A 72089-nucleotide genomic window follows, 5' to 3' on the forward strand; every position below is an offset into this window, starting at 1 on the left:
GCGGCACAAGATGCAGGATATGTTCCGGCCCTTATATTATAAGCAGCAGTCCTGTCTTTGACGATATATTATAATATATAATATAATCAGCATTTTAGTGTAGCATTGTAGCACAAAAATATACTGTGCGATTATTCATTGCACCACACTCTCACAGCGCGGAGTGTACTACGTGCAGCAGATCATCAGCCTGCACAGAGAACATGAAACACGACCATTCATCGTGCTGGTCTAAAAGTTTGCATTCACTCACTCTGCACTCTGCTTCTCCTCTCATCCATCAATCAGATCAACTGATTGATTATCCACCCTGCCAAATACCTCATGGTGAGTTTCACCCGAAGAAGGACACAAACAAGATCTAAAAAAAGAAAGAAAGAAAGGAAAAGAAAAGAGAAAATGTAAGTTTGCCTACACCATCCACCCTCTACCCCATCAGCTACCTCCACAAATAGATTCAGATTCTGTGGGAAAACACTTTAACATGTCAATAAAAACAATTAATACCATTGGTCTTGCAGGTAGGCTATTTGATCAAAAATCGAATCTTTGGACAAATTAAATCTTTTTCCTGAAGATGACATCATGATGAAAAAATGAGCTTCAGTTTTCATTCTGTGGTGGCTTTGTAATCTGGGAAAAGTAAATGTCTGTACAAAATTGTAGTCAATCTAACCGCAGATTACCACTCAAGTCACGAAAATTTAACCTCTGTGCACCAAGGACACCTGCAACACATTTAATGGAAATCCATCTATTAATTGAGATATGTTGCCAAAAAAACCCAAAAAACTTATAGTGGCACTAGAAGACAAACATCAGCAAGAGCTACCCTATAAAGACCACATGTCAACATTAAATGACAATTCATCCAATTGCTGTTGAGATATTTCAGTCTCGACCAAAGTGGTGGACTGACCAACTGACAGTAGCACGGCAAAAAATCAACTAAGCATCTTCCTCTTCAACTGGTGAGCATTATGTACAGCACTTTAATTCCTTTTTTTTTTTGGTATGACAACAGCAGATGTGCTTCAAATTTCTCCCTCCAAAAGGTCAGCGTTTTTGTGTAACAGCCAATGGCCAGTGAGGTCAGAATTACTCAGCCAAGGGTCATTGCCATAGTAACAAGAGGAGGACCTCATCAATTTAATATTCTTCATGAAGCCACATCCAGGCAGCAACATAAAACACAAATAAAGGAAATAGGGAACATAACAGTGCCATGAGAGACAATGGAAATTTCATACTGTATATAGACAGCCTGCAGACTACGTAGTACAGTAGTTAAACTGAATCAAAATGTTATGACTCAGCGACATTCAGATGATTTGGCAGGTTGCCGAGGAAAGGCCCAAGTATCAGTGTGGCAGACTGCCCACATATCCGTCTTAATTTGCTTTTGCGACAGGTGCAAGTATGTGGAAATGTTATCCCAGCCACACTGACTGCCATCATCTTTAATAGGTGTCACACACAGGTGGCCCCAAAACAGAGATGTGATTAAAAGGCAATCATATTCTATCAGAAAACTGCCTCTGTTGAATATGAGTGTAATGGTTGAAGGTAATAGCAGCAACTATATTGTCCCCAGGGGTAAGGCTGGATTTTGTTATGCAATATGACAAATATGCAACTATACCTACAACAGACATATGATGTGTGTGTGTTTATGTGTATGTTTTAATGTGGTTTTCCAATCTGACAACCCAGTGCTTGATTGCATTTCTGGTTTCCCAAGCAACACTACATCTGCACAGCTTTTCAGCAGTGACCTCTAATGACCCCTAACGGTCTCTTTTTAATTTTTCATTTCAGTCAGAGCTGTAAGCCAGCAATGAAGAACTCAATGTGGCACTTCACAGTAACAAGTCAAACACAAGCGATGACTAATGGTGCTCTGGAAGTCTCCCAGTGTCAAAAGCCTAAACAACACACCACTATGACATACATATAACTAACTGCTGGGTTTTCAATAATTCATAGCCTTGTAGAGAGAGTTTACAGGGGGAATAAACAGTGTCTGGTTTGGTATAATTGACCAAAAATATTGCTGGCACTTCAGAGACATGCATAGATTAAGAACCACAGCAATATATCTGTCATTAAAACACACAACTGCAGGTTTTTGTAGCCATAAAACCATCAGTGTGCCAGTTTGCACATAATGAGGAAGGCTTTCTTTGTATGTCACAAAATTCTGCCTGTCTTTATCTCCCACACTCTCTCTCTCTCTATCCATCCCTCTTAATAGTGGTTAATAACGCTTCAGATCAATAGAGTTAGCCTCAGGCAAAGACCTTTGCACTAAAACCAATTGTTCCAGGAATTCTGTACAAGCAGAGCCTGCGATGTTTTCAGTGAAGCCCGTCAGATTTTTGCATCACACAAAATGTGCTGGACATTTTCTTAAGTTAGAAAGAAAATATGTGTAGTTTGCTTAGTGTCACAGTTTAGTCATGGATATGTAATGTTTACGAGGGCTGCAGGATATGGGGGGGGGGCATTGCAATATGAGATGTGATTTTAGTGGGAATGGTAATTTTAGCATTTTAGTTTCACTCAATAAATAAATAAGAAATTATGATCATGTGACTTTTGCTGGGGTCTATATTAAAGTCTTCAATTTATTTAATATTTTGACTAATTCTGCAGCCCTTATGTGCACAGTGACAGACATGTACCAGGCAGAGAAATATAAATAGTTTGACTTTTGAGGAAATATTTAACATCAATTAAAGGGTTTTTTTTCACAACTTACTTACTGTTTCTCAAACTGTTTACACCTCTGTGTATATATGTTTATTACTTTTCATTATGCATATACTATAATTCCTGTTTACGTTCCATGTATGTATTTGTGATAGTATCTACAGAAATTATATTACTTCATATCGTGTTTACATTTTAGCACTATTTTATGTCCTTATTTCAGAGTTTGCTTTAACTTGCGTAGTGAGCGTTGTTTGAAAGTGCTTGAGGCCTAATATTTTCACTGCCAATGACTGCTTCTCTGTAGTAGTTGTGCATATTACAAGAACAAAGAACTTGAACTTGAGATGAGAAGGTTGACGCCAGTCTCGACCTTGAGAGTGGTATCAATCTTCTCATCAAAGTCTCAGAAAGAAAGAGAATAAGCAGACATCTCAAAATGTTGAATATTTCCTGTCAAGTTTGGCCCAGAAAATAGAGTTTAGTGCTTAGATAACCAGGCAACCTTTTATGAACCCACATTCAACTGCAGCAGGATCAGAGAGCAGTTTGGACTTTACCTGCCTACCAAACATCTGCTCTGAGACCAGACAGCCACAGGATGTTACTGTGAGGGTAATACAAACTAGTGATCCGTGTGAAAATGTGGAAAGTGCTTCTACAGTATACTGCATAATGTGCTGACTCATGCCACCCCTCTCATTCTCTGGCACACACACTGAGTAACTTGTGTGAGGAAGTGAGGGAGCAATAGTGGCGAGTCATTTATTTTATGACACAAAGAACGTTCACCATCCAGTTATCCGAAATGAAAGATAATGTAAAGAGGAGTAAAGGACATGGAGACCTGTGGGAGCAGACATTGTTCTGACTGAATGCCAGGGACTGCAATCCAGTGGTTTTAAAATAAATGTACTGTAAGTGGTTATGTGGAAAACCAGGGGGTCAATTCACTTTTACTTTCAGCAATTTAGCTCTTGTTTTCTTTAACATGCCAGGTAATTTTTCTGAGATTAAGTAGCAACACCACAGTGAGAAAATATTGTGTGAAAATACACAACGTACACTTTTTTTTACTGGAGTGGCACTTATTATCAAGTATAATATATTATCTGCACAATGTAGATACAGTAAATTACAGGGACAGTTTGCCCCAAAATCAAAAATACATATTTTTCCTTACCTGCTGTACTATTTCTTAATCTAGATTGTTTTGTTGTGAGCTGCTGAGTGTTTGAGTTATCAGCCTTAGAGAAGTCTTCCTTCTCTCCAATATAAAGGAACTAGATGACACTCGGCATTTGGTGCTCAAAGTGCAAAAAAAATACATTTGAAAAACTCATGACCCGGGTACTAAAGACAATCAACAGACCTTGTTGTGAGCAGTTTCATGTAGGAACTTTTTTATTTCTACTGAACTACCCCGCCAAAAGGAATCACCGCACAGGAGTAAGCGTGGATCTACTGCTCACCTAGCATCGCTGAGCTCACTAATGTTACAGCTCAACCAAAAAGGACGCCATTAATATTACATTCCTTACCTTCACAAGCAGGAGCCACTCGTCCATGAGTTGTGCATGCTTCCTTCTGCGCAGTGATACAGTTGGTGGGTGTCTGTGGATTATCTGAAGTAACTGGGTCATGATTTCTGAAGACATCTCTGTTGGGTTTTTTTCGGATGTATTTTTCTGGGGCTTTGAGCAGCACAAACCGAGTGCCATCTAGTTCCATTATAGTTGAGAAGGCATATATCACTATAGACAATATTTACAACATTTGGCAACTCACAACAAAACAATCTAGATTGAGTAATAGCACTACAGGTAAGAGAAAAAATATGTATTTTTGATTTCGGGGTGAACTGCCCTTTTAAAGATACTTATAATCCAGAATATCATGTTCTGCGGGAGTTTCCTCTTATTTATGAGATTACTGGATTTATATTATCGATGCATTACCGTGCTGATGTTGGTCAAGGTGGAGCTATTTAATATATTTTGGGGTAGTTTCAGCTATAAAATGAAATCATATTCTAGCAGCTGATGGTAGGTTTGGTATGTTAAATCTGAATTTTTAACTACAGCTGTTAAAGTAAAATCTGCCATGAAATGTAATGAAATGGAAAATTTAAAATACACAAATAAAGCACAAGTTTAAGTGTAGTTAGTATTTAGGTAACACTTCCACTAGAAAGAAAACTGCAGGTGGTCATCGCTCTTCTACTGTATATTTTTGCAGACCGAGGCAACACTGGACCGTGCAGCAGGAATGGCACCCCAGTCATATTGCTCATTGAGCTCTTGGAGCCACAGGACGAGCTGCAGCTTTGATATAAATGGATTTCTCCACGCCCGTCTGGCCGTGATGCACCATTTAAAGGAGAGAATAAATCGGGATCTTACTGGGCATCATAAACCTATTATAATACTGTCACCTCTCGAAGCTTTCCCCAATATCCAGTTCCACTTTCCTACGGGGATCAAAAGAGTGGCAGAAGTAAAGATGGTGAGTAAGAGAGAGGAAGGTTACTGCTGGTCATTGGTGCTGTAACAGGGTTCACTTCCAGCAATGTTAAGCCTCACCATCTGTTATTTTGTGGCATCAACAGAACACATTTCCCTAGATTAAGCTTTTTTTAAATGTGCTTTTTTTGGCATAGGTGTTTTAGGCTGTTGTGGTTAATGTTTTTCAGATCATTACAAGCATAATTAACTTCTCTGGCCTGCAGTTCTCACCCAGCGGAGTGATAAATATGGAGTGTTATGGGTTAGGAATTGTGAAAGCTTTACACTTATATGATTATCTCACAGTCTTTTGGGGAATATAAATTGAACTCTAATATTTTTAAGACAATCGTTTAAGAGGGTGGTTGTAAATTTAAAAAAAAAAAAAGCCTGCATTTTAATTGTGTGTCCGCAGACACAAACACATAATCAAGCACCCTTGTGGTGAAATTCATTAGTTGGCTGTTTTCCTCCAATGAGAGGACTAAATAAGGACTGTGTCATTGGTTTCCGCGGCTGAATAGTTTGCGGACCCAGCTGGTCACTCACGAGGGAGAGAATTAAAGGCTAAAAATGGAAGCAATTTTCTTCCAAGATTAGCCTGTGAGGAAACTAAGAAAGATGAGTTTAATGAAGCTTTATGTCACTAAATTTACCCATTCAGTGGTTTGGCTGGCTAATCATTATTTTGTTTAAAAGTCTTTTAAGTTTTGATTAACATACAGGCTTGTAATTACTTCACAAAAGAGCAGAGAAAGACAGAAAAAATGCAACATGAGGAAGAAAAACACATTTCCTGCACAGTGCAGAAATGATTCACGGACACTAATACTATGCTGATAACAAAAACATTGCTATAAGTCATTTATGTGTTTTTGACAATAATATTTGGACAGACTGAAAGAATGGGGAAAATATAAACCACTGTGCTGAGGATTCTCCCATTGTTTACTAAAGAGAGCCATCTACTGGAGAACTGTCTATATTAAACTGTATTCAAATCAGTGTACATTTGCATGCTCATATAAATTGACTTTTGTATCTCTAATTATATATCCTCATAGAAAAATCACTCTAGGAGCATTGAGTTATTACTTTCTGCAACAGCAGAGACAGAATATACAGTTCTTTGAGTCAAGGCTCCATGGTCCTTGCCCCCAAATCCATAGTCTTTGTTTAGCCATTACTCAGGCTCAAAACGTTTGGATAAGTGGCTTTTTGCTCTTGCAAGTCGATTAACTGGCCCGCAATACCCTTGGCTCCTGGTTTTTCTAATAAAATGAAGAATGAAGGATTGGCAGTTTGCAACAGCCAATGTGACAGCAAATAGTAGTATGAAGGTCACTTTGATGAAAAATGTGTTGTAACATACGTGCAACCTGGAAGTCATACATGGTACACATCATTCAGTGCTGTAATGGCCACTTTCATGTCATTTGTTAGTGTATTAAGGGTCCAAGTCAGCAATCCAATGTACTGCTATATGACTTTCATCCATGTAGCTATTACAGCCATTTGGCCATTAAGCAGCCCTGACATGGATGGAGTTGGAGAGCATAAGGCCCATAAAATGTTACAAATATGACAACACGTTGAGTCCTTATGATTCAGACAGTGTCTCTCTCGCCATCATTTCTTTGTCTCAATTCAATTGTGAAGTTTGTGACAACAAAAAAAAAAAAACAATTCATCACACATACGATTGCCCCTCTTTTTTCCCTCTGGCTCATTTCCCCAAACTATTTTGGATCTAGAGCCAAAGCAGTTGGTGATGTGTTTGGAAAAATAAGCATCTTTTCAAGGTGATGATGACCCTCACAGAGAAAAGGGAAGGGAAGCCTCTGAAAATCCTATTACCCAGAGATATTTTATTGCCATCAGCAGTGCTGGCCCATCGGCAGTACACAGCAACTGTTTCCAACAATTGCTCCCACACTAATTCTATCGCTGTTGCCAGACTTGCCCAGGGTGTGGACATTAAACTCAATTTTCATCTTAAAGTGATTGCATCACAGCTGACAATGCAATTGAGGTAATGTGGGTGTTCAGGTAGAAATGCCACGATAAGAGGAAACAAAACTTGATTTGCGTGAATCATACAAAAACGCTTTCAATCTATTTATATATGTAAAGCATGCGCTAATTTTGTAAATTTATAAAACATTTACAATACTTTAGAGTAAAAAGTTTTAATGAAAGGCTTAAAATGCTTAAGGTTGTGGACACACTAGTCATGGCAAAAGCAAAACTATCTACAACAAAGGAATATGGCACCAAGAACATAAAAGACAAAACTTTAATAAGAATGATTAATAATTAATATTTCAGTATTGGATACTTTGAGTTAGAAGAAATGTGATGAAAGCAGCTATGAGGGAGGAATTCAAAGATACTATGGAGTCTCTTGGCCGAAAGTTAAGAAAGAATCCATGCAACTACCTACTCATTGAGTTGTCTTTCATCCAACATGCGCACAAAGTTTCTGGGACAAAGTGACTTATAGTATGGACTGTCAGATTTTGTCCACGAGTAAAACATCTTCTTACAGTGTGTGTGAAAATGACTTAGAGTCACTAAATGTCATAGTGGAGTAGTGGAATACTGTATACAGCCGAGCAACATGACAGCAACGACCTGAATCACCTCTAGGCCTAGATTTATATTAAAATATAGAGTAGAGAATAGATTAGATACCATAAACTCCAGATGTTTATGAGGTTTTTCCTGGGAACTGAATTATGTGCAGAGGTCTCCTCTTCTCTAAAACAAATATACCAAGTGATGAAACCCCATAAAAACACTGAATAAATCAGTTTTATGTGAAAAATCAGAGTTTCCCCTTGGCAGGGGCTGGAGCCCAGTTGCCACTAACGCTTGCTCAGCTTGTTTCTCTTTTAACTTAAGATTCAGACATCTGGTACCTTAAAATACTTCAGCCAGTTCAAATATAGTTAAAGACAACCAAGATCTTAAAAGTTTGTCATAAAATGTGGCTTAAAACAGAATTAAAAATCAATTTAATACAGCTTCTTGCAGACAACCCTGGGGTATATGATGATACTGACAGGTGACGGTGACTTGACCCATGTCCTTGATTAAAACTGAAGACTTCTTCTGGACATTGTTGGAAACACTTAGGATAATATAGGTAAACAGCTCAACAGAGTTTATATTTTATGCGGAAAGGTTATAGTTTAGGCACTTCAGAAAGAACTAACAAATTACAATATAAAGTGGTAATAATATGTTCCAATTAAAATTTCCATTCCATTCTTCTCTTTTCACGATGTAAGAAAAGCATTAATTAGAAAATAATTTATGTATAAAACTATAAAACGAAAGAGACAAATAAACGATGGTATTACTGTGGTTATATTATTTTACTAAGTATAAAAGGACTCATTTGTAAATTGAAACCAAAAGTTACCGGCAAGTAAAACTTCAAAGCAGTTGATAAATTATTTCATAAATCTGTCTAAATATATGTTAATTTATTCAGAATTTAAAGACAATATTATGAAAATGTATCACCGCTGATAAAATTGCTTTTGGAACTGCAACATTTTCTGCTGATTCAAAATAATCACTAAATTGCTGTTTTAAAAGTATTACCTATGTTTAAAGTTATTATTTACCACATAAGGTGTCAATAATTCTAATGGCACACTCAATTACCCCTATAAATAAGCTGTTCTGATATTATATCATGTCATCCTTTCACACATAGATATAATAGGTTTGATCGAAATATTCAAAAGCAGAATCTAAGTATCTAACTTTAATAATTAAAAACCTCAAAACGTGAAAACCCGCAGGTTCAGTAATCTCTACTGAAATGCTCGTTGACTTTGGAAACAGTCACACAGACAACTAAACCGATAACGACAAACTGCTTCTGTTCCTTCATCCATACCAGTTTCATCTTCACCTGACCATCTGAGTCCTGATAGTGGATCTGAAAGTGCTCACCATCATAGTCATAGAAGACGGATGTCTTCTCCAGCTCCAAGGAAACGGGAGAGCCGACACACCAGAAGGGTTTCTTAAATTCGTCCAGCAGAGTAAGACTCATGATGCAGCAATTCTATCAGAAAGGAGAAAAATAAACAAATGTCAGCTCCTCTTTTCTGTGTGGACTATCACTGTTGTGATTTCAGCAGGATTCCATTGAGTAATGATACTTCTTGACAATCTTCATCCAGGAACACATCTTTTATGCTTAAAGTCAAAACTGTCCACATTTATGATAAAATGAGGGTCAATAACTGTATTCTTCACCGGGAGATACAAGAGGAATGACTCAAAAATGATCTTTTCAGTCTGTAAATATTATACTAAAACTAGCATGTGGTTTCTGTAGCACTTTTCACCATTTGACAGCAACATGCTTAAGATGTTTTGGCCTTGCATTTCTATCTTGTTACAACACATAGTGATAAAGGTGTGCAAGTGGCTTCCAGAACACGCTGTACCTCGACTGCACCCTGCAGGGCCTCACACCTCCAGGAAAGGGTGATGTTGCCAGACAAAGGTGTGTGCTGCGACAGGTTTGTCCCGCTGATGGCGGTCAGCTGGATTAGGCCATCACAGATTTGCGCTGATCAGACAACAACACATGACAAATGAGTCTTTATAGTTTAATAAATTAGCATTTCAATGTCAGATCACTTGATTAGTTATGACTAGAAGCATCAAAATAAAAAAAGTTTAGTCATTTAAAAAATCTTGCTTATTAGGGCTGCAACTAATGATTAATCTTTTTTTTTTTTTTTACTACTTGTTTGGTCTATAAGATAGATAAAGAAAGGTGAAAAATGTCAATCAGTGTTCCCTAAATATAATGCCCTGAAATGTCTTGTTTTGTCCTCAGTCCAAAGTTTTTAAATTTACTGTCACCAAGGGAGTAAAGAAACTACAAATTAATCATGTTTAAGAAGCTAGAGTCAAAGAAATGTGACCTTTTTTTTCTTAAAAAATTACTCAACCTGACAAATGGATTATCAAGTTGGCGATTCATTTAATAGCTGACTACTAATATGCAACATGTAATGTTAGCTTTATTTCAATCTACAGGCAATATAATTATCTTTAATTACAAGCAGTGTATATAGTTAGTTAAGCTTATTTAAAAATTTTGAAAAAACTTTTGAAATTGTTCTAAAAATTCAAGTATGCAATAAATACTAATACTTAAAAAAATATAAAAATAAGAATTGGAAATTGAAATATAAAACTTTTAAGATTTAAAATGTGTGTATATAAATAAGTTAATATCAACCTGGTGCGTAGGTCACCATTTTTTATTAACCTGGCCCTATATTTAAGTCACCGCACATGTAAATCACACCTACTCTAATTAAAAAGAGAGTTTTTAAATGACCCCTACAGTGCAGTAGCAGTGTGACTTTGTGAATATGACTATAAATAAATTACTTCTCCGGCAGAAGAGCTGGGAGAAGCTTCCGGACATGATCTCGCATACAGTGTTGTGGAGAACAATGTGTAGTTGGTAACCATGGAGACCGTATTCAGGGTCGATGTCATCAAAAGGGGGTTTGTCCATTGGCTCCACGTAGGGGCTGGCGGAAGAAGAAAAGAAGTAATAAGGTAAATGAAATTAAAACTGCACTGAGAGAAGAGAGCATGAAGAAAAAAGTATTTAATTAAAAGGGCATTTCAGAGGTTTATTACTTTTGCAGACTGTAATCATGATGTGCTTTAATATTGTGTTCTCTCCTGAAACCAGGAGAGGGGGCTATCTCCACACTCTGCTGAAGTCCAACAGACAATAGGTTCAGCAGTATCAAGAGTGCTGTGTAGTTCTGATGATACTTTTCTCTCTTCTCAGATTATCAGTGAAGCACCTTCAAAACTATACTATAACTATAATTAAACTATATATAGCAACACCAATATTAAATATCACATAACTAGATTTGTTTTTTTGGAACTGGAAAAAATAGTAGACCATTTAACATTTACATCTTTTTTACCTTTTTTCTGCCCTTTGATTGCCCCTTAACCCTGTGTTAACAACCACTAAACTACCCCTTTGGTTTTTCTAAAAAGATTTATTTCTTTTGCCTTCACTGACAGGGTAGCTTTAAAGAGAAATGTGGGAGAAAGAGGGGGAATGATATACAGCAAAGGGCCACACACAACCGACACACAACGTATATCTCGATATTTTGAGATCTCCTCCTAACTACTGTAGAGACCACTAAAATATTAAACTACTAAATGTAGCACTGTTACAATAAAGTTAAATAAAGTACTGTTAGAATAAAGTTAAATGAATTATTGTTATCATTAAATAAATGAAAAAAAAAAACAGAATCACTTAATCTTTTATTTTTAAGAACCAAGCTTATCTTGAGTCGAAAGTTTTGATGTTTTTGCTGTGAACTTAAAGCTTCAGAAAAACAGTTATCTGTTAGCAGTTAGTAGAAAATTAAACTGTTACAGTGGTGCCATTAAATGTGAGGATTCATTTACTAAGAGCGGGAAACAAAATAACAGCTCTCCAGTTCATATATTGATTATATATGCAAGTTCCACTGGTGCTCTGTGGTCAAAAAGCAACTAAATGGTTGCACTCTGGAGCCCTACAGATACAAAAACGCTTGCCTTGCCTCACATGAAATTGCCCAGTAGAGAGCGGTCTAGGTGGGTGGGGGGAATGTGTTTGAAAAAATTAAATGACAATTTAAACTCATTTTACACATCCCCTGGGAAAAAGCTTTGACAAATTAATTACAATCGATATATAGCCCACCCCTGATTCAAACTATACATCACAGAAGCAAATTCTCTTGGTAATTACCCTCTTTCTGTTTTAAGCTCTGCTAATGAGTGAATTCAACTGCTTGCAATTAACACCTGTACTGTGTTGTGCCCTCACTGCAATGGATTAGAATTAATTGGTGTTACTGGTCCTGACACAAGACAAGAAGAACATTTCTTACACAAAAAATGTGGTGCAGTCACATTATCCACTCTGGTGGTGAAATACAGGTGCCAGTGATGCTGCTGACGCTTCAGATCTCACCCTGCTGTGCATCATAGATGGGTCACATCAGGGGCATCAAATGAATCGCACTGACTGAATCCGGGCCCTAACCATCTGATGGTGATACACTGCACGCCACGTAAGCATGTGAATAAAAAGGTGCCTGTTCAAGTACAGCGTACCTAACAGAAGATCCCTGTGTGCTTCTTTCCAGTAGCTTGTGGAAGTGGAGGGTGAACATGACAAAGGCGACAGAGCCCTGGTCCTGCAAAGAGAGTAAACACTTAAAATCCTTGTAAATTCACATTTTAAGTATCTTAATTAAGCTACGTGAAGCTAATGAATGATTGAAAATGGCTTCCTGTGAAGTAATTACCTTCCAGACACCGATGATGATGCCAGGCTGCAGCAGCTTCAATTCAACCAGTCTGTCCTGGCCAATGATGTGCGTGCTTTCAGTTAGAGCCTGCATGTTTAATGTGGTCATCAGTGACCTCCAGCCAGGTCTGACAGAGCAACCACAAAAAAAACAGTTGGTTTCACTGAGAGAAAAGAAGAAACAGAGACATAAAGACAGAGAGTGGAGATGGACATCGGCTGTCTTACTTCTTCAGGCCGGGGCAGTTGAGGGCTATCCTCCTGACACCGTGCAGTTGAAGGGCGGAAATCTGCTGGTAGTTGGGCAAGCAGCCTCCTCCGCTCCAGCACAGAGTCACAGAAGTCTCGCAGAACTGGGACCAGCTCGGCTCGAATGTGACCTCTCGCCCTGACTTATCAGAGACCGTCAGCTCCCAGGTGACGTGCAAATTCCTACAATAAGATAGCACAAAGCAGGATTACAGCAAAAAAGATATGACAGATATCTGGCAATAACAGCACAAACAGCAAAAGTACAATTAATAATATGCAGTGTGGTTGGTTAAACCTGAAATCGACAGGCTCTCTTCTACTTTATGAAGTAGGAGGTAATTCACTTAAAGAAACAGTGTGTAGGAATTAGTGGCGTATAGAGGTGAGGACTGCAGCTAACTGAAACTTCTTCCAAATGCCATGCATGAAATCACAGTAAAGATTCCTTCAGTGTTTATTGTTCAGGAGGCTTTTAACGAGGAGCCAAATTATCCAAAGAGGTCTCTCCCTCTCCAAAACAAGCAGACCTGGTGATTTAAACCAGCAAAAATGATAGACTGTATAAATTATGGACATAGCTAATATGACACTTGTGGACTGCCGTTTTGGAGCCTCAAGTTCAGCATCATCATCTGGGTCTTTGAGAGCAAGGGGTGGATTTAAATCATAGACCATACTGATGTCTTGTAGACAGCTTATGCATAACTTTGGGCCTTAATAAAATGTAAATAGGTGAGTTATTAAAGAATTCACCCTTCGTAAATTTGACATAATTGTTGAAAATAGCTACAAACACCAAAACCATGTTTTGTACCAGGCTGTAAACACGTTTATTGTGCTTTTAAGGTCAGCTTTTAACAAAGGAGTTTATGAGAATTGACTGCTGCTCGGTAAAAACACTGAATAAAAACAGTTTCACGTTAAAAATCCGTGTTTTCCTGACACTTGTTGCAGAGCAGCTGCTAACTACGGTGGCCAACATGAAAACACAAATAGAAATATGGCAGTGCAATATGGCAGACTCCGTGAACGTGGACCTGCTCCCTATGTAAACATAAATGGCACATTCTAAGGTAAGAAAAACATTTATTTCAGCTGATTATATACTAAAGAAAACACTATTATATCATACTCCATTTCTAATAATATATCTCCCTAAATCCTACACACTGGACTTTTAATATTCCCTGTGTATTGACAGCTTAAAACAGTAATATGAAGACAACACAATGCAAATAATTTGGCAGTGTTGACTCATGCTCTTTATATCAGCCTAACTATGAGTTTAATGGTTGTAACGGTTCTTTTGACAGCAGCAGGGAGTAGTATGACTCCAGTTAAGCTGCTCTTGCTAATGAAATGATATGCAACGAATGAAATGAAACCGCAGCTGTTGTGATAAATCTCTTGATCCAATTCTGTCTAAACTGTGATTCAGGGCTGCCCCTACTGTGATGCAGCCGGTGTCTCGCTGAGGCACCATCCAATATCAATTAAGTGGAGGAACAAAGCTAAAAACTGGAGCAGCCCAGGAGGCCCCGGATGACCCAGGGGATTTCGCTCTGCATTGTCTGTGTGTGTGATGTCTTGTGAAATGATTATTACCAAGGTAAATCGCATGCTCCTCAGTGTCTCTAACAGACAAAACCCCCACAGGGAATTGTCTGAGTTGGTGGGAGGCGGGAGTAAGGGGAAAGTGTGTGTGCATGAATGTGTGGGTGTGTGTTGTGGATGAGGATTTGGGGGGGCTAAGTAATTTATTTCAACAATTCAGACAGCCTCTGCAAGGAACACAATTATTTCTACTTCCCCTCTGTACCACAGCGACTGCCACAGAACTCAAAATTGAGTGCTGCACAGCCTCTAATCAGAGGTTATAAAAACACAGCAGAAACCGCAGCGCAGGCGATGAGGGAGCTTTCCCCTGCGTGCTGGCATCCCCCTGAGCAGACATCTCGCTCAGACAGAGACCTCCTCTCTCACCTTTAATAAGAAAGTGTCATTAAGTGCGATATGAAAAACAAACCACGCTTTGTTTTTGATAGCCAGCGGCTTGAACTGTCCTCTAGTCTATACCCTTGAACTTTCTTGACAGCGACTCGGGTGGATCTCCAAAGTTTTACTGCTTGCTAACCACAAACAGGGCAGGGGTTCCCATGATATCTCACAGAGCTGCCTTCCATTGTAAAAACAGCTAGACAAACAGATGGAAGATTACAGCATGATAAACAAAGTATGATCAACACACCTTTTAGCTGAATAAAGTAAAGCAAACTGCAACTAACTGACAATGGAGCCAATGGACAAGGACTACCAGGGAAATAATGATAACCTGAGGGATTCAAATGCTTGAAAATACATGGTAAGCACTACTCACAAACACTTGCAGGGCTACTGAAGTGTCTGGTAATTGATATCAAGTGTCCGGTACATTAAACAAATCATACACCTCAGGTACTCCATCTAAGTGGTTTTCAGAAGCAGTTTTTGCCTCTCTCCGTCTCTTACCTGAGGACCCGCTCTGTTTGGCCGGGCAGCCCAGTGTGACGGCTGATGAGTCCGAGATGTCTTTTCCACTTGTCCATGTCACATTCGGCTACAGTCTTGAAATGCAGCCTCTTCCAGTAGCCCGCAGCTCGATCCTGCACCTCCACTTTCGATGTCTTCAGCTCTTCTACACATTTAGGTTTCCGCTTTCTATTCTTGCCAAACTCTGCCATGTATATCTTCTTCCACAGAGTGCTGCATGGATTGCACAGAAAGGTGAGCGGTGCTGTAAATGAAATGACTGAAAAGAGATTAAGCATGATAACATGATAATCAAATATGTCTAATGTGCTAATTTGGTACAGGTCTGCCATTCTAATAAAACAAAAAAAAATCCACTGATTTGTTCTTGAGTATAACTGTTTTGCTATTTGTGTGAGAAAAATGTAGCACTCTGATGAAGTTTCATTTCCTGTCAAAGCGCTACTTTCTTTAACGCAAGCTAACGTGTGATTTTGTTTGTTTTACAACCCATAAAAGCAGCAATTCAGAGAAAAAGTATCAGTCCTCTTACTAATCTGTCAGTCATTCTGTCTTTTATCACTAGTTTCAGTTTGCATTACATCATTTTCCATCATGGTGAATTATTTTGCTTGTGTAAGCTTCCCAAATTACAACCTGCCAGGGCACTGAGCTGATCCTTGATCCTTAAACATTAGTTTCCGTTGTTAAGCATCATTACTCACGCCAGTTTTAGACAACTGCTAGTTTTGGTACCGCCTGATATGTGATAGCAATCTTTACAACATTATGGAGTGAAACAACACGGCGTTTGGTGTCAGTTATACCTAATCCCACTCTAGTTTTCTGTTATGAAAAGGACATTAAACTGCCAAATTACCCTGTCTCTGTACAGTGTATAATAAATACACTACAACATGCTTAATGTCTAGATACAATCTGAGCACCATCAGTTACATTTATTGAACAATTGATGTTGATTTATTTGAACAAACAAAAAAAGACTAATTCAATCCGATGAATCTTTTTAGTCAAGTAGAGAATTTTGTTTGAGGACTTTTTCATTAGGGTGAAACACAGTTAAATATGAAATTAAAAGACATTCAAATCCACCAACAACAACAATTCTGAGGAGTCACGTTTTAAAGAAAAAAGCCAAAAACACTCACTGGTTTCAGCTTCTCAGATGTGAATATGTTCTGCTTTTTCAGCCTAGTAATAAAAAAATTAATATTTGGGAGTTTTGGAGTGTTTGTCAGCTTGGGCTCTGGGAAACTGGAATATACAGTTTTCACTATTTTTGACCAGTATTCAACAATCGAGAATTAATTGAGAAAACGATCAGCAGATTATCCATATTGAAAAAAGGAATCTCAATTGCAGCATTTTATGGCACTAGTAGATTTTCACGTTAATAGCAAATAAGACTAAACAATATAATAAAAAAGAGTTGGTTTTTTTTCTGCAGTGTAGTGTTCAGAAATTCTGTGACTCATAGGCTGTCTTTACTGAGTGCTGGACTGGTTTCCTAAATATGCTATGTATTTAATGTATTGTGTTTGCCGCATTAACAAGACCTGGCCAACAGGTTACTTACTTATCACCGGCAAGCTGACAGAAGAGCTCACTGACGTGGCCGATGGTATGAAGGGCAGAGGCATCCAGGTAGGACAGAATTTTAATCAGGACGTGAGATGGGAGTCTATGGAAAAGGGTAATTAGAGATCACTACAAGGAAGTAACACCAGTGTTTCCATGACACCTGTTGTTCAGCATGCAGTTCTTTAGAGGCACCTGTGTTACGAGACAAATGTGCTCTCAACAGGCTTCTTGGCAATCTTATACTTCTGGCAACAAAATGAAATGACCTGTGTTGGAGTTCTCATTCAGTAGATTTGGCATCGACAAACACAACATTAACTTCAGGATTCACCGTTTTGTAAAGCACTCCTCTGAGATTTTAATACAAAAATATACCCAAATTAAAATAACAACAGACAAGGGTGGTTACATCCTCAAAAGACACTCAGTAGAATAAAATTGTGACCATTCTCAAGCTGCAGAAAGTGATGAATTAAAGTGTGTCTGACATCTGAAGTCAAATCTCAAGATCTTGTAACTTTCAAGGCATGAGTATTTTTGAAATACTGAAAAAAAAAAAGTTATAAAAAGCCGTTCTCCATATCTTTTATAGCAAAATATTGATCCAATTTGTGTTTTTGCACCTGTCCTGATTAATGATGCCATCGCCATTCAATTTAATCTCCTGATAAAGTAATATATTCAAGTTCATATTACCTGCATGGTCAATCACTGACATCTCACTGCATATCAAATAAGACCCACATGAAACAACTTCAGAAATGAGACATAAAATGAATAAAACATATTTGGTGTGCATTAAAGCTTTAAAATTCAAATTACTCAATTAGTTAACCTCTCACTGACATCTTAAGCTATCAGCATATACAGAGATATTGGTTTGAGATGTTTTTGACATCTCTAAAAGTTTGAAAAGGGAAAAAGTGGCCAGTTGAGTAATTGACATGTGATACTGTGTTCATCTTAAACCAGTGTCTAACAAGTCTAAACTTATGTCCAAAATTCTCTCCAAAGTCACCTATGATTTAAATCTATTTCAAGTACAGAGAACTGCTCATAAAGATTTTAATTGTATGCTTTCTATAGGCTTTATAGTATCCACATCATTAATACTGAATAGAGCTGAAAATCTGTAAATCAGTAAAAAAATGTGATCATTTACTAGTAGTTTTACATTCTCTGGCAGAGTGTCTACATGTATCAGTCACTGTAATTTCATGCTTTTTGAGACCTTTTCAATACAATTTATTACAGTGAGTTAGATTAATCTACATTTTATCAACAGGTGAGTGAAGCTATGAAGTAAAAAGGTAGAGGGTTCAGGTTCAGCAGTCAGTATAAAGATCTGTAACATCCAAAATACAGACTTTCACTGAGAAGAGCTTAACTCGTTTTGACAAAAATAAATTGACAAATGGGTAAGTTTAATCAGATATGATGTTTGTCACAATGAAGATATCACAAAGTCAAATGTAAGATTATTCAATGATTTTCAAGGACTAATGATGATAAAAATATATAATATTTTAGGACTTTTTAAGGACACCCTGTCTAGTTCTTAAATGTGAGGAGTTGCTTTATTGTAATGTCATAGCAAACTATCTCTTGGTTTTAGTGCTCGGCGTACAGGACAAGCAATCTGAACTTTGAAACTGTGACAGACATTTTCACTTTTTCCTGATAACTGAACAAAATAATAATGAATTCATTGTTGGATACAGCCCTATTTTAAACTGCATATTTACAATAATGTGTCTTGCATTTTTAGCACAAGTGAGCCAGGTGTTTGCATTGATTTACATAATGTTCCAGCAAACTGTGACCAATATTTTTTATTTAATTGAGCGATGAGTGCATATTGAGGTATTCAGACACAGGTTCTAACAAAATAAATATAATTATAGGTCTATATGGAATTAAAAAAAAAAGTGTACTCTGCATGCTGGAACAATAATCTTGCTAAATATGAATGTTTATCTAGAAAAAGAGAGACGTCTGACTGCTCTGTTTAATCAAATGTAGTTCAAAAACGTGTGTGAGGTGCTCATGGAAAACGTGAAACAACAGGATACACAAAAAGGAAATCCTGGCACTCCAAAATGTGTAAAGCGAATTACATTTATAAGCATTTATTGTTGTGGCTAAATCAATAACAACACCAACATGTTTCGATGAATTTGTATCTGCCTTAATGGAATAACACTCACATAAAAAGAAACAGTGCTAGTGAGGGCTATTGTGTGCTGACTTGCTACTCTCTGACCTGCTGTATTTACCGCCTACATTCAATGGCGACAGAATCAGATTGTTTAATTTGAACATGTGAAGCGTCCTCCACCTGTATCGATTTCTGCTGTGCTTTTATTGTATTTTGCTGCAAACGAACGCGGTCTATAAATCCTTTTACTTACAGGGCAATAAAGCCTTGACTCGCCACAGTTTGTGAACGCTGCCTGGCTGAAGTGCTGGATGTCACGCAGGTGGAAATATGAGCATGTTCTGATAGATTACCTTTCCAGGAAGTTCAGAGATGAATTGTCAGCTCTTGTGGACCTGGACGTCCTCACTGTCCGCACTCTGGAAGTGACTGCTGTTGGTGCCGCCATTTGTTTCCCTGGTTTTGACCCCGCTGAGTCAGATACAACGTAACGTGTTTGTTAGGAAGTTGGGGCGTCGAACTGCGTTTGTTTCGTAGCGTTTTTGCTCACGGGCCGTCGAGTAACATTAGCATACAACTGTCACATATAAACTTAATAAGTTAGCTAGACCAATAGCACTTTTTCTACTTTTTTTGTGGTCTTACCATTTCAAAGAAGAACTCTTTAGCGTTACATTTCTTAATTGTCCGCGCCTGGTCCAGTCGCCATGGTAACGTCCAGTCAACTTCCTTCCACGTGCAGAAAATACTTTTCCGGTATGAAGTGGAGATATTTGCCTTCAAAATAAAAGCAGATAGAATTTTCTTCTGAAATAGACTGCATATTGTTAGTTGCAATATTGTCAGAAGCCTACATACAGTCCGTGATTTGAAAAAAACAAACAAACATAAAAACTCAACAGATTTAATCCAAATATTATTTGGCACAGGTTGCTCGATTGTAGTTCAATAAATAGGTCCCACTTCCTAGCTTTGGGGTTTGAAAGGTCCTGAATAACAAAAAACAAAAGGACTCACAAGAGACTAATAAAAAACAAATTGCTCAAAATCAAAGCAGCAGATATTTTGAATCTCAGTTTCTAGTTTGTGTGAACCTCTTAAACACTGAATCATACATTTACCATGATGCAACTTAATTTGTCTTTGGAAAAAACACAGCTTTAAACTCTTCACCACCATATTGTAATGCAGGCTTTCTGTTTTAGTATGTGGGCTCAAAGCCCAAGCTGAGATAACTCTGATCAGATAGGCCTAATGAATGTCATTTTCTTGACAAAACTCTTCCAGAGCCCCAGAAGAAATAGGCAGGGTATTAAAGAAATACTTCATCAATTACTTGCCCCATATTACATTGAATCAATGATTTTTTTTCTCTTGCATCTCCTCTGTAAACAAAGAATCCAAAAAACGGACATGATTCATGATGAATTGACGTCAAAAGGGTCAGTGTTTAACAGCTGTAAAACTATATCAAAACATCACTTTACAAACTCTCACCCAACACGCACAGTACAATCCAGGTCTCATGTATGGTATGCTTAATTCCCAAACATATCCTTCTTGACTAAAATCCTTCTATTTAAAACACATGCATACAAGCAGTGCACCTGAGCAAACGCATGCATTTGAAATCTGCAAGTACATTTCTCTGAGTGACCCTGGTGTGCCTTTCTTCATTGAGGGAGATTATTTATGTGAAAGATTTCTGTAAAAACACATGTTTGGAAAGTACTGAGAATATAACTGAATACATGAGATTGGATTTAGACTGCATGAAGTGTGTGAGAGCTTAAACTCATGTGTTGATGTAGTTTTGCTGTTGTTAAATACAACCCCCACTGACTTCAATTCATAAGAATTTTCTCCGTTTTTAGTTCTTCGTTCACTGTGGAGGCTTGCAAATTGCAAATTGCAAATTGCAAATTCACAAATTCAACATGACACCATGTGAGTAAATGATACAGGCTACAAATTACCATTTTTTAAGTATTTCCTTCAACAAAACGGATCAATGGCGTGTCCATTTAACAACAGACACTTAGGTGCATATTAGAAAGGTGAAACCTCACATGCATACGACACAGCAGAAAATTGGACCTACGCTTAAATAAAAGTAGTACAACTTCATTGCAAAAATATTCAATTACAAGTGTTGCATTAAAAAAAAAAAACTCAATTTAGACAATCTTGCTTTTTGCCGTGAAGTACAAGTAACTCAGAATGTAACTCAGCTACAATATTTGCGAACACACACACAGACACACATGCACGCACACATGCACACACACATATACACACACACAGACACACACACACCAAATCAGATACACCTCATTACCTACCACATACATCAATGTAGGCTATATGAGTCATGTGTGCCACTGTGCACGCATAGACATATGCATATAAAGACACATACAATCTGTTCATCTGTTTTATCTTCAAGCTTTTATGGATGTTTCATCCTGAATTCAGTCACATACACATTACATCTGCTTACACCTGCTACTTTTCTTTGTTCTATGTAGCAGAGTCTACCTCGAATGTCCCTATTAGATAAATAAATTAATGAATATACTCTTTTTTGGCAGCCTGGAGTAGTAATTGTCAAATGTTTAAAGATTTTTTAGATGTCAGACGTTTACAGTATACGGACACACACACACATTGCACTGACTTACACTGACTGCCTGTAGACTTAACCATAACCAAATGTACCTTACCTGAATTCAAGTCTTGACCCTATATTTGATAGGTTACTTTGAGGAAACTTTCTTTTTGTTGTCAAAATAAAAATGATTTAGGTGTCTACAATTTCATCACAGACACACAAAATAAAGCCAGTCACTGTGAGCTCAAACATGCACCGTGCCGCCTGCTGTAACCTTTTTCTGGGTTAGCAATATAACTCCTCATCATGGTGTTAGCTCAGCACTAGCGGGGGAGTAACAGGCAAGATTGATGTTATTTGTCTCCTCACACATGCTTAGATAGAGGTCACATCTTACTGATGTAAGGTAAGAGAGACATAACCAAATTCACTCAGAGGTTTCTTCCAGGGCTGCAGTGAGAGTGTGTGTATGTGTGCGTGCGCGTATGTGTGTGTGTGTGTGTGTGTGTGAGAGAGAGAGAGAGAGAGAGAGAGAGACAAAAGCTCTAAATTAACTCATTTGAGAGTCTGACCTCATTTCGGATATACAGACACAGATTCATTTCAAGCTGCACACAAACAGATGGACAGGCAGGCAGATGGACGGACAGATATCTGTTATAAAGTGGGTATTTTAAACTCTGTGAAGCATATGGTGGTGTGAGCACGCAGGGTGGGCCTCCTCTGATTTTTAGAACGTTTTATATTTCATTTTTGTAACAGAAGTATGGGACAGACTGTTATAGGTATGTGGACTCTTTGCTGTGAGAGCAAGATCACTAACAAATAACACCTACATTAACTCTTTAATACCTAAGTGAATTGGCTTGATTTCTTTCAAAAACATGGGAATAGGGCAACAAGCAACTTAACCAGAAATGGCCCAAAAATAGCGAGATATAAGTAAAAAGTTGAAAGAAAACTACCTAAAATAAGCAAGAAAGACAGAAAGAAAAAAAGAAAGAAAGAAAGAAAGAAAGAAAGAAAGAAAGAAAAAAAGAAAGAAAATGTAACAAAAAGTAATATAATTTCAAACATATGAATAAGAGAATTATCAAGATAGTTTTTTTGACATTTTTTCCCTGTTATTTATTTATGTATTTTTTTATCGTCATTAATAATCCTCCCCGGCTAATTTTCAGATCATTTCCCCGTCAGCTTTTAGTAATTATTTGCAGTTTGTAAGGACATTTCATGCTTATTGTGATTTTTTTGCTTTGTTTTTGCAAGAAATCAAACAAATTTTCTCAGGTTTCAGAGGTTTAAATGCTAGTGAAAGGCATCTGAATGAGGAACAAGAAACTGGTGACAATCCAGGCGTCACAGTGTTAAGCAACACCAATCAAAGTCATGAAATGAATTATACTAATGTAAATGTGTGTGTAATTGTACACAAAGAAAAAAACCCACGAAAACAAAACAGACTGAAATTCTTTTTTTTTTTTTGCAAAAGCAGATGGCTCGCTTTAAGACCCTTCACATAATCGACCTCCCCATTCCTGGAAGCCAGTAGGCTCTGCTAGCTGTCAGGGAAAATAACCATAACACTGTTGTCAGTCCAGCCGATCAGCTTGCCTGATGGAAGTGAAGTCCCTTTCAGGGCAACGGCAGCCCCTGGTACAGCAACGCCAAGTAGGCCACATCCCTTCCCCTTGCATGTCCCCCCGTACTTGACATTTGATGTTTTCTGTAGCTATGTGTCCTTCTAAAGGCCTGGGGTCAGTTGTGGCTCTTGGATACCTGATGTCACTCTTCCGCTTGGTTTGTCAGTCAGCTCCGACAGTGCGATGTTTGTCAAATGGGGCTGAGAAAGAGGGGGAAGGATCACCTTGATTGAGTCTAAAATAATCGGTGCACTGCAAGTGGTGGATCATTATAGGAGGACATTGCATTTATGGAAACCTTATTCTGTATTTGTGTCAATGCTTTTGACGCTTATTTATTGTGACATTTACCTTTAAGTGAAAAATCTGGTTTTGTCCTCACTGTCAATCTATATTTGCTTGCATGCATTCAAAATTCAGCTTAAAATTTGGGTGAATTGCAAAGGTAAAACAGACTTTTCCTCCCATTATATAGAGCCGAAGCTGAAGACAATCTATACGGTGCCTTTTCCTGCAGATGTGAATGACATGCATAATGTAGCCAGTTAGCATATCTTTAGGTAGGAAAATGACAGCTCATTAAAGGTCTAACGTGAGGGTTCACCACTTATGAAGCCCACTCTCAGACTCTTGAGAAGTGTGGAGCACTGATAGGGACCATCTACACGGCTCTTCAAAGGATGATGACATGTCAAGAATTGAAAAGAAAGGCCAGGGGATGATACAGAGAGGCGCGGGGCATTCTCTGTGAAGTGGGCATTTTCTGAAGTGTCACCTGCTTTCAACTTGCTTGTGGAGTGTTTGTTAAATGTGAGTTTCATGCGAAATTATTTGCCAAATGCCACCACACACCAAGCAATACAACATGCCAGCCTGATCACAAGTTTGTTATTTTAATCACTTTTTTTCTCCTATGATTTCTCCAGCTGCAGCACATTCTGCAGAAGTCAAATCTGCCACTGGATGGCGCACAAGTATCTTTAGTGGACTCATAAAAACGCTTGTTTAAGTCTCAAATTAGTAACATGTACATGCATGCTGAATGTACCATGCAACAGCAAGGTTATCCTCTGCAACCCCTTTCATTTCGGATTAATCAGGGAGTGACATGAGAAACCCACAGCATATAAATGACAGACGTTGAGAGCAAGTGATCTCTGTCGTCCCGAGGGGCCCCTGAGCTCACAACATCGAACTGATTAATATGTAAACAAAGACATTAGTCCACGCATGTGCTCTTAATTGCGGGATACTTCTGAAGAGTCTTGTTGCAGTGGCTACACACAAAGAATGGGCGTGAGTTGTCCCTCGAAAGGGAGCCCAGAGACTCTTGCTTTTTTAGCACCAGCGATCTGAGCGCGCAGTTCACAGTCTGCGAGAGACAGAGAGCATATCAGCGGGATGGATTGCACAGGTATGTCGTGATTTACCTTTTTTCTCAACATAAACGGCTACAAAGTGCTTGTGTCTCCATAATTACCAGTTAGAACGAGGGGAACGATATCTGTAACATGATTTTCCTTAGACATTATAATTTGTTACCAAGTGTTGTGACGCACAGTTCTAGGAAACAATCTGCAGTAGCACAAATAGTTGGATTGATCAATATCAGACGAAAAACATTTTTACTAATATTCTTCACGCGATTTTTAGATTTTGGTGTTAACTGGTAGCGACTGCCTTTCATTTTACGCACAATAGCCATTTTACGCACAGATAATATGCTCAAGTTTGCTGATTAAACTACGTGATTTTTTTTCCTGCTGCTGCCTGATATGAACATTCTCATTTTGTCTCTTTAATCATCAGGATTTACCACAACAGTTGTCTGAATACTCTCCCAAAATCAACTAAGACGCACAGGAGGGAGGGGAGTCACAGCCACAGAGAGTCTGAGTGCGTCTGTGTGTCAGAGGGTGTTTGAGAGTGAGGGAGCATCACAGATAGAGGAAGAGAGAGAGAGGGGAAGAGAAAGGGACTAAGTCTGGACCAGGTGATCGAGTACTAACAAACCTCCAAGGGGCTGCCGGGTTGTATCAGTGTGCACGGGATCAGCGATCCGACCATGGTGCCCGCGCGCTGCCCGGGACCCTGTGCCATGCTGGCACTGGTCCTCCTCTTGGGATGCGGCGTGGCTTTCTGCCTCGGCCAGAACGACACGGAGCCCATCGTGCTCGAAGGGAAATGTCTTGTGGTGTGCGACTCGAACCCTTCTTCGGACGGAGCGGTCACCTCCTCGCTTGGCATATCAGTCCGCTCCGCTGGGGCAAAGGTGGCTTTTTCCGCCGTGCGTGGAACCAACCATGAGCCGTCAGAAATGAGCAACACGTCTATGACCATCTACTTTGACCAGGTCAGATGTTCACTACATTTAACACAGCACAACAAAATATTTATCAGATATGGGCTAATATATAAGCTCCATTACCATTTTCTCTCCCCTCTTCCTCTCTCTCCACCATACATAACATGAAACTGCCGTGGGCGAGCAGAACTTGTTTAAGGTCATGTTTCATCGATTTCCTATCACTGCTCACGCTCTGTGTGATCTGAGCCCCGAGTTTCTCTATCCTGAAGAACACGATGTTGTTTTCCTTTGACAGGGGCTCATTTAATGCTGTGCGTAATTGGCGTGATATAGTCATGCGCTGCCAAAACGAATAATCATTCATACGGGATCGTTGGTCACATATGCGTCTTAGGCCTCGGCGGAATTGACATGTGCATTGTGCTGCTTTTTGCTCGGATGTTCTACTAAGTTGTCATGGCTGAGGTCTTTGGACAGCGGCCTGTTGTACGCATCAAATTGGGAAGCATTCCAAACTGCGACTGAAGTGCAGCCTTAAAACATTTGGCATGCCAGAGCCAGAGTATGACTGATACGCCTCTCTGTAGTCACGGTGCGTGACAGAGACAAACAATGAAAAACAGCGGTTGTGTTAGGGGAAGCGGGAGGGGGGGGGGGGGGGGGAAATGAAATAAATAAAACGCTGTCTCATTTTTGCGCCCTTCTTGGTCACAGGTTTTAGTGAACATCGGCAACCATTTCGATCTCAAAGCAAGCGTTTTCCAAGCTCCAAGGAGGGGGATATATAGTTTCAGCTTTCACGTGGTGAAGGTCTACAACAGACAAACCATACAGGTAAGCACTTATGAAACAGTTGCGTTCAGCATTTAACTGATGCCATTTGTAGGAGAAGTGAGAACACGCCTGAAATCTCCCCTCTCCTGCAGGTGAACCTGATGCAGAATGATTATCCGGTTATATCAGCATTCGCCGGTGACCAGGACGTAACGAGAGAGGCGGCCAGCAACGGAGTACTGCTGATGGTTGAACGGGAGGACCGCGTCTATCTGAAGCTGGAACGGGGCACCTTAATGGGCGGATGGAAATACTCCACCTTCTCAGGCTTTCTAGTCTTTCCTCTATAATCTAATCTGCGGTGATACACGTCGCACGGGACTCTGCTTAGGTCGAGGAACTTAAAAAAAAAAGAAAAAAAACAACAAAAAAAAACACGCCATTTATTTTAAATAACTGTCAGCCAAGGAAGCCGACGAATATCTGTATACCTACACTCGTCCACTATCTAGTCAAATATGAACGTTTCCTTGGAGTTTCATATATTCAAAACCATCAGTCAACTTTTACGCAATCTGGATGATTAAACGTATTGATCGGCCCAGTGGCGTGTGCTTGTCGGGAATGTGGATTTTTTTTCTTGCTTGGAAAAACAAACTTTGCCAACAGACAAACGGGTGTACCTGGGCAAAAATGGACAAGGCAGAAGAGTGGAAGAACTGACGTCCTGGACAGGCCGACTGTGTTATGCTCTATTTTAAGTTTGTATAGCCTTAAAGAATATATGGTTTCCGTCCAAGTGAAGTATATGGAATTATGGACAACCAGAGAAGAAGTGCTTTCACGCCCAAGGCATTTTTTTTGCACGAATGGAAGTTTTTACTTTATGTTTTGTGCTGTCAATGGTGTTGCGTTTGGATGCTGAACATATTGAAAATAAGCCAAATGTAGGCCGCCGACGAGTTTATTAAAAGAGAAAAAAAGGCGACATATTTCAGCCACCGGAGACGACTTATAGAGCCCTTTTATTAAAGAATAATTATATAATTTATAAAGTACATATTCACATTATTGTGTGTTCTACATTTCGGAATCTGCGTAGCTTTGACTGATTTAATGTTCAGTGACGTTGCTCACCAAATGTACATTGTGGAAATAATAGAAGAATCCCTATATGTCCCGCTTAATAAAAGATATTGTATTGTATAGGCTAACCGTATTTATCACTTTTTATTCTATTTGCATTTAATGGGAACAGGACGAAGGGTAAAAAAAAAACGCTTGTTTGTTATTAGAAGTGAGAGTTTTGCGCAGGAAGTTAGAGCAAAGGCCTCAGGAGGAAACTGACAGTGTCGCTGTCCGAGGTGCTGAAATATACTGTTGAGCTGCTCATTCAAAAGCAGCACTTGTTACACGTTTTAAAAAAGAACCTAACGAGTTATTTTTCATAAGAAAAACGAATACAGATGCACGTCTTTCTGCAGAATAACACTGCTGGAACGGAACTGATCATCAAGTTACAGCACAGTACACTGGAGCGCATTTACGCAGCGCACGACGGATACAAACTACAGAGAGCCGCTTTCTCCTACCGAGCATAAACTAACCTCGAATTAAACAAAGTCTCGAAGGAAAACCACACATGTTCGAGGTTGGTGTCGTAAAAGAAGGCAAAAATCGTCTGTACTGTAGTTAAACAAGCGGAAAGAGTCCCCACCCTCTGGTGTAAGTTTGTTTTTTTAACACATAATTGGTCGCCAGAATGGAAATCAACGTTTTTTGGTAATTCCGCCCACACACACAGACACCACCCTCACCTTCTCTGCTTCCCTCCTCTCTCTCTCTCTCTCTCTCACTCTCTCTCACACACACACACACACACACACACAGAACACACACAGACCCCCCCTCCTCCTTAAACTAAATTCAAGGCCACCTCTGAATCTGAATCAAAGCAAAGAAGCAACTTGTGCCAGAATCTTTTAATGAATGATTTTTTTTATTACTATCCTGAAATCAGACAATACAGCACACAGTTGAAGAGAAACATGTTGTGTTCGAGCAATTTGCCAACAACAACACATTCACCTGCCCCACTTGAATAATTTAACACAGTTTATCTGTCTTTAAAAACATTTCGTGGGACACTTGCTGGTTTTATGATGTGCTGTGATGAGGTGAATCCGGGTGAACACCTTTATCCTTTATTGATTTCTCTTGTTTAATCTGTTCTAGATGAGTTTAGGGCAATTGGGCTGGGGAAAAAAAAGCAAAAATAGTGCCACAACTCAATATCAGAAAGGTGTCCCTGCTGTTTTGTACAATTATGGAAGTTGCAGTTAAGTTGTACTTAATTTTGCAGGTCAGAAGAGCTGATCTCTGATGTGATGCTTTTGGGTCAAAGGGCAAACTGTGTTGCTTTAGTTTAGTTTGGAAAAGTCATGCCTAGTGCTGTACAGGCGAGCACTGTTGTATTGTAAACCTTGCTGTGTTAACTCTGGGGACGCCTTTAGTCGTCCTGTATTGAAGCTGGTGTGTTTGCAAATGGCCGTACTGAAACAGGTACCTCTGCAGGAGGAGATTTGGAGAGAAAAGAATAGTCACTGGTGAAAACAAAACATAACTCCTTAATTACTCTGCGTGAAGACAAAAGAGGATACACTGCAGAAATTGTGAAGACTGGTTTGAAAACATTGTGTTGCTTTTCTCATTCAAGCTTAAAACAGTTAATGAAATTATTTTGTAAAGCTTTAAAAAAAAACAAGCCTTTCTATTTATTTTTTATCAACACGATTCTTGAGAGACTTAACCCTCTGATTGGTCAAACACCAGACAATCCAAACAAAAGTCATTTTGTAGGGAAAATGTCCATTTAGAACAAAGCCAGCATGACATTGGCAGAAAAAAAATGCTTATCAGTAATGGAGAAAATCTGCCAGAAGAGTTAAGAGCCTTATTGCAACACTTTATGATAATCCTTTTCTTGTTGAAACACATTCAGCCATTGCACTGTGTCAAACACAAACGTAAGAAAACAAAGAAGTGATTGTTTGTTCTTGTGGGTTAAAAATCCAACAGCTGCTGGGAAAACATTTGCATTTATAATTGATGATATCATACATGTGAGCATCTGGAAACTTGAGCCTGCTTGCTTGTTTCCTCTGCATGGCTATTTGCTTCTTTTTTTTTTTTTTTTATATAAATACCTTCATCGTGTGTGGAGCAGAGCACAACAGCTGAGAACAAAGAGAAAGACCTGCTGATAGCCTGCTGATGCCAGCAATAGGACTGCACAAAGCAGCAGGAACTGCCAGCAAAACGGAGTGATTTGGAGAGTGTGTTGAATTGGCCTATAAAGTGCTAATTGTGCCCATACTGGATTGAAAAGTCTGCTTCCAAATGATGCCCTTAGATAATTAAGATAGCCATCACACACGCGCTTGGTGCACACAGCAAAGGAAATAGAAACTAAAACACTGTGGTTATTGCATCAAATAAGTCTGATTTGTTAAGTATAAAACCTCTACAGGGACGGAGGTATTTGTTGACATCTTAATGCTTAATCAAGAAAGACTTTTTGCACCTCCATAGGCACATTTTGCCAAAAATATTGCAGAAAAGATTGAATAATGCCTCTAGTGTACTCAGTCTAACTGGTATTTTCTGTTTCAAGCTGTAAATGAAGAGTTGTGGATGTTTTCAGGAGTATAAATTTACAATTAGAGCACCCAAAAGTACAATCAGTCTTAAAAAATGGGGTCTATTTTTTTATGGAAGCACAGATGGCATTTTACTGTGCTTCGTAGGCCAAACGCAGATAATCACAAAACTTGCAGACGCCATTAAAAAGCCCTGAACTCACATGGCCTTTTTTTTTTTTTTTTTTGCTTTTTAGTGCATTATTTGTTCTTCCCTTGCCTCTTCAAAGATTTTGTCCTTGTGAGACACAACCTTTGAGGATTGGCCCTTTAATTTGTATGACTCTAGGACACAGCACACACAGTAAAGATCATAGGCCGGCTGCGGCGTGGGCCCCTCACAGCAGGAAGGTGCAGCAGTGCTCCATGCATTGGGATCTAAATTATGTAATACACTCATCAGACGGATGTCATCTTTGGTTCCAGACTCTCATAGAGAATGTCAGTTATTCATTAATGAGGTTGTTTCAGTGTGTAAACACCCACGCAGGCTCAAACGCGCGTTTACACTTATAACCATTACGTACGCGCACGCAAACACATCACAGTGTAATCCCGGCTCATTCAGCCTTGAACAAAGTAGCTCATATTTGGAAACATCTAAACATATCTTCAATCCGCTGCACAGCAAAAAAAAAAAAAAAAAAACATTAAAAAGCATTTTAGCAATAAGAATTTGTTGTTGGTGTTGATTTGAAAGCTGTCCTCTGAAGATCAAGACAGCTTTGACATTCATTTCTGCTTCTCCTGTGGTCTCTAAACATTTAATTACATTGCCTTTGCATATCTTCAGTGGCTGATTTGTTCCATTTAAACGGGGGTGATAGTTGGCAGGTAAAGTGTCATATTTTCTTTGTTTTTTTTTGTTTTTACACATTTAAGAAAACGAATTTGTGCAAATAAGACAACTGCCACCCTGCTCTTCCTCCTCGCATTACTAATTTATTTGTTTGTAGTGAACGACAAAGTCCTTTATTTCAGCATCAAGCAAACAGCAAAGTTAAATTTAAACTGTTTCTCTTTCATTCAATAGATATTCATGATCTTGCCCTTTTAGACACAGACAAATACAGGTGTGAAAAAGATTTGCTCTTCATTCACCCTGACATAATGTACCATTTGTGTCATAATCCAGTTGCTATGCACATTGTTAATTTAGCTTCATATTTTTTCCCCTCACACTTTAAAATTCTATAAATGTAATCGCAGATTCAGTGCTAAATGCCCCTAAAACAGGAGACACAATTTTGATTAGATATTAAGGATTGCAGGCAGTATATATATATGAATCGCCACTTTCACCTTGAAAGATCTCACTCGTTTAAAGAGTTCAGTCCTCAGAGATTGTAGTAATCGTACACACTGAGGATAAACTTGACCTCAACTACGGATGTTTCTTTACTGCAGCAGTGAGAAGCTGTCCCCTTCAAACTCAACATTTGCTTTTCCATCCAGAGACCCGAGGTCAAGAAAACATGTTGATACTGCCGACACACTGCGAGACCTTTAAGAAATAGTTTTCTGATCCATTTCGAGTTTAAGAGCAGAGCAGTTGAGCACTGCTTTTTTTTTTTTGCTGTACTCACTGAGGAATGTAACAAGAAGCAACAATTATCAAGTCATTATCTCTAACTGTGCATTTCACCGGCTGGTCAGTTCGGCTAATGAAGTTTGATATTTGTGTTTCCTGAATTTCTATATCTCTTTCTTCTTTTCAGTGTGTGGACGTGCTTTGTATGTTTCTCAGGACACACACTGGCAAAGGAGAGAGACCCTAACAAGATTTTCAACCTTTCCTTTTGATTGCAGATGAGCTAAATACATTTGGTATGCATGAGGGGGGGAAAATCCTCAGAAAAGGTGTCTTCTGCCATAGACTCATTTTCTCCCAGTCCTTGTCCCTGTTATGGCTGAAATTGCCTTAAGTGTGATTGTGTGTGTGAATAAGCCTTTCACAGCATTATTTTTATTCAAGCTGTTCCCAGGCAAACCTACAGGCACTTCCTTTTGGGTCTGAAATGACGCTTAGGGGCCCGCTCAATCTAATATCTAATGTGGCTCAGAGTTCAAAGGAAATGCATACTGAATGTCAGGATTTATCGCCACTTTTAATGGTCCAGACCTCTTTATATCATCTTTAAAACCTTTTTTTTCGATAGGCTTCTTTCCAAATGAGCCCTGCTAATTTCACGGGCCATGGTAATGACGGCATTTTGTCGGCAAAGCATGGAGATATAACCTGGATAAGGCATAAAACCACCTGTGCCCTCTTCAACTGGGCAGTAAGACTTAAGCACTTTTGCACATTGGGATATTTTTATTCTTAATTACATCAGATGACATGTAGGTCATATATCCTCTGAGTCTAATTCCAACTTCGACTTTGGTATTTCAGTGGAGGTAGTGCAGTGACCTAGCTAATTTGCACTTGAATGGAAAGACACTGACGCAAACGGAGAATACACTGAGAGGATAACATGTGGCAGTGGCTTGTTAATAATGCATTTGTTTGCCAAACAAATAAATAGACGCATAACACAGACAAACATCAGTCACAGAACTGCCTCTGTGAGCAGACCCATCCCTGAAGAAAAGGGGGGGGAGAGGAGAAAGACAGAGAAAGTCTGTTTATTCCTTCTGCCACTGCCTGCAATATCCATACTGCTGAAACACGCAATTCCCCAAGGAAAATACAACCTCGTCCAAGCCCACCCCTCAGCACCCCCCCGCCACACACAGACAGTAAGCAACTGCGGAGCCAGGCAACCCAGGCTCATATGAACAACTCCTTGATGTGATGGTTCCAATACATCATCTGTCTACACATTAGATTCAGGCACAGCAAGCCTGAGAGAAAGCATCCCGCACCCAGCATCCATAACCAGTTTAACTACATTCATTAGAATGGGAAAAACTGTGCCTCAGCACAACTAGCTGGGGAAGATGACAAAACACACACTGTGAGTTGTTGATCCTTTGGATCGGGGACACACATGGGGAAATACACACACTTTTGTGGCATGTGCAAAGTGACAAACAGACGCATACACATTCAGCAGCAGCAGCAGCAATAAGACTATTTTTACAGGTGTAGGTGTGGATTCTGGGTATGGTAATTTTATAGATCATTTGGAAGGGATATAACACTAGGTTTAATAAGGTTACATTTCTTGCCACAGTAACTGGAAATAGACTATCACCAACCACAGCCAAGAAACCAGTATATGTTTTATTGCTAATCGAAACCTATACATAACTCAATATTTGAGGTATTTCATCCGCGGTTTGTTTTCTGAGCAGATGGGACCAGAGAGACCACAAATCAGGTGTCACATGTAAGTGTTGTTTTTTCAATCTTATATATGCATTGATCTTTCTAAAGATAGTAAGAAGTATTTTTTTCCATATATATTTTGCTTTACAAATGCAATGAAACAAGAAGACCTCAAATGCGCATCAGATATTTCTATATAATCTCAAGAGATTCTTGTAATCTTACAAATGTTAATGGTATTGAATCTAAGAGTTTCCTGTAGATTAGTGATGGCATGTGGAGTACCCACAACTGTGAAGCTATTGCACTGACAGAAACATGAGCTGTTTACTTATAACTTTCTGTTTTGCTTTATAGATTTACCAGACGGTTACCTGCTCGACAGATTGCTGCTATGACCAATCCAAAAGTCATCCCTTCCAGTCGAACACACGGTGCAGTGATAATGAGTGTCTAGAGAATTAGAGTTACAAGTACAAACAGCATGAGGTCAATATTGATTATTTTTCTGCGGCTAGTTGGCTGATTTTCATGTCTGATGTCAAATTCATGAAGTTGAACTGAGACCTTTCACAACACAGTTGTAATGAAAATGGCATAAATGTATGCAAATGTATGGCGCAGGAGGTGTTTATCACAAGCTAAATTTAGGTCAGTCTATCAATCTGTAAAAAGAGGCTTTCTCACATTAAAGTGGGCGATATTCAGTACAGGATGTACCCAGCGTAGCAGATATAGGTGTAAATGAATCTATAGGTGTTGAATATATATATATATATATATCATCATACTATTTTTTTAGTCGTTCATTTACAAAAACACCAACTATTTTATTTTCTACTGATAGAAAATGATAAAAAAATATGTGGGACCAATGTCATATATTCATGTAAGTGAATGAATGACATTGGTTACCAATGCACTGCCAATTTAACAAAAAAATAGAGATAAAATAGTGTAGAAACAATAAAAAATATAATATTTTGTAAGATTTAATTCTCATATTTCTGCTTTCCAAGTTTTTTATTTATTTATTTATTTTTTTGTTCTTTTTTCAACAGCTGTGAGGAGGTTCCCTTTTGTGCACTGCTTAGTGCTTAGAGAGTAGTGTGCAGTGTTTGAAACAATCACCTGGTGATTATTAATTACATATATGTTTATAGGACCATTATCTAGTGCGTGGACTAGATATTTTCTGTCCCTCATGTTTTTTTATGCAATACCGAGTATTTATCGTCCGGATGTGCATTCTTTTGCAACTTTTTTGCAGAACAGTGTGTATTAACAGCACATACACATAAAAACAATCAACCATACTGAGTATGCATACTGTCCGCTTTCAGTATACTTAACTCTGTTTAGCATCAGTGTGTAGTGAATTTGGGACTCAGCGACTTTAATAATGAGTGATGCTAGTTTGTGCATTTTCTACTGACTCTGTAAACATATAATAATGTTTACTGACAGACCGGTAAAGCTAAAATAAGCTCGACTATACGAGACATGGAACTTTTCCCACTGGGTTTATAGTTAACCCCATGATACTGGAGCATATAATGTGGTGCATGGAATAATGTTGTTACTCTTTTTATTTCAGGGCCATCTTGAGTTTAACCACAGCTACAGCTGGTGCTACTTAGCTTTAGCTTTGTTTTGCTTACTATCTCTGTGCACATTTTGTATTCACCAGTAAACAAAATATCCCCTTCCCACACTCATTATACGATGATGATTTTCAAAAAAAGGATGAAGAATCTAGACAGGACATTTAAATTGATTTATCAAAAAATAAATAAATAAATAAATAAAAATCTTCTAAAAATCTAAAAAACAAACAAAAAAAGAAAACTATCTCCATTATCGTTTATTTATGGTGAGAGGAAAGCTGTGAAGTTTTATTTCTTATCATAAAAACAGCAAAATGTATGTTTTATGATTATTTACAATAGCCTAATTGCTGCACAAATATCTGATAATAAATTAGAAAATGTTGGGAGAGGGAAACAGGAATTAAACATTAAATTCTCATCACTAGAAAGATTATCAGCCTCCCATCATAGCACTGATATGCAAGTATAGGTACAGATTTCAGGGGTTCACAGGGTACACGGCCCTCCAAATGTTTAGAATATGTGCAAAAAAAAACACGAAAGTAGCAGAGTACTTTTATGTTGACAAAATTAAAGACATTTACCATAGACTGTCAAAGTAATGGACATAGGTACAAATGTCTCCCATTGATGTGTGGACTCCCGTTTTGAAGTCTCGACTTCAGCATTTTGACCGTCAACATATTGAGTTTTTTGGAGGTCAGAAGTGACCATATAGGGGAGAGAGGAGGAGCAAGGTATGGATCTGACTGAGAAACCGAGGACACTTTAGGCAGACAGCCTGTCACTAAAAGTAGCCCACCTTTAATTATGCCTTAATAAATTGCAAAAGGGTTAGATATATAAATATTCACCACCTGTGCATCTGTCATGAACGGAGAAACTAGCCAACGAGACCAACACCGCTCTTTGAACCAGTCTGTAAACTGGTCTGTTCAGTTTATTTCTGCTGTAAAGTTAGGCATTTTAACATGTGGGTCACAGGGATTGACCCGCTTCTGCAGTAAGCCTCATGTGGCCGTTAATGGAACTACAGTTTTTGAAACTTCAATGCTGGCTTAATGTTTTAGCCCCAAACGTTGCTGCTTGACATTTACACCATAAATGGATGCAGAAAAGGCAAACATTGGAGCATAAAATTAACCAGAATGCAGGAAATTAAGTGTTTAATGCTCAACATTTTCTGATAAAGGACCCTCAGACACTCTTTTCCCCAAATATTGAATCAAAACCTACGCCCTTGTATGTACGGTAAAAAGTCTACAATATAATAAGGTTCTTCTGAGGAAAGATTTGATTGGTTTAGATTGTCAGCTACAGTGACAAAACAAAGTTTGAACACCGTTATGGTGACAAAGCCGAGCAGGCTGCACAATCTTGCACAACTGTTGTTCAGCAACTAACAAGACAGTAAACTACAGCAACGAATTACAGGTGTTGCTCAAAGTCCTTCCACAAGCTCACACCCTCTCTCATCATTCACTGTAACACACCTGCACTGCATCTATAGTTTACTGTGACCGGGAGTGGAGTTGAAACGAGATGTGTCGGTACGCAGAGCATGTTAGCATGTGGACAACCTCAGGCATCATTATTTTGCTCTGTAATAAGCTGTTGTCCTGGACTCCAGCATGATGCTGCCTTTTAATAATGATACATACACTGCCTCTATCTGCTCCCAGGGAGACTGTTTTTGGACACATTGACAGTCACGCCCACTGATGGCTTTTTAGACAAGAAGACGAGCTACGAAGCGTAAGGGATTTCCTACGTAACTTCACAGAAGTGGAAACTGAACCTAGAAATTTAATCATGTCCTGGAACTCATTAAAATATACTGTTAGGTGCTTTTGTCATGTAGAGACCCATTTATTGGCAGATTTGAGGTCCTGACACATTGGCTTCACAGTACACTGCACTGCACTCAGAGGTATTGTAAGAGACAGGAGAAATAGGAGGGATTTAAGGAGCCCCTGTATTTCTCAATAAAATGTTTTATAGGGGAAAATATACATTCCAAGATGGCAAGTGTCATATCTTTTCATGGGACCTGGAATTCATGTCATTATTCTTTGCCTATACATTTTAAGAATTCAAATATTGATAAATTGCATGTTGCTGCAGGTTAGATCAATGTGTCCACAGGAAAGGAAATAAAAGCCTGAGCACGTCAAGCTCATCTTATCATAAACATACGCGTGAAGAGGCTTGGCTGAGGGATTGAATTGAGCTCCGTGCTCATCCGAGTTTCTCCACAGCCTCAGGCATCATGGGGGACCTTGAGGAACGCTACAGGCATGTTTAAGGGCAGAAAAAAAGAGAGAGGAGTCTTTCGATAGGCTGGAGAGTTGAGGTCGGGCTGCGATAAGTCCACAGCAGCAAGGGTTCACTGTCAATAATCACCTGCATGGCATGAAAAGCTCATGAAGGGAATATGAAGGCAAAGGAAGGTCACTTTATACAGTAGCTTGAGAGCTCAGTGAAGCACAAGCAAATTAAGAAAACACCTCGTCCAGTTTGACAACACGCATGCAGTACAATGAACCATGCTGCAAGTCAGATAACACAACTAACCGCAAATTAAGAATATTCAAAAACAGAAATGCTGTAAATGTAAATGTAAATTCAGGCAATACAACCAAAGACAAAAACGTGCTGAAAGTAAAAACATTAATGTTGTATGCATTTATGTGTGTGTATATATATATATATATATTTCCTTCCTCCTGCTCCTTTTCGGACATGAAATACTTGTGATTGCTTTCTGAATATGTATGGTGGGCATCTGATGTTGTTTTGTTTTTTTCCCCATGTTTTTATTCGTTTTTATTAGTTGTCTGATTTTATTTGACATGTTTGAAACAAAGAACTAACTAATCAAGCTAATTTGTTGTGGCATAAGCTTATCAGCAACTCAAGAACCTTTAGAAGCTCTGAATATTTTTCATTGAATTGTTCAAACTGTTTTTGGGTTGTTTTTTTTGGTTGTTTGGCTGAGTGTAGTCGCAGTGTTATCCATTCTGTTGAACGATCTAACCACAGTGAGATATTTACTTGTTTTTTGTTTTTCCAGTTTAAGAGAATAGTTTTCTTGGCGATAGTTAGGGCGACTAGTCAAGGTGTTGTGATTTGTTTTCGTGTCAGGTTTGCTCAGGTCTGCTAGTATGCACAGTTATGGAGACAGCGGAATGACACGACCAAAAAACTGAAAGTTTAGTAGTTCTGTTTTTTCAGGAGTGTTGTAGTGGTGGGCAGAGCCAAAGTGCATGTAAGTAGTGGTCAGCTGTGTTGAGGGTACAGTGAGTGCACGTGTCTGATTTGTCCCATGAGATGCTTATTATGTTCTGTGTATGGCTTTGTACTGGATTAGTCTAGTGTTTGTGTTTATGGTCATGTTGAAGATGTTATGGCGATGTTATGTGATATAGGCTATGTCCTTTTCCTCCCATTTCATGCCTGTCTTTGGTGATCTGTTAACAAAAATTTAGAGTTGTGCCAAAAAGGAAAATAAGTCTAATAATTATACTTACTTTCATTTTTCACGGCAATCAGTTCCCAAGATCATTTCAAGTAGGATCAACTTGTCAGATTTTTACAGTGCCGCATTATCAACGGCCATAATCATTCTCACAACCGGCATGGGAAATGGATCGCTCATGGAGTGCAATTTTTTAGCTTCCCAGCTTTGAAGCAAAACAATGGATCGCAGGTTGCTGACTTAACAACTGCCTACATACAAGTGGTGGCTTTCTGTGTATAATATGCATGTTTTCAGTGTGTTCACGTTGTCAGATTGCTTTTTTTCCCCTAAATGCAACCATTTAAAACATAAATTTTTGTTGTTACAACGCCGTTATCCAACAACATCTAAAGTGTCCCTCCCTTGGCCTGCGGATGAGCTTGTGTGTTTACTCTGTGCTCTATGGCTGACAGAAAGAGCCTCTTGTTTGAGGCTGGCTCAGATGACATGTTTAAAGGATGCGTTAGAGCCAATCCACTTTGGGGAGAACCTTGTGCGGGATCAATGCTAGCATGCTGATGAGCTTTGCTCAGGTGTTGCCAGAGGCACCATGATAATGGCCAGAGCATGCAGAATTATTCCAGGAGCACTGATGGCTCAAGAGGAGGAGGAATTAATGAAATACACATCAAACCGCACACATTCACACAGTACAAAGGCAAACCATTGGTAACATGGTGACATCATACTCAAAGGTGAGAGGTCAAAGCCTCTTTCTCTTTCCAGGAAATTAAACACAGCCATCATAACTGACCCTGGGATCGCGACTCCACAGAGCTGAATTCTCCACATAAAGCCCAACCACAAAGACACTCCCTGCAAAGTCTACAATTCCATGCTGAATTTCATCATTTGAAATACTCTAATATTCAGTATATTGAGTGAAAACTTTATTCAGAATTATTTAAAACCATTTAGAATTACATGACAGCACAGTGCTTAGGAGAACAATTTTGTTCTGATGCTAGTGTCTGGTTTGTGTTGAGATTTGCCCAATCAGAGTCCCTCCCCATCCACTCTGCCCCAGTTCTCGAACAGTCCCCATCTGGTTTGACAATCTGTTTTGATGGAAATCAGTTGTTTTTTTCTGCTCTCTCATCTCCACTCTCTGCTCTTGCGGTTTTTACTTGAAGCTTCCCTGCGATCATGGCTCAGACGCTTCAGATAAAACTTGGGCATGATCACAGCCTCTCCTGCGTCGCCACCAGTGCCTCACAGCGCTCGCCTACCCGGGGGGAATGAGGCCTCGTACAATAGGATCTCTCAGATTTCACCTAAAATGGGACTCAGAGAATATTGGGATGGAAATGTAAGTGTTGGGTCTCCGTGCCACCGTAAAAAGAGGCTTTTTCACCATCTGTTAATCTTTAAAATCTGGATTTTTTTTCCCACAAGCTGCTTCATCTCATTCATCTTACGAGACCATTAGTCGGGCTAATGGTCTTGTAGATCTTTATAGGAGCTGGATGATGTGTCGTTTTATTTCCTTTTATCTAGTTTTCTCTGAAATACAGATGAAATCATTGTTCTGTTGAATAGTTAAGTGATTGACAAGTAAGCTCCTGAAAAGGAGGGAGCATTTGAATCACGCCTTATTTGATGGACCGAACCATGAATTAAAAACACTGGATGACATTATGCTTCTCATTCGCCGCTGAAGCTAAAAATGTTATCAGTTACTCTCTGAATTGCCCAATTCTATTTTGCCTTTTTCTGGATTCAACACTAAATGAAGTGCATTAACTTATGTTTTCTATATTCTGTAGGTGTTAAATTTCAGCTGGCAGGAAAGTTTTTATCGTCTCTGCATACCTTTGGATGTCAGTGTTGAAAGAGTAAACACAGTTAAGAGAGTCAGCAAGAAAACAAGAGAGGGGAGTCGACTCCCCCTCATCGCCCCTCCCTTGTGTATCTCTATGGAATAACTGTGACTACCATCACAAACTCTGTCTCTGTCAACAACTGCCAATGCATCTTCAGACGGTAAATCGTGATCAACGTGGAGAAACTCTACCCAGGCAGAGAGGCGAGGAAGCAGAAGAAACGGCGTCTCTCTTTTTTTTTTTTCCGCAGAAGCATTGTGAATATTCTTTTGTGTCCTGCCTTCCTACTCCTGCCTTTTATACTGCAAAGTTTTGGAGTGTTTTTAAATGCAAAGGTGGTGTTCTTTTTCTACTCCCCAAGTGCATTCCCATCCCAAAACACTTTCTGTATCTGTGTCTCCCCCTCCCCCCCGCCTCTCTTTCTCCTCTTTCACCCTACACTTCTTGATTTTCCATCTCCCACAGGTTCACCAGATGATACCACTGCCTCAACGTTCTTTTCTTCCCTCCCTCCCATCTCTGCACATATAATTTTTTAGCTTCTCACTTTACTTCAAAGAGGTTTTAAGGCAAGTGGTTCTACCTTTCCTGTCTTTCATCTGAATGTGCATGAGGAGGATACAGCCAGCTGCTCAGACTGAGCTTCTGTGCACTGAAACAGCAAAAAAAATCCTCCAAATCTACAGCTGTTGAAACCCACGGATGTACAGGACATATGCACGTGGACGCAAAGACAATCAGAAACCTCTCTGGTAGCATATTTTTGGCATTCTTTGCCACCGCTTTTATCCATCTAAAGAAAAGGGAAGCCACCTTCCCTTTGTCACTTCTAGCCTCCTTTAAGCTGAGGAACAGAGGGATGAGGGGTGATAACACACCCCACATGATCCTTAAAACACGTCCTACATCAAAAGATCCGCCTGTTCTGCGTTGAACCCCTTAGATTCTTAGAACACAGTAAAATTGTTCACTTAGCGGTGGGCAGGAAGGCATAAAAAGAGCGCTTGATCCATGTTCGGCAGTGTGGGCTGTATTTAATCCTTACCACAGACTATACAAGAATCCTGTTTTTTTGTTTTTTTTCAAATATTCTTCAAAATATTTTTTTTTCTTTTTTAAAGGTGGTGCTTCAACCTGTCCCACCCCTTTTCTTCCCCCCCTTACTCCTTCCACCTGGGCTGTCCCAGGTGTTCCTGCTTTTATTTGATTTAAAGAGGAAGAAAGGGAGTCCTCGTGGCCACTCCCCGCACCCTCAGGCTGCTCCTCTTTTATCACGGATTGTGCTTCCTTTGCTCCACAATGTGTGTGATGCTATTCTTTACTTCTTTGCTGTATGGGCTGTTTCTGTTCAAACTAACAACAGGCCCCTTGTGAATCAAATCAGGAGATTATAAGAACATTTAAACAGACCAAATTGGCTTCCAGGAAAGCTTAAATCAATCTAAACTTAAAATTGCAGCAAAAGGAGCCCTTGGGATATTTGGGAAAAGGAGGAAGATCCAGACAGGGAGGGAGGTGGTGGTTTGTGAGGGTGGAGGGGGGCTGCGAGAGTAAACCAAGGCTGTTTTGGGTAATACGAGCGTGAAATGCCACAGCATCAATTACTGAATGATTGAGGGCAATTCAAGTGTGTGCGCTGCCATTCAGCAGGAGAGAGGAGGATATAATGGATAAACAGTGATTATGCCAAGTCCAGATTGAGAATGTTCATATTTACAGTGTGACACTGGGACAACAACAGCTGTATTACTGCCTGTCATTTATGCAATATGTATTTCATTGCAGCATGTCTCCAATTACCTAATTCGAATAAGGAGCACAATACAGGGATTCCTTGCTGCTGAAACTGATAGATTGTGGGCTTTTACCAAACTGATTGCCAGAATAAATGTTGGCATTGTATGTTTCTGAAAACCAAGGATATTCTACATTTATATGTTTCATATGTAGCAAATATTGTGAGACTAAATGTATCTTTAAGCTAGAATTTTCAATTTTGTTGTGTGCTCTGCTTGACGTGTGGTTATGGCACAAATGCCATTTTGATGGCGTTAGGAATAGATCGTGTTTTGGCTTTAAATACTCACTTTTGTTGCCACTAACACAGCTGGAAATATCACTAACTCTTCTTAAGATATACCGGCTTTCATTGCTATAAATACGTCTGGAAATGTCCCAAACTCTCCTGAATCAAATACCACATTTTTGGCCACAACCATGGCTGGAAATGTACAAAACTGATTTTAAAAAATGAACGCTTATGTCACTACAAACATGGCTGTAAATATCTGGAACTCTCGAAAAAAAAATGCTTTTATTGCTACAAACATGGCAGTACATGTCCTGAACGCTCTTTGAAAAATAGCTGCTTGTGATGCACAAACAAGATCAGAAAAAAATACCCGCTTTTGTTAGTACAACTGCAGCCTTAAATGTCCCAAATTCTTCTACAAACTACCTGCTGTGACTCTACAAACACGGCTGGAAATGGCAGCTGTCTCATGTCACGCCATCAACCGTCCCCTCCTCCTCCTGATGAGAAACTGAGCTCCTACACATGTAGACTGAACGATGTCCGTTTATAATACTAGGGCTCTCAGCATTAACAAGTTAATTGAATGCAATTACAGTCTGTACGTAACGTGTTAATTTTATTTTAATTGCGTTAATTCCCTACTGACCTTCCTGTAGTTAAAAGGCTGCACTGGGCTGAGTTTTAAAGCCGGAGTGATGATATGGGTATCATTTGAAACTAGAAGACCTGATGAATCTAGTGGTACCAACCCTGTCATTCCAGGAAGGGAGGTGAATAACGCTCCAAATTTAGGGTGAAATTTGGCAATGGTAAAATGGTCATTTCACAGGGTTCCCTTGACCTCTGACCTCGAGATATCCTAATGAATATGGGTTTTATGGGTACCCATGAGTCTCCCCTTTACAGACATGCCCACTTTATGATAGTCCCATGCAGTTTTTTTGCTGTCATTTGATTCTTAATCAAGACAATCTGGTAAGAATTGCTTTGTCGTTATAGACTTCATAACAGTTTTGTAATGCAAAATAAAAGAACTGAAAATGTGATTTAAAAAATTCAATTAATCACAATAAATTAAACTGTTAAAATTCTGTGATTAATCACAATTAAATAAAATTAATCATTTTTCAACCCTATACAATACGTATTAAAACCAACATATGTAACATATCTGTGGTTTGCAGAAACGTAGATTTCCAACATTTATTCTAGCGGCTGGGCTGTTTTTTTTCAGCAGTGATGTTGTCATTGTGCGTGTTCTCTTCAGTTCAATGAGTAAGATGTTGACTTGTTTTCTCTGAGTGGCAAAATAATTGACCCGTGTGCCACATCACTACAATAGGTCATGGTTTAATACCATATCTGTCATGGAAATCAGGCTTTTAATCTGCCACATTTCTGCTTGAAATTCTGAAAAAGAGACAGCTTTCATCTGGCAGGAGCCAAACCTGCACCATCCCACCTCTGTCTCCCTCTGTTTCTGTCTTTGTCTCTCTCTCTCTGTCTAACCCACCACCCCCTGCTTAGTTAAGCTTGCTAAGTGATAGGCCATGGCATGGTTTCTTCGTTCAAAAGACAGGCACATCATTAGGGAGCTGAAGAGTGCAGTTCCTGCCCCCAGGGGAGGGATGACAGTCCGTCACCGCCCTGGGGCTTACCTTACTTTGGACTATGGAAATCAAAGATGGTGCTGTGAAATTTGAATAGAATAGGATGAAATACTCATAGCTTTCTTCTTTGTCCAGTGCTAATTCTGCTGTTGGAGGAGAGGTAGAAAATCTCACACCATTTTAAAGTGATAATGATTAATCATTGAGGGAAGGCCAGGGCACTTCACAGTGAAAGTGTGATTTTGAGGTCAGTGAGAGTAAATAAAGGACATTTGGGTAAATAACGATATGCTGCCAGAAGTGATGGTTGCGCCACAGTTGGCCAAACGCAGCATCGGAGGAGTAAACATACTGATAACTCACAACGCCTGAAACAAATACTTTTATATACTTTTTGTCACAGAGGAAGACGTCTTTGTAAATGAACAAACTTTTTGATTTTGTCTTCTGAGGATTGCCTTGTGTTAACATGGTTCAGTGTCTTTCCACATCTCTGTGGTAACCTTGTTATATCAGTGGCATAGTTTCGCTCATGCTTCTGCAAGGTACACTACTGATCTGTTGCTATCCGTGCCAAACAAAGACTTTTGTTTTGACTGAACTGCAGCACCACAGAGAGCACGACTTTGGATCACATGCTTCGAATCACTTTGCTATTGTATGGCTCCCTTCACTCCAATTACTCAAAGCATTTACAAGAGAGGCTCATACTTATGCAAATATGTAGGACATCAGGATGTAGCTGTATGTATAAGTAACACTCTGCAGTAAAGGTAAACAAACTCTGTAGTACAATCAGTACAAATCTGATATGAATATGATGATTTTTCCTTAATTTCTGCATTATCTTTGGTCTAATGGTGCATTTACAGTTAGAACTCAGGCTCCTTTTCGGTTTGATAAGAAGACAAACAGATTGATAGATAGCATACCCAGCATACCCACAACATACCCAGCTCAGATGCAGCTGAGATGCTTGTATCCGTGAAGCTTTTCCTCCAGTTGATCAATAAGAAATGACACTCTACTCCAGAGGGTCGGACTCATTCTTCCTTCCAAAGCATGGGCTAAGTTATGACGTTATAATATGAAATGTGTCACATCATAACAAGATAAACAGTATATTGTTATTAAAAAAGAACAGTTTCTCTTAATGTGGTACGTTTGTATGTTGTAAAAAACAACTTATCACAATAAATCTTTTTTTTTCTCCCTTTTCCAGCGTGGTTGAAATATGCTTCTATAATGTGTGATTTAACACAGATCACATGTAGTTTCCCCAGCCAACTCTGTTGCCTAGACATTATATTTGTATCTTACTAAACAGCTTTCTTTTTTGCATTGGTGTGACAATATAATCACTGCCTCAATAATGTTCAGATACAATGTTTCTTTCAGGTAACACTACAGTAATTAGGAATTCCCATATGTTAATTTATTTCTGGTGGGCCATTACAATTAAAACAAATGCCACCACACATAGATTGTGTATCACTGTTGAAGTATATTCAGCATGTGGTTATTGATTGTAGCATACTCTCGGAGTGTTGAGCGCACTGTTGTCACAAAGGGAGCAGCAGAACACCAGATGTAGTGAAAATGAAACTTAAACATTCGTTGTGCTGGGTCTGAAAGTTTGCATTTTCTCATTGTGCACTCTGCTTCTGCATCTGATTAGCGCTGACCAGATCAACAAAATAGGGACACACATATACCCATGCTTACTCAAACCGCGGCTGAGGGATAAAAATACGTCATCCCCACAACATATATATAAGTATATATGTGTGTGTGTGTGTGTGTGTGTGTGTGTGTGTGTGTGTGTGTGTGCGTGCACTCGCGCATATATATAACAGTGGACTGCAAAACCAACAAGGGACATTTTTTAGGTCCCCACTTCGGCATGCTCTAAATCATCATAAAATCATGTGTTATGGCCTCTGGTGAAATTTTTCAGATTTTGCCAAGAGGGAACCTTAATGTGTGTGAGTGTTTATATTCATATTCAGAGCTGTCCCTGCTGGTTGGAGCAGGTATTTGAACGACCCATTCACAGACGTCGCTTTTAACACTCCTCTCCAGGGTGAATGGCTGTGTGTGTGTGTGTGTGTGTGTGTGTGTGTATGTGTGTTTTGTTTTTTTATGGGACGTTTCAATCAATCAATTTAATATTTGTCATATGGAATAAACAAGGTACAAATCCAGTGAAATGTGATCCCATCAGGTCCTTCGTCTTGTTCACTGTAATTTAGTCCTTTTTTGCCTTTGCCTTCCTGCATAGTTGGCTGCTGCTTCATAATTTTTTATGTTTCCTGATGGTAATTCAAGGTGTCTGGTTGTGAAATAATTTAACTGTCTACACATCCCTACCCCAAGAGACCGCCCTCATTGTACCGAATGGCTTGCAGCCACACGCCACCACCTTCCAAATCCAGCACCAAAAAGCACCACCATAACTTGCAAAATAGATGTAAGGACATAAGTTTTGCACAAATTTGGCAGAGCTGAGAGAGAACTGACTAGAAAGGTCAACACTCATGTCTCATTTATTTGCTTGGCATTACATTTCCCTCAAAATGCATCCACTTCTTCAAATTAGTTATATATAAACACATTTTCTAGAAGACAGGTGTGCCCCAGCAACTGTTTAACTAACTCAGTTTGTGGCTACAGTTGTACTTGTAGCCAGGTTTTTGGAGGATATTTTTTTTCCTGTTGTTAACAAATCCTATGAAAAGTCCAAAACCAACAATAAATTAATCCTCCTAACATATGCTGTTTGTGAAACCAAACCCTGAAAGTTGTCAAAAACTATTCAAATAAATCAGCGACCAAACTGTTGCTCTGTAGTTTATCACAAGCCGGTCCAACATCTACCACCCTGATGCCGTGAATACTCATTAGTAAACAAAATCTATATTAATGTGTGTATATTAACCAAATTTATACTATCATAACTCCTCTTTGACTAACATTTGCTAAACCATAGTCCCCAGTAGTTTTTGTAAATTGCTTGACTTTTTTTGGGGGGGTATATATTGTTATATGATTCATTTTTCATCCACAGATTTACATCTTCAGCAGAAACAAATGAGCTTTGGTGCCACAGACAGGGTGAGGAAATTGGATAGTACTAAAAGACAGACTAATTAACACAATGTTGATTTTTTATATGTGGACTTTAACAAAAAGAAAGCTATAAAATGCTGCCAGTTTGAGCAGCATCCTACAGCACATTTAGTGATACCACATAATATTATTTGATATTGCCAACATGACATGACTTTAACACCCACTGAGTACATGCACACACTGCAAGGGAGTTTACTACAAGGTAAGGGTAATTTAGCTGAACATCTATGCTCATATTTTATCATTAGCGACTACATTACTAGTCTAGCAGAGGGTCAATCACCTTTGAATCCCTTTTTCCTCTGTGAACTATTCCACCTCATTTCTGAGTAACTGCTGAGTTCTGCATCCTCTCTGCTGCTCTGCTGCTTTCAGAAATGTAACTAATTCCAGAGCATTGCATGACCAGAGGCACAGTGCCAAACTTAAATGCATATTGCTGCAATAAATGTTTAAAACCTAGACGTGAGTGTCTGAAATTATCTACTATAAAAACCTTAATTCCGGTATCCAGGTACTACTTTTCAATTATTAGCAATTAAGTCCTGATTTGCTGCTTTAGGAATTTGTGCACTGAATCTCTCAAAAATATTGAATTTTTGCACTGTATTTGAACTCACAAGCATTTCTATGCATTAATGTACACATACCAACAGTCCATGGGAACTTACAAACACATGCAAATGGTAATTTAACAAGGTGTGCAACGGTATGCAGACAACAAGCATACGGATATGAAGTGGCTCTCCTACACCACTGTTTCTTGATTTAAAACATTATTCAGTGGAGTGGTGGGGATTAAAGGACCCCCCACAGTGCGATCCATTTTGGCTCCCGAACAGAAATGTGCTATCTGGGCGGCGCTCTTCCTGCCTATACACACGGGAGTCTTTGTCAATGCTAATTGGCCAACCTACCGACTAGCGAAGTGGAACACAGCTTCCCAAACACATCACACCTTGTTTGTTATTGAGTGAATCCAAACGGTACTATGCCTGTGGCACTGTGGAAGCCGCCAGCAGCCCCGGGATCTGATAGGAGAGTTTAACCTGTAATTTTGTTTCTACATGCGGCACACTGGTCAGGGGGGGGAAGTCGTCACTCCGCTGATTGCAGTTTGTAGAGAGAGCAAGCTCTGACCGGCTCATCCTCTCCCGCACTAATAGCAGAATATCAATTCCCTGACACTCAATTCATTTCAATTTATTGTATGTTGTTTCCATGGAGAACCTATTAGCACATTAGCTGCGTGCTCATTCTAACTGCCACAATCCACAGTGAGAAATAGATTCCTCTCAACTCTTCAGTGGTACCGAGTGTAACTGTCGGAGGCTGCTCGTTGGTGGTAAGATAGCAAATGCCTCCATTTAATGTGTAGTGATTCTTTCTGTGGCATTTTGCCTCCTCCTGTTGTCTCGCCTCTCTTATTAACATGCACTTAAATTCCCTTTGTTCTCTCAAGTGCTCATTAAAGAATTCAGTGCCTTCTGATGTCTATAGTTTTACATAATTAGAACCCAAGAGGGTTCCACATGTGCACTAAAGTTCTCCATTTGTTTTACTCTGCATTAGAGGAGCAATTTGTTTAATTTCTCTGGAGTTTAACCTTGCTGACTGTGATGGAAAAGCACCTGCAAATCTTGCGTTCAGTCAGATCACTGGTGAGAAAACATTGCTTGAGTGTTGTTTTCCTTGTAGTGTCTGTGGGATATTATATATCCACCGCAGATGTATACGTTATAATTTAAAACAAGAAAGTCTGTTACAGGAATATACCATCAATCTTACTGATAAATAATAAATTACTAGGAATTATATAAAACTATGTTTTTTAATAATGTGCTGATATTATGGTGTTTTTATATCTATCTGCATGCTGAGAAATGGTAACAAATATTTAAAGACATTCAGTGTGATTTTGATTTTGGGTTTGTGGTTAGCATCCACTCTGACACACAAAACCAATGTTCAGTGCACAAAAAAAGATGTCACCTGAAAACATATCACCAAGAAGAACAGGTTGACACTTTGGTAAATTATTTTCCAGCCTAACCAGAGTTAGCCAAGAAGACCACTCACATGTCTGTACGATAAATACGCTGCACTTCCTGCAGCTGGTTAGCTTAGCCTTGCATAGAAAATTAAAACAGGAGGAAGAAGCTGGCCTAGCTTTATTACAAAGTTAACAAAATCCACCTAAAACACACTTCACACTATTCATGCATTATAGCTTGTTTGTTTAATCTGTGCAAAAAGTGGAAATATTCACAGGAATGATCTTTCATAAGCTAACATTTCTTGGCTGGGAATCCCCCGTTTCTTTATCTTAAGCCTGGCTAACCAGGTGTTTATAAAAGTGACAGATTCACTCCCAATCTTCTCATCTACATGATCTAATCTTCTGCTTTATTACTGATTATAAAACAGTGCCTCCTGTCTGTAACCACAGATCCCCATGTGAGGATTTTTAGTTTTGATTAATTTTGCTTTCAATAGTACAGCACCCATTAACCTGTGACTAACCGGTTAATCTTTAAGAAAAATACAAAATGACGTGACACACTGAGCCAACTGAGGCCAGACTCATTTAAATGGCTGAAAAATGAACTGCCAAAAACTGCAGTTCATCACCTGTCCACTTGAAGCTGGCTCCAAAGCAGAGTTAATCCCCATAGACCCTCATGCTAAAATGCCCAACTCCATAGCAGAAAATAACATGTTTACAGTTTAGTACAACAAATGATTTTGGTCTCTATAGCTAATCTCAACACTCAGGACATCTATACAGGGGTGGATTTCTTTATAATTCACCCATTTACATTTTATTAAGGCCTAAAGCTGTGCATATTTAAGGGCGGGGCTGCTTAGGTGACAGGCTATCTGTGTCTTTGGCTTCTCAGTGAGATCCACTGCTCGCTTCTTCACAGCGCCAGCCCCTCATCCATATATGGTCACCTATGGCTCCAAAAAACCAAGATGGCAATGGCTGAAATGCCAAACTCAAGGCTTCAGCAGTTCACAAACCAATGGGTGACGTCACGCTATCTACATCCATTATTTATACAGTCTATGACTGTTATAATAGTGATGCGTTGATTGCAGTGATATCCGCCGCAGTGAGCCCAACGCAACTGACAAGATAAGTGCAGCTTCCTTTTGAGAGAGATGCTGTGCGCATTTATGCACAAGGCACAGTAAATGTATTATTTAAATCTCCAGACACGTCATTAAGGATCGGTCAGAATCTAATGTTAATCAATGTTTTGTTTTCTTCTACACACACCGTGTGTGTGTTTTTGCAGGTATCACAGAGAGAACACAATGGTAGTCCCCTCCCAGAAGCTGCATCATGATGCTGCCAGCAGCAGCCATTAGATGATGGTGTGTGTGTGTGTTGTGTGTATGCAAATTAACCTAGACCGACATGCATAACCAGTCAAAAATATTCTAAGTGGTTAACTGATGAATGGTTAACCGTTGACATCTCTAACCCCAAGTCATACTTTGTCCAGTAACAGGCTTTTAGAGGGAACTGAGAACAGGGCAGATATGTTCCCTAGGAGCATCTCATTTCTTTAGCCAATATTGCAGACTTTCTTCTCCTAGAGGAAGAAAAAAGTGGGGTTTGTTTTCCAACCCTTTCTCCTCTCCTCATGATCCTGCTACAGGAATAAAAGGAAAACATTTGGCAATGTTTGCCATACAACCACTGGTGCCAACGTGAGGGACAAGGACAGAGAATTTATTCAAAGCCATGCCCCCCTCAGCATCTTGTCTTTTTATTTGCCATGATTCTTCTACCAAAGATCCAGAATGCAAAAAGCCCTTTGAGCCCTATTCCTTGTCTTACAGCTGTACAAAACCAAGGGTGGGAGCGTGTGTGTGTGTGTGTGTGTGTGTGTGTGTGTGTGTGTGTGTATGTGTGTGTTTATGTACGGTCAAGCTTATGTACACACAGTTTGACTGTAGTTTGTGTATGTCCGGGGGTCTGGAGTACGGCGTGCGTGAGGTGGGGAGGGCTTGATGTGGTGTTCCAAAGTGAGTGGCCCGCCGAGGAAAACAATAAAGCACGAATGACAGGAACAGATGGCCCTCTTTATTGTCCCCTGAAATGCAAACACTGAATATCTTTGCTTAGTGGGTGGCATTATTATATATTTATTTTCTCCCTCCTGTCCCTTTCCCTACTAATAGCACTGGTGGCTGGCACCCTCCCACATTTAAGACTAAAAGGCCTGATAAAGGGTTGGAGCCAGATGCTTATTATTGGTTGCTTAAGATTTAATGGGCAGTGACACAGAACAAAAATGACAAGGGTGGCACAACTGTCCAAGTAGTTGGATGAGACTGCGCCTCAGTTAGGACATAAACATGCAAAAAATGTTCTTAAGGGAACTCTACAACAAAATGTGACAGTATAGTGATGCTGTGCTTAATCTTAATTAAATACTCACTACAGAGTAAACTGAGTAAATGATGTAGGGATTGTGGATGAAGCAAGATTTCAGACATATGTTGGCTAAATGTCTGGTTTCACTTTGCTATTTAACCAAGCAATTCTGAGATTCTAAAAAATATTTCTTCTATATCCATTTCCATTTACCACCTGCTGTGTGTTTTAGGCTTTTACAGTGCTAACTGAAGGTATAATGGACAGCTATGGTATGTACACGTCTCTTACTGACTGAGACAAAAATCCGCAATGCTTATCCTGCTAAAAGGAGGTGTCTGAGGAAATTAACTTGGATTGACATCGCTTTTCTTGTGCTGCTCTTCAAAGTCTTTAACAAGTATTAAAATCTGTGAACCTCAAGCAAATTGGTTTGATTATCTAAAAAACATGCTGTGTCGATTCGGGCCAGACTCGGGCTCTTATGGCTGTCCTTTCATTGTGCAGATCGCACAACGATTGCGGAGCAAGCTTGCGAGGAATACTAAAGTGTATATTTAGTGATTTGTGGATTGCAGTTATATCCATTGCAGCAATCCATATGCAGCAGAAATGATACGTTCATCTCCCCAATGAGTGACAGTGCACATTTACGCACAAGGCACAGCAACGTTACTAATTGATTATTTAAATGTCCACATGCAAACAAGGCTTGCAATTGGCTAATTTTAATTTTTGTTCTGTGTTCTTCCACACACTCTGTGTGTCTTTCCCTTTTCCCACCAAAATTAACATATACGGAAAGACTCACTTAAAATAGACAATTGCCAGTAGACCAGAGCTGTGTACACAGTTTTGCAGCAAATTATTTATTTTTTGCTGGTGAGTCACTTTCGACGTCATCAACATGCACATGCTGGAAAACAACCAGTACTAAACTGAAAGCAGCACAGAGGCAAGTGAAAATGTTACGGTGGTTACTTTTCTTTTGGTAAGGTTAACCCTGAACCAACTGGTTTGATTTCTTTCAAAAACGTGGGGATAAAGGCAATGAGCAACTTATTATGAAATGTCCTGCAAAGCGCAAAAAATCAGTAGATTTACAAAATTATTTTAAATAGAAGTTAGAGAAAAATATACAGAAGACTGCAATAACATATTAAAATTATGTTAGAGAATTATTCTTTTTAAACGCACCTTCTTCATGTAATTTTCTTGTTTGTTTTTGTTTTTACTGTCCTCTTTTTTTGTGCGAATTTTCTTAAACCTTTTTACTAATTTCTCGCACATTTCTTGCTTACTGCTATTGCTCACTTCTCAGGTGGCTTATTGCCCTCTTCCCATATTTTGAAAGAAATAAAGCCAATATGACCTGGTTTCAAAGGGTTAAAACAAGACATAATGTGTTTGCAATCCTTTTGAGTTTGCTGTAGTAACTGTTAGGCATAAAATCTGATAACCATAAATGATATTTTTCAAGGTCCAAAAAACCTTTTGGAGGACATTATGAACACCCCAGTCCCATCCTGTATTCTAGAAATTAAATTTCTACACAGTTATGCTATGATTTTGTTCACAGGCAACGTTTTTCCAGATGAATACAGCAGCAGATTTGCATGCCACACAGTGGATATGATGTGGATAGTGGGCATACAAAGCAGGTAGCATTGAGATCAAGGTCGGCATATCGAGTTTGACAAAGCACATGGGTGAAGGTTAGTAAAAGATTATTGTTTTGGTTAAATGCTAATAAACATGTTGTGTTTCATGTTTCTAGTCTCAGTGGACTTTTTCTGTATTAAACCAAGATCTTTCCATAACCTTAACAAAGCGCTGCCAGCACCGAGACCTAACCAAAAACACTAATTAGGCTTGACTTGCCATGAGAAGATATTTGCTGCAAAATTTTGACTGAAAAACAAATCAAATGAGTCATCAGTGAACATTTCACTGCTGTGTTTGGGATCAACAGCTCTGCTTAAAGGCATACTTCACCCACAAAATGATCATTTGTATTTCAATTACTCATTCTGTGTTACATTAAATTAATGAAGAATTTTTTTTTTTTTTCACATACCTTTTTAATGATCAAAGAATCTAAAAACTGATAACATTTTTAATTACTTTAAGTAAATGGGGGCCATGTCAAACAACAGCAAAACTACATCAAAACGTCTGCTTACGAATTTACACACAACTCGTGCTGTATAATCCAAGTCCAAAGCCTTACACATGGACAAGTAATGTGCTTGGACAGGTGCGTGTGTTTGATCTGTGCTCGCGCCTTGCATTGAAATCCCACTTCCCAACTTGATCATTGGCCAGGAATTGACAGCAACGGCTGAACAGAACTAAGGCCAATGAATGGCCAATTTATTGGAGGGAAGAGTTTTGAATAGTAAGGTTTTAGCAAAATGCATGCGTTTAGGAATTACGAAGCATAAAACTGAATAAATCAAACTTGAGCCACTTTTGAGATCACACAGGGCCGCAACAAAGTCCCTTCTTTATTACTTTCCCTGCATTTTCACAGAACGGATCAATGGAGATGTACACTGAATCGCAGCATTCAACAGTTAAAACAGGCATGATGGGCGTGACATGAAACACAACAGCGTCGGCCTCAAGTGTGACATCAGCGGCACTTTCTAAACTATAACAAAGGCCTTACATGTCAATTACACTTGTTTACCTTCTCTGTTATATGGCGGCTGATCTCGTCCTCTGCTCGGAGGGTAAGGAGCTCCTGAATCTCATTGTTTTTCAACTTTGCAGACATTTAAGAATGCTGTTCTTCTTCTGTGGATTAGTCGTTAATTGCTAACAGCTGCCTTTTAAATCTCCGGCACTGTGGTCGCCAACATGATACATAATCAAAACGTCACATCCATGCCACCCATGGTCACGTCTTGCCAGTTTTACGTTTTACACAGTTTCACACACACGTGTCTACCTCCTTTCCTCCTTTTCCAGAGCCAGACATTATACACAGAATGGCGAGGCGGCGTAATGGCGTGATATGCCTGCCTTGAACAGACAGTGTAAATGCGGGTTTAGATTATACTGCACAAGTTGTGATAAAAGTTTGTAAATGGATGTTGTGATATAGTTTTGTTGCTGACTAACACTGCCCCCATTTATTTCAATTGAATTTTCTCACTTTTTGGATTCTCCATTCACCGTGGAGGCATCTGAGAAAAATCTAATTTTCTTCAGTATTTCAAGGTAACATGGGGTGAGTAATTGATATAGAAATGGTCTTTTTGTGAGTGAAATGTAACACAGTTCAGAGCACCAATGGTTCCCAACTTGTGAATCGTTGTACGTAAGTGGGTTATGGGTCCATTCTGAATAGGCTGCAAAAAAACACTTTATTTATGAATAAAGTGAATTTCCAGCGCAGAGCTTTTATTTATTCTTGCAATATGTTTTATTTCTTTGTATTCTAGACCAACGTGTTGTTTACATTTTGTTGGATAAAATTGAATTTGTGGCAATTTATAATATGTGGACCTTTATTTATTGACTAAGAAGAAATCTGCGCCTCACGACTGGACCAGTTAGGAACCACTGCTCTATACTATATCTGGCCGAGGGGATTTGGCCTGTCAGGCATCTATGCCCTATGGCTCATTTTGTCATCATTTTGCCGGGGGTATTCATACCTTTGCTGGGTTCTTCTAGCAGTTTGCTTACCAGTGCTATTATTGGCAGAAGTTATATTTCGACTGACAGTTCGTCTCTTTCTCTAATACACACCATGGACAGAATATCTACATCTCTAAATAATACTGCAATGAAAATAATTACAGACCGCTTTAATTTGGATTAAGGAGATTACTAGTTTAAGCTCTTCATTACAGAGTCTTTTGTAAAGATACCTTCCATTTCACTGTGGCAGTCTGAATCCTAAAACTGTGTCGGTTTTCAATGAAGTGAAGTTCAAACAATGACATAAATACTTTGCTGATGCTCTGCCCTCACGCTGCTCTTTGTTAAATCATTACCTCATTTGTATCCCTTACTCCTCCTTACCCCTTGCTCATCCTGATCCCCCTCTCTAACTTTTGCTTGTTGGCTTCACACGACAACCCCGCTCCTTCTCACTTTGTATTTCTCCCTCCTCCTCCGCCTCTTATCTTCCGCCAACTCTCCCCCCTCTTATCTCACACGCTCTCTCGTTACCCCTCTCTATTTCCTACCTCTCTTTCCGTCCCTCCCCCCTCATTTGACACCTCTCTCTCGCTCCCCGCTCGCAATACAGCGGTGGCCGCCCCGGTTTTTGCTGGGTTCATCGCTCCTCTCCCTGATAATTCCCCTGTATTAACTGGCTGGAGTTATTACCCGTTATATGAGATGTCTATGTTGAGAGCGCTTTATGAGATCCTGGTCCCCGTGGATAAGATGATGGAGTTGGTGAGTGCTGTCATCCCCCAGCCATATAATGGCATCAGTTGGGAAATACACAATGCCATGGATTATTGATAGAGCCATATCTGCACTTCTGCTGACAAATTCCTGGCCTGGGTTGAAGGGGCACATAATCCTGAAGAATATCTCTGTTAATATGGCCGCCTCCATGCAGTAACACCTCTGCTCTCTTTGGGGTACTTTGGATTCTCTCCTCCCTTGTGACAAATGATCAAGCATTGCCGGTGATTCAAATGAGAGGGGTGAAGATTTATTCCAACAATAGGCTCTCCCACACCGTCTCACATCGAAATAAGTATCGCCCGATTGAATAGACTGTCTTACTGTGACTCCCAGCACCAAAAAATATGATTGTATTTTACTACAGGAAGCAAGAGAGAGCGCAATCGAACAAGGAGGACATGTAAGGTTTAAAAATGCGTCATGAAAACAGCTTTCGGGCTCTCATAAGTCATTTCCAACACGAGGAAGGTGATACAACAATACAGCAAAGATACCTCCTCTCATTAGCAGTTCACCACCCATCAAAACAAGTAGCTAAGAAAGAAGGTAAACAATCCTGCACTCCCTATAAATAGAGTGTAGTAATTCTCCTGGCTCTCATTACATGCCTCCTCCCTCACTATTCCTCAATCTGTCTGATGCGCTGTGCTGGGACTCGGGCTCAACAGCGTTTAGTCGGCGTGAAGACCACAGGCTGCCTTCTCAGTTATGGCCTTGATTTTTGATCCCAGATGCGAGGATTGCTCTCCGACGTGTGGGGGGAAGCGAGACACAATAACTGATCAAATGTGAGCGGTTAACGAAGCAGCCCGGGGACGCTGCGCGGGTCCAATAAAAGAGGCCTCCTCGGATGGTCTGCGGGTGTATCAGAGGCTGTTGTGTTTACACGAGCCTTCTTCCAATACCTACAACACCAAACTCGTTGCAGCACATTTGTTTGAGAAATTTTATGCAAATGACCAAACGAGCATCTTGTTGTGAATTGCTCTTCATTGCTCATCTCGAGACTCGAGCCTCAGTAGCCATGTTGCTTTTCAGAGGAATATGAAATTACTATCACATTGAGGGAAATCAAAGTCTTGTTCTGCTGCAGTCCTCTGGGCAGCATTGTGCAGTATTGCTTTGGAAACGGGCCTAATTGGTATGTGTGGGCCAAACTCACCCTACTGCCTGAAACTAGCTGGCTTCATGTTCACAACAATTGGATTTGGAATAGCTGCCCTAGATTGTTTGTGTTTTGCAGTTAGTGTGTGTGTGTGTGTGTGTGTGTGTGTGTGTGTGTTTGTGTGTGTAACATCAAGAGTGCAAAGCTAATCCCAGTCTGTCCTCTGTCTATCATATTAGAATGCATGACTCTTGTAATTGCTTGATGCCCATTGTAGCCAATAGCGCCAACCATGTATTTTTAAAAGTGGTGGGCGGCTGTGGTCTCCTAAAGAAAATGGAGGGATTTGAGCTCAACAATTAGTGGCAGCTTCCATCTGACAGACCGTATTTCTGCCTTTTAGCTCAGTGTATGGCCTGGCAGTGCACCAGAAAGCAAAGAAAAAAGGAACATTATGTCACCTATAATTTGCTTTCCCACAGTCACAATGTCAAACAGACACATGACAGCTTAGTGATTCATCTAGTCCGTGCACCATGTCTGCCTCCTGAACGATGATTGGCTCTGGCACAAGCCTTGCCTCCACCATGCGAGCAGAGCGTGCCGCTTTCTTCAGAGACAAAACCTGTGATGCCGTCTCCTTCGCGAGGCTCCAAAGCAAGTATTAACCTAATATCTCATTTTGAAATATGGATGCGGGGAGTTTCTTCTTTGCGTGTGTCCGCATTCTGTGGTCTCAACACAACCAACCGTAAGGGGGACATGTTGAGTGAAAGCTCCCCTGCCTGCATCTCACCTCTCATTGGAGGCTATAAATGCACAATGTGTTAATAATTTGGAGAGCATATTAACTCTCATTCTGTTGTTCAGCAAAACCCTAAGCACTGCCGGTAATGTGCACTGTGCTCACCTCCAACATGGAGGTTTGCCGAATTAGCTTGCGCCAGTAACTTTTTTCCTCCCAAACGCACCATGGTGCAATATAGGGAGAGGGAGAATGTGATTACAAACAGTAAGTTATTGCCTCGGGCACAATTAAAACTTTGCAGACGAGCATTCCTGATTGCAAACTGAATCAGGTATGGTGTTGGTGGGGCATGTTGCTTGTTAATTGGTTAATTACGGAGCAGGAAGGCTTGCTGTACAAGTATTAAGTGGGAAATCTGCTCTACATTTTCTGTCAGTCCCACATGTAAACCAGACACTGGGGCAGCCCCTCAACTAAAAATAAGCTCATCAGCAATTTGGAGCTGTGTGGGCTGTCTCTCATCATGATGGAAGAGCTTTCACAAATGGGCGCTCGCTGCTCACACACCACAATGCTCTCCTTCAAAACGTACAATCTCACTAGATGTATTTGTTGCCATAGAAGCAGTGATGCGGTTATATTGGGAGTCAGAGAAAACTGACTTCATCTGCATAATTAGGCAAAAAATGGTAATAACAGTTGTACACAAGTCTCGCTGGGTTGTTATGCAGTAATTCTGAATAAAGTAAGAGGTTTAAAAATTCATCTTGGAAATTATTGGGGGTTATTTTTTGTTATGAAGCTGTTCTCTGCAAGATAAGGAATAAATCTGGTTAACCACGGACTGGCCCAAGGACTGTGAAGTGCACAGCACCAATGACTTAACACCATGACTTGCAGGTGTATTGCTTCACGCCACATGTTTCTGACAAAGTCAGGAAAAAACAGCCCAGGGCACGTACTCGCCACAAGGACAGCCTGTACACACACACGCACGCATATATATGCACACCTCATACCTCTGGAGGAAATGTTGCGATTTCTTAGTCAATGCCCTTAACGCCACAAATCCTACAGGTCTTACTCAGAGCCAGTGTTCACTGTTGCTTGAGTTAATCAGAAGTGTTTTCTGACTGCAACTGCATTTGGCTTTGATTAAAGCAAAGCCAAGGGCTAAAAGCTGTCCACATCCCTTTATGAGCATGCTTTTCTGACCTTTCTGTTCAGCGAGTCTTCTTAGGACTGAGGACTTGACACAACATGACATGTTGCCAGGTCAGTAAACATGGTGTTGCTTGAGATGAAACAGCAGCAAGCTGAAAACAAATTGGAGATTTGATGTACGCTTTGATTTCTTTTCATCCATTATGTACAGCGAGTGTTTTTGATTGAGACTCTGTGTGAGTGCAGTAAATAGTGGAGTGCATTTATTATAGGTCATTACTAATAAGACTGAAAATCACTGCGAAATAGAGCTATGATCTGGTGTCTGCTGTTATGAGTCTAATATTGTGGCAGATTTTTACCATAGATGTAAGGATGGAGGTGAAAATCCAACTCTGTGTATTTGCTCTTTTTTTATTTTATTTTTTTGATGAAAGTGGGTTGAATTTTTGATTCATGCCCTTTTTATTCATGCTCTTCACAAATTAAGGAAAAATATCAGTGTAATTAATCCGTTTTTAACCCAATAAAAGCATGTCAAACATGTCAACACATTTTGCACCTCAGCTTTGTGGAATATTTTAACACGACTAAGTGAAATTGCACTGATTTAGTATTAATAACTGGGCTGGTAAGCTGTCACATTAATGTTCAGGATTTTGTTTAAGCAAAATTTATTATTACCTGCATACATTGCTGCCTGGTCCTGGTAAGTGTTTCAAATAATTTAACCCTTAGATGCACATAGGTAAAAGGAACCTACACTTTTCCATGAGTGGGTCCACAAAAGGTGAGAATAGGTGTAGTGGCACCTGACTGGAGAATAGGCACCACCTATTGTTTATCTCGATGAACCAACTCCCACTTGAATTGTAGAGCTATTAAACTGTCATATACACTGGATTGATCGTAATAACCTGAAAGTACTTTAAGTGTTCATTGTGCAGCTGTATTATCCTGGTAAATATAAGAATCAGATCGGGACTTGGTTGGCAGATACTCAATATCAAATGTCTCCAATCGGGACTGGGGCAAAAAAAAAACTTAATCCGGACATCATTACTTATACCACAATAATTGAAGGATTTCTAAAACTTTATTTTATTATATTTCACAGTTGTCCATGTAGTTGTTTGCACCCCTGTACAAATCCATTTTACAAAAAGGTTAGAACTAATACATTATCTTTCCAACATGGATTCAGAGCAATTTCCCAGCAACTGCTAGATTCTCCTCCCTAACACGAGTATCCACTTGTCACTGTCTCATTTAAGTTACATTACAAGTAAGCAGATCAGTAATTGCTAGTAAATGATCAAGTTATTTAGTGTAACATCTGTTTATGTTGCTTTATTTCACATTAATCTGCCTGTAATGTGAGATTAGTGATAAATGTAAGGTTAATGAGGCATAGCAACAGAACATTAGTAGTCAGTAAATGGATAGGTTAGTCTTATTGTTAAATGCTGTGGGAGGATTGCATTGCAGATTTATGTGCAGGGACAAAAATGGATGTGCTGTCTGGTATCCACGTCACTTCGGCAAATACTTGTTTCTGGATGTTGGCAGCCAGACAGCAGTGAGCAACCAGATTAATACTGTAACCCCTCTAACACTCCCACTCGTCTCTGTCTCTCTCCTCTGCTTCCGTCGTTACATACTTCTACAATTACCAAACAAAATCAAAGGTTCCGTTTTGTTTTCTTACACGATTGCTCAAGAATCTCTCTCTATGTTGGAAACTACTTCCTCAGCTCATCCCGAGCACGATAACGTCTTTGCCAACAGGTCTGCCGTCTGGCAATGTCACCTACTGGCCCACCAAGTCCGGGTTGCACAGGTAAGCCAAGGTGCTCACCACCCACACATTTCTCTCATCTATCGCCAACTCAGCTTGGACGAAGTAAAACTGCTGTTATTTCACTAAAACAAGCCTGGAGGTGTTGTTGGGAAGGTAAATAAGGTAAAAAAAAAAAAAAAAAAAAAAGATGCTCTCTATAATGAGGGGACAATTTGGTGGTTGCAATTTTCTTTTGGCAGTAAACACACAGCTTGAATTAATGGTGTGAAGCACAGTAAATATCTACACCATAAACTATTTTTTTGGGATATGTTTAAGCCTGAACAAATATACCTACTACAATAAGCAGTGACCACTGAACATCTTGGGGTAGCACAGCAGACTTTTAGGAATACGCCTCTATTCTCAAAAACTATGCCTATCTGGAGAGTAAATGAGTCATACACAGATATACTTTGTTTTCTTATTTAACAGTTATTATTACTCATTATCTGATGTGAATAGACCAACAGCAGTATAGTTAACATTTTGAGTTCTACAGAAAGCCTCCATCCTTTATGTTAATTACTCTCCGGTACCCGCAAGTTGTTTCGGTTTTTATGTGTGGTTGTTTGGTTGTTTTTATCACCCGCTTGCACCTATGACAAAGACCTTCGGACCTTTTGGAACCACAGGAACCCAATCCAAATGCAGTCCTTTATGTCTTTGGTACCCACAGTGCTAATTTTTATTCATATATCACAAGGTGAAATTTGAAAATGGCCATGCCAGTTGTTCTCTCGCCAAAAAAAAGCCTAACTTCGAAGCATTATTTAGCCCCCTTCCTGACAAGCTATGCAGACATGGTACAAATGGATGCCTTAGGTTTCACAAGATATTACATGACCTTAACTAGCTTTAGAAAATTATTGTGCAACAGCCTCCTAAAGACAGTAATATCTACCAATTATTCTAACCAAAGGGGCCAGCAATTGTATAAAGGGGGCCATGGCCACCCTTGGCCCATCTTTGGGGGCACCACTGAAGGTAAGACAAACACACACAGTGTTTTAGTTTCTTTATCAACATAATTTGATTTTTTGTTCCCCTTTCAAAATAACATAATCATTCTCTCCTTGTTATAAATGAGCAAAAATGACCCCTTGCTGATAAATAACACATTTATCCAACTAGAAATGCTAAACACAGCCAATTGGGTTTAAAAGGGTGTCAGATGAATAAGCGTATTATTTATACAATGAGATGTGACTACAGTTGGGGGGAGTACTGGCTGGGGTCTCCAGGTTTTGGGATTCAAACATTATCCTTTGCATAAATCATAAACCCTGCACAATTACAGTCTTGTACACAGTTTTGTTTTCCGATCCCTCTCCCCCTCACACACACTCTTAATCACCATGCTACCACTGCCTCAACAACAAAATCTTAAGCTTGAAATCACACAACCCACACAGAGTGCTATCATCAGATAAAAAGCATTGGTTGATGTGAAGTAATTTATTGTGGCACTTGCTCATACTGGCACAGAGGGTTACATCATTGGCAGTATGAACTGGTGCCTTGCAGCTAATATCCTGTAGATTGATAGGATATTTTCTCCATGTCTGTCTCTGTCTTTGCTGCCTTCCCTTAACAATGCCAAGAGGGTATAGACTGTTGAGATTTGTGCACAGAACAAATCATGCTGTTGTTCTGGTACTGTTTGACAAACATCCAAGAACTCGAGGTGGATTGACTCAGACTTTCATATCATTCTGTGGTTTTGGAGACTAAATGGAAAGTGCCAGGGGTGAAGTCGAGGCAGAGGACGCCGTGAATGGGCGAAGCGATTTAACAAGCAGAGGACAGACAGATGGTGTAGCGAAACAAAAACACACAAAAAAAGACAACAAAAAGGTAATAAGAGCGAGAAGGCTCACATCAGAGGGAAAGAATGGCAGAGAATCCCCTTGGTGAAAAGTTGTTGTGCACCACGGTTCTCAGATCTTCAGTCCAGAAAACATCTTCAAATACAACAGGAATAGCAACAAACGACAGTCTCCAAATGTTGGAAACATTTATCCTGATCTGTCACTGTATCACTCGGATTTGAATCAAAGTCAGTGCCCCTGACTGGGGTTAAAAAGTTGTGATTCAAAACAGGAACGAGGAAAAATAGTCCTCTTGATATGCGACACATTTTTAAGAATCCACGATGACAGGATGTCACGGAGACCCAGGGGGCGCAAGAGGCTCCACAATTAAAAATGAGAGTTTTGAAATCAACCAAGGGGGAAAACGCACAGTGGCTTTTATAGACAATTCAGGAGTAAACTAAAACTACAGAGGACTATGGAGCTGCAAGAGAAGACTAAAATGCATTGACTTGCCGTGAAAAGTTGAAAAAGAATCAACTTTTGGAGAAATGCATGCTGCGATGGCCAGTCACATAACCAGCGATCAGACCGAACGACGTCCGCAGTTCACTGGAAAATGCAATATAGTGTCTTTCTATCATGCATTTTTTATTGAGTAAAAGAAATAAAGTATGTATTAGCAGCTTGTGTGTACTATACAACAAAGGAGAGCACTTGCTTTGTTTCGTGTGTCTTTTGTGGTAATACAATAAAAATAATCAGAGGGACTTCTTCAGATCTTTGAAGCCAACATGAACACACTAACCAACAAATACTTAGTCGCTAAGATTCTTAAGCTTTCTATAGTTAGTCTCCAACCTCCACTCCAAATGGGCCATTTAAGTGACAATCCCACACCAGCACAACGCCTGATTTGGTGTATATGCTTAGCATTTCTTTTGCATCTTACCTTGTAATTGATTACAGTGTCTTCAAAATCTTGAGCCACCCGGTTGAAATCTTGTACATCAGTCGGATGGTGAGGACTCCCAGCCAGCAGGTGTAGGAAGGCGAAAGGGAGCAGAATCAGCAACTCATCCAATGCCTAAAAAAGATTATTCGTTTAGTCCACTTGTAGCAAATGTGTAACACAAACAATAAGTAGCTAACTTTGCAGAGCTGAGGGAAAACAGCAACACGACCATCCTGCTCCCTCATGACTGACAAAGAACTTCCTCTTTAAATAGGCCCTCCAATCTACAGTACAATCAGTTCAGGCAGAGCCATATTTCTCTCAGGGGTATCTGTCTCAAACCTTAAACACACAAACTAACAGTGGTACGAGCACCACTGAATATCAGTAAAAACAAGGTGTCCTCACCATTTTGCCAGGGCAAAAACCATCACAGAAGAAAACTTTAGTAATCAACTAATCGGCATATTCATTCAAATGAAAACTCCCCCTGATTAGTATAACCCATCATCGTCATTGACGACATCAGCAAGAGCATAAAACCAGGAAGTGTTTGGTCGCTGCCCCCTTTCACCTTTTGGAAAATAATAAAGACAGCCTCAACATAACTCAAGAAAATTGTGGTTTGATTTTAACCAGAAATTCTGAAAACAAAATATAATGCGAGATAAATTAATGAAACTTTCGGGTTAAGATTAGAAGCTTTAGTGCTTCAGCAAACACCACCATGGCTTGGTTCAAAACTTACTGCAGCCCTTCAAAACTGGAGCCGAAGCACTGCAACACTGATTTTAATTGTTTTTGCGTCATATGTGTGCAATAAAAGTCTGCATGTTATTATTAAATCTGGAATGCATTTGTTCAAAAGTGCTGCATTAAATGTAGATGGTACCTTTGTGAAATGTAAATGTAGACGTTACCTCTGTGACCTGAATGTATACATCAGAGGCACAATGCTACAGATAAAGATGCTGAAAGAAAAAACAATCATGGTTTGAAATGGGATAGATGTCACGCAGTAGTGTAGATGTAAAGCACATCTGGAGTTGAGGGGAAAGTCTTTTTAACACAATGTGAATCTGTAAGAATTCTTCACCAATTCCATTTGTGGGTATTTTGGCACCTATAACCATGTCCCTTTAGGGGCCCCGCAGGAAACAGAGGGATTTCTCAAAACAAACACTTTTCATTGCACTATCCCGGCCGAAAATGCAGCAGTGGCTCTGAAAAAAACCACTTTTCATTGCACTATCCCAGCAAAAAACACAGCCATGTCTCTGTCTATCTTTGTAAAAAACATTCGTCTTTTGTGGTACTTTGGCTGGTGGCCAAAAAGCGACAGGTCGCTAAAACACAACCGGTTTTGTTGTTTGTTGGTCTGACACAGTGATCTCCAGCTTGGCAGGCATCTTGCCGAGACAACATGCCAATCACTATCCTCCCACCCCCAGACGACAAAGTCAGCTAATATATTACATCACTTTAGGAACGCTGACATGTATGAAATGTGTAAATGTAGTCAATGACTTTGTATAATATCTAATTTAACTTGAATTTGTTTTTTCTTGCAATTATGTTTTTTTAATCTGTTTTTACATTATCGTACATATATTATTTAAATGTATACTTTATTTTAATTTATTTTAATTTAAAACTGTATTATTTATTGATTGTTTTTTCACGCTTTGATAAACGTGCCTTAAAGTGGCCTTACACACACAGTATGTACATTGTATACTTTTCCCATATTGTCATCTGTCAACATCTGTACATGTAACTCTACTTCTCATCTTTTAGGTTGCTGTAGACAGCCTTTTTTATTGAAACAATAAAAAGTTTATGAAGTAATTTAAATAAAACTATATGAGCACCATTATATTTTTTAAGAAAACGCATTTGCTGAACTAATTTAGTTGTGTTTTAACACAGTGTTTAGGTAGCAGGTGTGTCCTGGTCCAGGTGCTGATTGTTGGCAGCATTTTCCTTCTAACACCTTCCGCCTGACTGTGGTGGTTTATCCCCGGTGACTTAGCCAGCTATGAGTAAATGATATCAGATGAGTTATTATTTCTGCATGTAAAATAGGACAACCAAATTAATACCAGCATGATGTGTAGGAGAGAGTGGGCACCGACACATGCTCAAGGTCGGTGCCATAGATTGGCCCGCTCCAACTGCTAATGGTTGTGTTTGTATTCAGCTCCGACACACGCCCGACCATTTACCCCACCAGAGGCATGTGTGTTCGGTGTTAGGTCTACTGAGAACCATTAGGCTAATTTAGATCCCTGCGTGTGTGCGTCTGCACGTATGAGCGTGCATGTGCGTGTGTTGAAAAGCACATGCAAGCTAATTTAGAATTTACACAATGAGCTAGCGCCACACTTCAAACGGATTATTTTGCCGCAGCCTACATATTTTCCGTATGTGGACTGTTTGTGGCCACACACTATCGATATTTGCATACTTGAAATATGAAATTGCTCTCAGCATAATTGTACCCGCGGAGAAGTGGCATCTATGAGAGCGAGTGAAGAGGAAAGTAAATGGCATCAGACCAGCTCAATAAGATTTCCTACGTTCCGTACATTCATTATAATATTTTGACGCATGAAATTGATTATTTTTACATATTCATCATTTGCACACACATGACTGGCTGAAGTGTTGTAGGTCTCTGCACTCTACTAGTGACCTTAGGCTTTTTCCTGTAAAAGTAAAAAAGTGAGCTGTGACAGATCTTGCCACAAACGCACGCACACGCACACACACACACACAGACACACACCTCAATGCTGACTGTGGAGATAAATAAATGAACATCCGTGGTCCCTCTCCACCCATAAAATATAACCCACAACCCTTCCCCAGGTTGTTGTGATTTGGAAGCAGCTGTTGTTGTGGTGGATTCGCCCCTCTCTTCCAGATCACGTTTCCCCTCTGCTTCTCCCCGGGGAAGCTCTGGTAATATTTTTGCGGTCGGGAGGGGTGTTGAAGAGAGGGGGAGAAACCTCGTCTATAGTTCTCTGTCAGAGCTTTAAAGCCCAAGGAGATACTTTAAATAATGGAGCACCTGTACCCACCGTCGGTGCACACACAACACAGGCATGCACGCTTCCACTCATGTATGTGCCTGCGTACAGTAAGTGTGTTTGGTGAAACAATATAAACTCAGGACAAGAACTTTATCAAATCAGATGTTTACCGAAGGGTTCTGACTGTATTTGAGCTGCATATTATATTTAGAGCCAAAACACTCATTACTTTGCTATTAAACTCTCATCTACCACAATTTGCAGATGTATGTACTCTGCCATCTCTGGAGATGTCACCACGAACAGCACATTTATAAATTATCCATTTGTAACAACGTGGATTTCTCTTCGTCTCTTTCTCCTCCCGCCCAGCAGCTCCCTCATTTTGCAAAGCATCTACATTATTACTAATCACCTGCTCTATCTCAAAAGATATTTCTTTTTTTTTGAATAAGAGGCTATTATTCATCTGCCATTGCTGAAAACTATTTTAATCATGACTTTCTCGAAGTGCTGGAGAGGTGCATATCTGCAGTGACTGCTAAATTATTTCTTTTAAAATCTTGCAAACTGAATTGTTTTACGTCTATTATAGGAAGAGTCAGACGGCTTGGGAAACACATATTTTCTTTATTGAGAGTGATATATTTAGAGTGAGGAAGACACGAGAAAAGGCTGGCCTGGCTCTGTCCAAAGTATACACCACTGATTTCCAACCTGGGGGTATACAGTATATAAAGAAGGGGTATAAGAAAAGGTAAAAAAAAAAAATAGTAAGCCTGTATCTCAGCATTCCATTGACTTTACTTAAATAAAACCAAATGATTTTTTTAAGTTTAGATTATTATTTAAGATGCAACTTTCTAAAAAAAAAGCACTATGGGGGCGCCTTGTGGCTCAGTGGATTGAGCAGCTCCCCATATGCAGAGGTTGTATCCTCACTGCAGAGGCCGTGGGTTCGATTCTGGCCTCGGCCCTTTGCTGCATGTCGCCCCCTCTCTCTCTTTGTCCCCGTTTCACTCTCAAACTGTCCTGTCCATTAACGGCAATAAAAGCCCCCCAAGACAGACACCCTGTCACTCATGCAGCCCTGCCATTAGATATACGTAACTCTAAGTGTCAAAAAAATGTAAATGGATGAGTTATATAAAAATTCACCTGCTGTAAATTTGGCCATTTTAACGTGGGGGTAAATGGGGATTGACTGGCTTCTGAAACCAAGTGGTTGTTCAAGAAACTGCAGTTTCTGGCGTTGCCACGTTCATTTTCAGCCTCGGAGGTTGCCGCTTGGTCCAAAGACATTAAAATCTGCCTACCATATATCTAACGTTTATCAATTGTTATATCAATTGTTTAATCCAAACAAAGTCCTGTGATCGCTATGAGGTTGCCAGCAACCAGTAAGACTCCAGGAGGTCACTGCTCCCAGGAGCCAAGATTTATTTTGACACTTTACTTTTTGTACAAATTAGTCGAACAAGATATAACGTGTTCATTAGTGAGCTTTAGAGATGCTGGAAAGTGGATTTTGCGACCTTAAGATAGAGATGGCTCATTGTTTTTTCTGATTCTGTGCTAAGCTATGCTAACCCTCTGCTGGCGGTAGCTTCGTGTTTACCGCAAGAAATTCAAAGGCGTATTTCTTCCTTTGACAGTGAGAGTCAACACACTTCATTTACATAATCATCACCTCAGCTGTTTGTAATATCATACAAGGGAGCAAAGACGAACAAGTGCGCATTCGTGTATGTGTTACAAGACGTGTTTGTGTGGTAGCGTATTTAAATGAGCACACGGTATTTCACATTAATCCAAGGTTTATGGTTATGGTTGGTGCAAAAAAAAAAAAAAAGCATTTTCTTTCCCTAAATAAGTCATTTTGAATTCAGCACCCTGAATATGTTTATTGCCATTGTCTGTGGAATACGCTGCAGCTTTTTTAATAGCCTGCCCGGTGTGCGCTCATCAATCACAGAGCAAGAGCAGCCCTCTCGCTCTCTCCACAGTCACACGCTAACTGAGTTACAGGGCTCCGAAACTAACTCCAAGTTTTGAAATGTGATAAAAGTAATCACATTTCTCCCAGTCAGTATCCTTACAGATGTGAATCGATGACATTAATTACTGCATCTTATTATACACCACAAATGTGTTTTTGTTCATTCTTATTTATGAAAGAGGCCGTGATAATTTACCAGGAGGGGTGGGAAGTAGGGGAATTGGTGGCCAGCTTTGAATGCTCAGCAAGAGAGTCTTACCCCCCCCACCCCAAAAAAAACCAAAAAATATTCAGCCCACACATCAGTATGCAGCATTAAACTCGAAGGGAAATAAAAGTAATGCTTAACTTTTTTGAAATACTGCTTTTTCATTATTTCTGTTTTCATTTTGTGTGTGTTTGGGGGAAAAGAGACTTCGGGTCATGTGCTTCATTGCTGCTCTGTCTGTTTTCCAGACAGATGTGCTCACTATAGATTTCCTAAAGATCGAGTTACCTCATGGGACCTGGAGACACACACATGTGCCAAGAGATTACATCTGCATGGCATCAGTAGCAAAAAAAAAAAAAAAAAAAATTAGAAGTAGAAACCTCAAGGGCCATATAGCAATAGTTAACAGACAGAAATCCAAAGGCCCAGGGTGACAGAGCTTCTAACTAAGACAGAACACTTCCCCCTCACAGACAACTGACATTACCAAGGCCAGCGATGCGCAACTAAAGCCTCATAATTGTTTGGGTTTCCTTTATTATTCAGTCTTTACTGCTAAGCGCCCACATGGAGAGGAAATTACACTCACTCAAAGCCACGTTATGAAATATGAAATAGAGAAACGTTAAAATTACGGCCCAGTTCATTTAAGCATTACGACAGAAGACATCCTTGTACCACCAGTGTTGAGCAGGAGGAAGACTCCCCAGAGGGTGCCACTGCGTCTCAACCATTTATCCTTGTTAAAATTTCAATAACACACATCTCTTGCACATGACACTTTTCAGTAGGCTCATCAATACAAATGGGATTTGTGTGAGTTTAACTGTTAAAGTAGATACTTTCTTTTTTCATCTGGGAATATCACTACATCCTATTATTCATTTTTAAGGACTTTCCTTTTTGTGTGTTTCAATCTTTATTAACAAGCTGTCAAAATGGTGTTATAATAATAATATAAATAAATAATTTATTTTTCTGTTTTACTATAAGATAAACGCAGGATCGGATTACACTGATGACAGTGTCATCAGAGGTTAATTGGATACACTGTATTCTCGGAATACAAATTACAATACAAACATGTTTTTTTTTTACCGTAATTTATCTCGATGTTTCAGATAGACTCATTACAGTAATGACACTATCTCCTCATCATCTCTTTGATGTTTTTATACCCATAAAAAGATGAATACCTCTTTACTTAACCCTAAAACCACATAATTGGTTATTCTTCTCTAAACGTAGCTCTTCATGTCATATCAATTCTAAAAATAATCACAATAATGAGTTTTTTCCCAAAGAAGCACGCTTTTTTAATTAGAATTCTTTGCCCAGAATAAAAAATGTTTAAACTGCCGCTTTTTGGCAGGCGGTGTACGCAAAAAAAAAAAACAAAAAAAAGAAAGGCTGCCCGAATTCATATGCAGCGGAGCCACGAGCGTGAGCCGGCTGGTGAGGTGAAGAGTGGACAGGTTAAGAGGTTCCAAGCCACTGAAGGGGGAGATGCAGGCTGTGATGGCATCGAATGAGAGCGGCGGCTGCATGCTGCGTGAGTGTCAGGCTGGCACTTGCCACAACTGGTGGTATTAATAAGACCGGGCTAAGATGAGCTCTGGGACGCGGGTGACTCAACATGTGCTGGTGCCGCTGATGGGCAAGTGCAAATGAAATTAATGGGTAAGGGAAATCAAGTGAGTGAGCCTGAAATCAAATTACCAATCCAGCCCTCAAACAAATTAGTTGGGTGCCAAAGTTGTAATTGATAGCAACACATGAGCATGCTATTGGATCAGACAATATGATCTAGCATGCATTGCCTCTGATGTGATTTGTTGCTGTATTATCATGATTAAATATTAAAGATGTGTGGATGACAGTGGGGCCCCTTGGTATGCATGGCCTCATAGGAAAAAATTGGGGGGGACTATAGCTGAATTCTGATTGGCCCTTTTGGCTTCGGCAAACAAAACTCTCTCTCACCTGGTGTCTTTAAATAGCATAATTCAGAAAGAAGAAAATAAATTCCCATCTTTACCCATCTAATCTGGCACTGAGAGAAAGCCGGGAGCTGAAGAGCTACCTACGCTGAGTAGAATACACTGTGTAATATCTGAGCAGAAAGAGTAAAACTCTGACTGGGTAATATCACAGCGATAATACATTTAGTCTGACAGCTACAGCAGCTCTTGTGGTAGCATTTATTTGTTTGGTTCATAAATGTGTAAACCCCGATACCTATTAAAGGCTTACTCTCCTTCAGTTCTGTGTGAGGCTTTTGATACGACGAGGCTTTTTCTTCCCAACGTCGGAGAGGGCTTTTTATATAATGAACTGAGATGCTTTTAATAAAATATAATGATCAGCTAAAAATTGGTTTGAAATCAAACACTCCACCGTGGCTCAGCAAAACGCGTGTCTCAAGGCACATCCACTCTGCCTGCATAAGAGATGAGAGATGTTTTTTTTTTCCTCCTTCTTCTTTTCAGATTTGCAAACCTTCAAACCCCCTAAAACATCAAACCTTTACTGCTCCACCAAATTCTCCGGCTTTGTCCTCACAACTGCTGTGCATATATGAGCAGATTCTTTATGATGTGGGAACCAGTAGCTATCGGCTTCCTAATTCATAAAACATTGCATACAATTGGAATACCAATTGGCCTATAGCATACAAAGACAACACAGAAGTCATTTGAGTTAATTAATAATGTAGGCACTGCTGCAATGCCATGTAACGTCATCTTATTTGCTCTTTTACCTATTTAGAAAGGCAGCTTCACAGTGTAAACAATAATAAAAATCTAAATTTAAAGAAAGCAACATACTGAGGCATCAGGAGGCAGCGGGAAAGTAATAAAACTTAGTCCTGTCTTTGTTTTCCCTTTATGATGCGCTTTTGCTAATAATGGATTTTTTGAAAAGTTCATCCTAATTAAATAGCGCATGCAGCACAGTACGCAATTGCTGCAATCCATTTGGGTAAACCTCAGAAACAAATAATGTGTACTGTGCACACAAGCACACACAGTATTTGCTTTGCACACACACACAAAATATAGCACACAAAAGTGCACATATAGCCTCAGAGAAGCACACATGCACACATGAAATCATCTGCCCTGACATGCTTATACTGTACTCCAGCCCAGCATGACATTTCAAGTGACTTTGTCCTCAGAACTGAGTCCTTTCTATGTGATATTTCTGTATTCAAGCAACTGGATGCCTCA

At 39.6% G+C, this 72089-nt stretch overlaps 2 protein-coding genes across 2 annotated transcripts; one reads left to right on the forward strand and one right to left on the reverse strand.

The window, feature by feature from the left end:
• Positions 1–8847: 8847 nt before the first annotated feature.
• Positions 8848–19788, reverse strand: fbxo15 (F-box protein 15). The gene is made up of 9 exons (XM_042510838.1): positions 19477–19788; positions 16961–17065; positions 15364–15597; positions 12832–13035; positions 12602–12731; positions 12408–12490; positions 10650–10795; positions 9689–9813; positions 8848–9300 (listed from the first exon to the last, which is right to left on the reverse strand). The coding sequence occupies exons 1-9, from the start codon at positions 19569–19571 to the stop codon at positions 9034–9036; spliced, it is 1389 nt and encodes a 462-aa protein (XP_042366772.1). The 5' UTR covers positions 19572–19788; the 3' UTR covers positions 8848–9033.
• Positions 19789–24651: 4863 nt separating this feature from the next.
• Positions 24652–27661, forward strand: cbln2b (cerebellin 2b precursor). The gene is made up of 4 exons (XM_042510652.1): positions 24652–24791; positions 25187–25730; positions 26400–26519; positions 26612–27661. Exons 2-4 carry the CDS (start codon positions 25443–25445, stop codon positions 26807–26809), a joined length of 606 nt encoding a protein of 201 aa, XP_042366586.1. The 5' UTR covers positions 24652–24791; positions 25187–25442; the 3' UTR covers positions 26810–27661.
• The last annotated feature ends 44428 nt before the right edge of the window (positions 27662–72089 follow it).

This window comes from Plectropomus leopardus, chromosome 21 (assembly GCF_008729295.1).
Source record: "Plectropomus leopardus isolate mb chromosome 21, YSFRI_Pleo_2.0, whole genome shotgun sequence".
NCBI classification, from domain to species: Eukaryota; Metazoa; Chordata; class Actinopteri; order Perciformes; family Serranidae; genus Plectropomus; species Plectropomus leopardus.

Coding starts and splice junctions, on each gene's coding strand:
- fbxo15 (XM_042510838.1), bottom strand. CDS start 19,571: ATGGCGGCACCAACAGCAGTCACTTCCAGAGTGCGGACAGTGAGGACG. Junction 9,814..10,649: donor CCAGCTCTTCTGCCGGAGAA/GTAATTTATTTA, acceptor TTGTCTGATCAG/CGCAAATCTGTGATGGCCTA. Junction 9,301..9,688: donor CCCTGCAGGGTGCAGTCGAG/GTACAGCGTGTT, acceptor CCTTTCTGATAG/AATTGCTGCATCATGAGTCT.
- cbln2b (XM_042510652.1), top strand. CDS start 25,443: ATGGTGCCCGCGCGCTGCCCGGGACCCTGTGCCATGCTGGCACTGGTC. Junction 25,731..26,399: donor TGACCATCTACTTTGACCAG/GTCAGATGTTCA, acceptor TCTTGGTCACAG/GTTTTAGTGAACATCGGCAA. Junction 26,520..26,611: donor ACAACAGACAAACCATACAG/GTAAGCACTTAT, acceptor CCTCTCCTGCAG/GTGAACCTGATGCAGAATGA.